General features: G+C 43.7%; 1 protein-coding gene and 1 pseudogene across 1 annotated transcript; one reads left to right on the top strand and one right to left on the bottom strand.

Moving 5' to 3' along the window:
- Positions 1-31,173: 31,173 nt before the first annotated feature.
- LOC124798496 (lysozyme-like) lies at positions 31,174-71,188 on the bottom strand. The gene is made up of 4 exons (XM_047261934.1): positions 70,999-71,188; positions 49,112-49,203; positions 48,935-48,998; positions 31,174-31,499 (listed from the first exon to the last, which is right to left on the bottom strand). The coding sequence occupies exons 1-4, from the start codon at positions 71,132-71,134 to the stop codon at positions 31,366-31,368; spliced, it is 426 nt and encodes a 141-aa protein (XP_047117890.1). The 5' UTR covers positions 71,135-71,188; the 3' UTR covers positions 31,174-31,365.
- Positions 34,419-34,536, top strand: LOC124799335 (annotated as a pseudogene).
- Positions 71,189-72,089: the final 901 nt, after the last annotated feature.

Raw genomic sequence — 72,089 nt, 5'->3', positions numbered from 1 at the left:
GTTATGGCTTATTGGAAGGAAAGCATCTGATTGACAACTATTTCTTCTGCATGCTGAGAATGTAAAATTTCAGTAATTTCTCCGTGTTGTGAATATCATTAGCACGGAACTTCTGATACTACTAAATGCGTGTGTAGGTCTCTTCATTATTTAAATTAAATTATAATCAATTAAAATATTTCTTCTAGATTCTAATTGGCTGAAGAATGTTGTATTCCGTATTAAACGTTTCGACTACTCTCATTGTCAAAGCTTTAGATCAAAAAATTCCGTGTTAACAAGCAAGTATTTCACCTTCCGAAGCCATATTAGTAAATCCTAACTGCTGAAACATCTTATATGAAATTGTAAAATTCTCAAGAGATCTTTACGAAAATTAGTTATTTGAAGGACATAATGGTGTAAGACTCGTAAATGGGCTTTACTTTCTTTATTAATAAATCACAACAACGAATGACGGAATTAGAACTTTCATAATTAACGAAACCTTCGTAGCAAGCCTCAACAGATGTGGAAGGATAAAGAAAAAAAAAAAGACCTGCTACAAGGTGCGAAAATGATAACCAAAAGAGAAATTTCACTGTACATCGTTCTAGACCAATTGTTACCAAACTTACTGAGACCTTTATCCAACAGTAGAATCAGATTTTAGTTAATAGCCCCCCATTAACTATATTATCGCCAAAGTAAACATTAGATAAAATAGGGATTTTCTTTAAACACTTGTATTTTTAAAATAACAAAAGAGGAATGACATATAGTTCTGTAGGTGTTTTATTAAACCACGAACTAATGAATAAATGATATGATTTGAACTGCCAAAAGTTGGAAAACTTCAAGCTGCCAGTGCTTTGTGTCTGACCACTGCCACTAATAATAATAATGATAATAATAATAATTGTTATAATTATTATTATAACACAGCGTAGGCCCTACAGCAATGCAGTAGCCATACCTGCTGTTGCGTTGTGCAGCGCAGTCAGTTAGTTCATTTATGTACTCACTTTGAGCACACTGGATTGCAGTAGGCATCAACTTACCATGCTTCTATGAAATTACGAAACAGTCAGAGTTGCACAGAAGTTCGTTTTTATTTAAATGGCGACCAGTTTCGGACCTTAGTTCATTATGAAGGCATCCACATAATTACTATCACAATGTGTGCACACTGGCCACATAGCTTGTGGGAGTGGCTAAATATTATTAACCGCAATTCTGCACTTTACCTCTCACGCAGACCATGTGGCCAGCGTACACACATTATGATAGCACCTATTTGGATGGCTTGATAATACTCTAGGGCCCATAAATGGTCGCCATTAAAACGAAAAACAAATTCTGTGCACCTATGACGGTTTCGTAATTTCATTGAGTTCATTTATTGTTGCCAAGTGAACAATACTGAAATTTCTGTTTTATTGAGGTAATCGCCTACAACTCAGATAAGACATGCATATGAAACAGTTAAGCATATGTGATTTATACGTCTCAATTTTAATATCATAGAATCATGGCACAGAGTACAAACATGTGTGTAGTGAATGGACTTTATTAGAATGATGTTCATACGTTCGTTTCACAGGCTGTGACCTCCACCGCGTTGTATCGCTAAGTAATGCTAGTATATGGAATGAAAATTAATTATTAGTTACTTACATAATTAGTATTATAGTCTTACAAGAGATTTGCCTGCTTTAAACTAACAAAAACACGAAAATGATTAGCTTCAGTTAATTAGCAAATTGCGTCTTCCGTAGATCATAATTGCGACCTCTCGCTATGATGTAAAGCGAGTCAGCTTTACGTTTATAATACACTTTCGTGACTAATCCCCAATAGAGGAAAGTTCTATACATACATCTGCCTGCGTTACCAGCATCCACGCCATGCTCGTTACATAGTATGTCTCGTTTTCCCTTAAAGTTACCGGCAAAATATACCATAAGATTTGAGGTTTTCTCGGAGAATATGATGAGCCGCACAATAAAATGCTTTTGACAAGGCACAGACAATACCACTTTGCGTTATTTTGTTGTTAAGTACAGTTTGATTCGTGAGTGGAAGTGGCGCGTTCTATGAAGAAGCTCTTTATGAATCCGTCTCTTCCTACAATGTGCTTCCACATCGCTCTTTAAGAGTAACGATTCCATATTTAGGTAATTTGTCTCAGAAAATAGGTAACATTTTTAAGACGTCCAAAATAAATCCACATTTAAAACCAACACATCACAAAGTCATTTGATAAATTCAGTCTAACAGTTGTAATGCGAACTACATCTATCTTACTGGCAAATCCTTCAAGTTTAGGTACAAGGAACACAGGGACTTGATGAATTCGAATAATCGTGCATATTGAAGACCTTGAAATTTGTGCATATAGGATAGTTAAGGGTAGCAAAGTTGATCTGCTTAAATATTTTGAGATTACAACACATTGGAGGGAAAATGAAAATGCACTAAAAGAACAGGTTACAGGAAACGGAAAAATCTTTCTTAAAAATTTTGTGATCAGTTAAAATATCAGCTTTTGGTTAGCTGGTTTAATTATAGTAATACTGTTGACATTCCGTTTGTGGTCAGATTCGAGATGCCTAGCCTCTCCGTAGGGCTATGCAATATCTTTGGTCATTGGTGTCTTAGATTTCTTGCTTTCGCACACGATCTGCTCAGTCGTGCTTCTTTTGTGTTCATGATGTGTCTTTCCTGGAGGTTTACTGAACGTGCACGAAAATAACTGTTGCTGTGACGTGGCCGATACCCTGGACTTCATACTTCATTATGGTTTATCTTATCGACTGGACGAATGATGGGGAAGCACTTTATAGGAAGACGCGGTTCCAAAGGAAGTGACCATGAAAGTTTAATATTTTTATTTGCATTTTTACTGGCCGGCCGCCGTGGCCGAGGGGTTCTAGGCGCTTCACTCCGGAACCGCGCTGCTGCTATGGTCGCAGGTTCGAATCCTGCCTCGGGCATGGATGTGTGTGATGTCTTTAGGTTAGTTAGGTTTAAGTAGTTCCAAGTCTCGGGGACTGATGACCTCGGATGTTAAGTCCCATAGTGCTTAGAGCCATTTGAACCATTTACATTTTTACTTTTATCTCTCTTAGTGATTCGAGTATAATGATTCTGATGATGAAGGCTTGCTTGCTCGTTGGGAACGCGTCAGTTCCAATGCATTTATCTTCTGAAAGGTGGTTGAGCCTACATGTTAACATTATCATTTATTATTGGACTGTTTTCTTTAACTACGAATTCGTCCCATTCATTAATTAATTTTTACGTTTTTAGGGTTCCGTACCTTAATCAGTAAAAAAAGACCTTTATAGGTTGTTCTCCGGCTGTCTGTCTGTCCTTCTGCTGATGACCTTTTTTTGTCAGGATTGGGTACACGTTGTTGTTGTGGTCTTCAGTCCTGAGACTGGTTTGATGCAGCTCTCCATGCTACTCTATCCTGCGCAAGCTTCTTCATCTCCCAGTACCTACTGCAACCTACATCCTTCTGAATCTGCTTAGTGTATTCATCTCTTGGTCTCCCTCTACGATTTTAACCCTCCACACTGCCCTCCAATGCTAAATTTGTGATCCCTTGATGCCTCAAAACATGTCCTACCAACCGATCCCTTCTTCTAGTCAAGTTGTGCCACAAACTTCTCTTCTCCCCAATCCTATTCAATACCTCCTCATTAGTTACGTGATCTACCCATCTAATCTTCAGCATTCTTCTGTAGCACAACATTTCGAAAGCTTCTATTCTCTTCTTGTCCGAACTATTTATCGTCCATGTTTCACTTCCATACATGGCTACACTCCATACAAATATTTTCAGAAACGACTTCCTGTCACTTAAATCTATACTCGATGTTAACAAATTTCTCTTCTTCAGAAACGATTTCCTTGCCATTGCCAGTCTACATTTTATATCCTCTCTACTTCGATCATCGTCAGTACACGTATCAAGTTGAAATTTGTCACTTACCAAGGCCTGCGGCCCCTTGGACGATGTATAAATTGGACCTCTTAAATCAATGCTATCGAAGCAGACAACCATTTGTGTCACTGATTTTGATACTCGCAAATTCACTAATATAGGGTACTTCAATTGTCCTAGAGTCATGAATTTGGCAAGCAGCAAGGTTCGCAATACAACCAAAGGGGAAAATCAGAACAGTGTTTATTTTTAATTACATCACATGAAAAAAATTTTTTGGCGTTTGTTATCAGACTTTGTCTCTTGGCCCCTCTGTTTTAGAACCCCTTTTCTCTAAGAACGGGTAGACGAATCAAGTTGAAATTTATGTCACGGACTAAGGTCTGTAATTCCTTGGTGGCGTATGAATGTAAACTTCTAAGTCACCGCAACCAAGAGCTACAGCCATTTATGTCACAAATTTTGGTACTCGCACACTCGCTTATCAATACTTGAAGGGTACTTCCCGTACAGGTCGAATCGTGAAATTTGGCAAGATGCGAGGTTTCACATATAAGAAAAGGAAGATATCAGAAAATGGTTTATTTGTAATTTTATTACACAAAGAGATATTACTTTTGTCATTTGTTGTTCAACTTCAAACTTGAAATCAAAACATTCTCGAAATTTTTGGACTCCTTGAGATCGATATCTTGTTAGTATCCACGTCGGTAACAGGTAAAAATTGTCGTGATTCTAGATTCCTGGAATGGATGAACTATCTACATAGATAATTAAGTTAATACGAATGCCACAGTGTGCGAATCTTACTCGCACCCTGCCATTTTTTTATTGCCTTCATGTATTTAATTCTGTTCTCTATATTATAATTTTCAGATATTTGACAGAGTTAGTTTTTTTTCGGCTTTCCTTAAGACGGTAGTAATCTGCCGCAGTTTTGTTCCCGCCGTCCATGTTATACAGTTTACTGTAACATGCCCACGATGAATTGACTCCTTTTGTAACTCAAGGCCGATTGGTGCCATACATTATTGTTTTCTTGGCAAAACGAGCTGTTGAACATTGACAGAAATCCAGCCAAAAAATAGTAATTTAATTGTGTCGAGTGAAGTACTTGCAGCGTGTTATGGTGTGCTGATTATTGTTGTGCTCGTAATTTTAATCGCTAGGTACAATGGAGTTTGCCACGATCTCCCCGTAGAAAAATATGCCCGCATGGAGCATCGGGAAAAAAATTGTTCGAATTAAAGTGCTGGTAGAGAACATTGTCCGAGGAAAAGGAGGTCCGTTCCGCTTCGTCCATTCCTGCGCGGCAGACAATGCCGTTTTGTGTGCCGCCCGCGCCCCTGCCGAGCTGAGCCGGCCTATTAGGGAGCGAGCGCCGCCGCTGCCGCCGGCCAATCGGCGCGTGGGGCAATTACCTGCTAAGTGGCCGCCGCCGCCGCCGCCGCCTCAAGGTCCCACGGCCCTCCGGCCGCCCCCACCAGCCCTTCCGGAGGCCCTCGAGGCGGCCGGCGGGCCCTTTCTCCCGGCCCTCCATTCAGCCAGCTTCCTCTGCTGCATTCTGCCCGTCGAGAAGAAAGCGCGCCCTTCTCTCCCCCTCGGCAGCCCGTGATCCTCTTACTAATATCGAGTACACTGCTTCCCATTAACGCTGCAGCACAACGACTGTTAGCAGATAACGAAAATTTACGTACTGTTCGTGTGCGGTATAGCAGGAAAAATACATTATTAAATTTGAATGTGATTTGGGATTACGCAGTGTGCGAAATTTAGTACACACAGCCCCATCTCTAGTAGCAACGACGACTGTAATACGGCTGAGTGTCAAGCCGAACTGAGATTGAATGACAGGAACATGTACGTCATTATGACGCGGCCAGGGTCCTCGAGAAATACGGGCCAAGCAACGAACTCGTGACATCACGCTAGTTGCGTTGCCCGACATTACATTGCAAACACTCGGCTACCTCAGGGGGCAGACAGGGAATCAGCATATCAATGAAAAGGTACCCAATAAAGCAACTTTGTCTTACATTATCGAGAGCGCGAGTATATTTAAACGTCCAGCTACAATGTGTTAAACTGGACTCAAATAGCAACATGCTCCCCTCAGAAGACGATAGTTGGAAATCGTAAGGCCTGTACTGCGACGTGCTGTGGCATACGTCACTGTCCACTGTATCTCATTGGTCCTGGGCCTAATAAACAACATGTTTATCCTCTGTGACGTCGTGTGGAGCCGTTGAACTGCTCTATATACACTACTAAAAAAAATTAGTAAACCCTTTTAGGGGTTTCCAATCCACTCAAGATTTATTGTTGCAACAGTGCATATGCTGTACATGCAATGATTACATTTATAGATCAATAGCAGAAATTGTTCTGAGGTACCAGATATAGACCCATACTGAAACACTCTACATCTACATCTACGTGATTACTCTGCTATTTACAATAAAGTGCCTGGCAGAGGGTTCAATGAACCACTCCCTTCCCAATCACTGCTTCCCTTTCATGTCCCTCAACTCTTATAACTGCCATCTACTTTCTGTACAAATTGTAAGTAGCCTTTCGCTCCTTGTATTTTACCCCTGCCACCTTCAGAATTTGAAAGAGAGCATTCCAGGCAACATTGTCAAAAGCTTTTTCTAGGTCTACAAATGCTAGAAACGTAGGTTTGCCTTTCCTTAATGTAGCTTCTAAGATAAATCGTTGGGTCAGTATACACTGTCTTGGAAAACTTCAAAGCCGATTATCTCTAAATTTATGACAAACATTAACAACATATTTCTTGGCACTTTTTAACCGTGTTCCACATGCGTGTTTCCTGCGGAACAGCAAGCAGCCTCAGCCATTTTCATACTACGTATTAACAGCGCGACAGTCAGAGCACACCAGTGCAGAGGCTGTGACCATACACGATTTTTGAAAAAAAAACTACATATGTAAAGCGTGATTAAGAAAAAGTTGATGGTTGCTAATAAATATGAATATCTTAAAGTTCTATTTAACGTAACGTACAAGGGGAGGCCGCCAATTGTGAAATTCAGATTCGATTCATACTGCGCATAATAAAAGCTCATGGCCAGAGGTGTAATGTGGCAAAGCACCAAGATGCACTTCTCAGCCGTTGTCGAGAAAATCGACAGTTAAAAGAAACCGTTGTCGTGAAATACTCTCTACGATTTATAATTTCCTACAGTGTCGTGGCGCAGCGGTAAGCTCTCGGGTTCGTAATCCGAAGGTCGCCGGATCGAATCTCACGCCATGCAACCTTTATTTTTTAGTGTTTGTTTTTTGTAATTCAAATATATCGTGGGGTCTCTAATTCGAACGTTTGACTTACACTATACGTATTCGTTTCGGAATATCGTTTCTACGTCTTCCGTTAACTACACGTGTAAACATTATGAAGATAATTAATAACATTTGTGAAATACAACTTTGTTTGCGGAAAACATAATCATGTTCGAAGTCGCCAGTTTTTCCACGACAAACGACTTTCAACAACTTATTATATGCATAATTGTAATTGTTGCAACCGATTGCCAGGAATTATATATATATATATATATATATATATATATATATATATATATATTTGAATTACAAAAAACAAATACTAATAAAAAGTTGCATACCGCGTGATTCGATCCGGCGACCTTCGGATTACGAACCCGAGCGCTTACCGCTGCGCCACGACGCTGTAGAAGATTGTTAATCGTAGAGAGTATTTCACCGCAACGGTTTCTTTTAACTGTCGATTTTCTCGACAACGGCTGAGAAGTGCATCTTGGTGCTTTGCCACATTACACCTCTGGCCATGAGCTTTTATTATGCGCAGTATGAATCGAATCTGAATTTCACAATTGGCGGCCTCCCCTTATTAGTAATAATACATCTAATACTTTAAAAGGGACCTACTTCCAAGAGCGTAACAACACCACTGTACGTGTGCTACGGCTTCTGACCAATCATGGCGTTTGGGTTTGTTTATATCAGGTACATTCTTATGATGAACGGAGTATAGTACGATATGTTTTTCTAGTATTTCGCAGAAACCCAGTTGCTCCTCAGTACGTCACTAGGGCGCAAGCCCCAGAGCAGCGACGTTAGCCCAACGGCTTAGGCACAGTGGAATCGGCATCGCCGGAAAACGGCCGATCTTTTCAAACCAGAACGCCGGAATGTGCGCGTTCATAATGCTACCGACCTCAGCTCCCGAAGGTACATACGTTGTACCATAATAGGTAAAATTAAATTCAGCTCGTTTTCTTCTGACGAATTCTGCCGATATACTCAGGCAAAAACTACGGATTGCGAGAATCTGATAAGTTTAGTCCAAGAAAGGAGGATTTTGTGGCCTCCTGATATCGTAATCGGGATATAGCTCTGGATATGTAAGCCGCAATCGCAGCTTAATCGGAAACTTTCAGTTAGGCGTAAAATGTAACCTCAAAAGATAATTTGTTCAAGTTGTTCAAAATGGTTCAAATGGCTCTGAGCACTATGGGACTTAACAGCTATGGTCATCAGTCCCCTAGAACTTACAACTACTTAAACCTAACTAACCTAAGGACACCACACACATCCATGCCCGAGGCAGGATTCGAACCTGCGACCGTAGCAGTCGCACGGTGCCGGACTGCGCGCCTAGAACCGCGAGACCACCGCGGCCGGCGTTCAAGTTGTATTTTTATGCCAGTCGGGCAGTGATTTTGTTATATGAGGTGGTTTGCAAATGTGGTGTGTGTGTTTCCATTTTCAGTGCTTCAGGTTTTCAGAGAGTGGGATCCCGCCCACTCGTCTAACACAGGGTGTCTAGGAAGCTGTTTTCTCGGTTAGATAGACAACATACAAGCAAACCCTATTGATGGAGTTTCTTACAGTAAATTGAACTGACAATACTTAACTTTGCTTTGATATATACAATTTCCATGCAAGCGAAACATAAGTCACGACTAAAGAGTTAGGATGACGGCTTGTCTTCTAGTGCGTCCGAGGCTAGCTGGAGCGGCGCTTATGTCCTCTTCGTATAGGTGCCGCTCCTGTCGTGGTGTCGTCCTAGTCAGCGTTCTATTCGCTGACACCGCCTCACAGCCTTCCCTGCGGTTGCGTTCCAGGCCGACGTGCCGGCGCTTGATATTACGCCGGAACACAGAGTATCTTATTCTAAAATTTATGTTTGTCTTTCTCACGTGTGCTGAATGACGGAAACTGAAAGTTAACTGACACATGCATGTCTTGCTGAATTTATATGAAGTTGTGCACAGGATGCATGAATCGTACCGAGTATGTACTGGAACGTTTCTCTCTTCATCCCATACTTATTCGTAAAACTTGTCCGTTTATTACACTGAGGAAAGAGGGTTCATTGCTCCCCACGTTCGTTGGAGACACATATAGCTCGTCCACATGCATTCGGCGTCTCTTTAACGCAAAGCAGCAATGCAGCCCTCCTCTCAAAACCCAGAGGCGTCGTGACATCCAGAATAGGTTCTAACCTAACCTAACCTTCTCGAGCCCACTAAACACTGACGAATCAGGTCAGACGCACAGTGGCAGAGCTTTCGGACTTTGTTATCGGGCGGCCTCTCGCGATCTCGTCTGCCGACTGTTGTCGGTGCCACTCTGAACACTACATGAAGCACGTTTTACACGAGTGACTTTCTAGTTAAAAAAAAATTGTTCAAATGGCTCTGAGCACTATGGGACTTCACATATGAGGTCATCAGTGCCCTAGACTTAGAACGACTTGAACCCAGCTAACCGAAGGACATCACACAGAACCATGTCCGAGGCAGGATTCGAACCTGCGACCGTAGCAGCAGCACGGTTCCTAACTGAAGCGCCTAGAACCGCTCTTCCACAACGGCCGGCGACTTTCTAGTCACACTCGATTATTCAAGAGTGCGTGTACCTTTAAAGCCTGCGTGTAAATAGGCAAAAAACCACGATGCGAGTGTGTCTATAACGTTAATGATCAGTCGATTGCGCCGATTATGGAGTTCTAAATTTCCGAGTATGCAGCACACTGGGTATGCGCGGAAACAAGGAACTTTGGCAGTGTCTGCTAAAATTTTAAGTTAACCTATTCTGGCCGAGCTTACCCCTGTTATAAAATGGATTTTGTGTTTTAGGGTCTCCTTAATCTTTACTGTGTTTTTTTCACACATTGAAAAGTTAGGAAAGGTCCTGACATTCTTTCCTACTAGTGTTCTCTTACAAGATAGACGAAATATCTGAAACCTAAAAGATATTTACATATTACAGAAAAAGCGTACACCATACATAAATAATAATGCAAATAGATAAAGTGTTTTAATGAAAATTATTTCAACTATGAAGAAGTCAGAGTTATTTAATGAGAAAGATAATTTTCGGTGTAATTTGGCACTAGGAAGAAAATAAGATATGAAGGATAAAGAAAAAGACGCTGTTGAATGCCTTCTGGTTATTGTTGGATGTATTTTCTGTGCAATAGTCCTTCCACTGGGAAATTTAAGAGGATGCTTTCTTCCTCAAATATGACGCTACTTCAGCTGGCACCTACTCATCACACGACTTCCAGTCACACTTTCATAGATATATTCGCAACGAAATCTCCGAACTGAATAATCCGCACCTCTCAAATATCTGCGCCTGGCATGTCTGCCCATGACATCATTTCCATGACGTATTCACTAGAATGCCGTAGAAAGAAACAAAAACTGTCTACATGCCGAGACCTCAAACGCATAAATTTGCCTGAACTCGAAACTGAGGCACAAGAAATAGTTTGGGCGATGACCTCTACTCCCCTCATGGCCATAAACGACAAACTCCAGGATTTCACTAACAAAATTACTCAACTATATGACAAATATGCTCCAATAAAGACCAGAAAAGTAAAAAGGCAACCTGCACCTTGGCTGACTGATGAACTATAACAGCTCATGAATCTCAGAGATGCTGCACATCGAGCATACAAGATACACCCTACACCTGAAAATCATGCTGTATACAAGCAGAAACGAAACAAAGTCAGGCAAGCTCAGACAAAAATTCTATCTACAGCACGTCACTTGCAGTACTGTCAAGAAAGCCATAATGCGGATTAGATCAGCATCTGCTGGACATGATGGTATCACTATCCAGATGGTAAAACGTATTATTGACCAACTACTGCCCTCTATAACAGACATTTTCAACGATTCATTAATCACAAGTGTTTTCCCTGAGGCCTGGAAACTGGGACAAATTAAGCCACTGCCTAAAAAGGACATCGCCACAGCACCCTCTGACTACCGCCCCATCTGCCTTCTTCCTGCACTATCAAAGGCCTTAGAATATATAGTTCATGACCAGCTCACAAACTACCCAACTACTAACAACCTACTAGACAAATACCAATCAGGTTTCCGTAAACATCGAAGCACAACATCCGCACTGATAAAGGTGATAGATGACCTAAAACTTGCCATGGACTGACCAGAAGCGACTATCATTTGCTTCTTAGATTTCAGCAAAGCATTTGATACTGTCGACTTTCGACATCTTACTAACCAAACTTAGCGGTCTAAATTTCTCACCAAGTGCAGTGCAATGCTTTCGCTCATACATGACGTCTCGTCAGCAACGCGTCCTATCTGGGAATATAAAACCACAATGGCGGCAGGTAGTGTCAGGCGTTCCCCAAGGCTCAATATTAGGTCCTATACTCTTCTCTCTGTATGTCAATGACGTGTCATCGTTTCTGACCTATTGCAAATATATGTATGCTGATGACCTTCAGTTGTATCTAAGTGCGAAACCAAGCAATCTCAAGAAAGCTATTGAAAATTTCAATACTGACCTCGATGCACTGTCAAAATGGGCACAGGACATAGGTCTAAAACTAAACCCATCTAAAACCCAAACGGTACTTGTTGGTCACTCTAAGCTCATTAGCCCAAAACGTCGGGAATCCGTACCACCTCTTATCCTAAATGGAACAAATATTAACTCCTCTCCCTCAGCAAAGAGTTTGGAAGTAATAATAGATGAAAATCTAAATTGGACAGAGCACGTAACTGCAGTGTGCAAAAAAGCATCAGCATCCCTTCATGTCCTACAAAAATATAAAAAACTCTTCCCTTTCGATCTGAAAATGAAATTAGTACAAACGCTTATACTCCCAGTCATTGACTACAGCGATATTATCCTACAAGGCCTCTCTCAGGAAAATTCCTGACGTCTAAAACTGGTCATGAATGCCTGCGTCCGATATATCTGTGACGTTCGACTTTTTGATCACATTTCACCAGCATATGCAAAATTGTCCTGGCTGCGTGCAGACAAACGCAGAGATTTCCATACACTCTGTCTCATCTACTGCCTTATAAATGTACACTGTCCCTCATATCTCTCGTCGTCCTTAACGCTTATGTCGGAACAACATGACAGAAACACACGTTCCCATCATAATAAAATCTTCTCCGTTCCACTGCATCGCTCAGTCACCTTCTCCAAGTCCTTTACAGTAGCGGGAACCCGACTGTGGAATAACCTCCCTCGTTATGTTAGAGAACTTAAAAACAGTTAATGAGGTATCTACTTAAGCAACGGTAATGCCTTCCTCTGTACATTAATGCACTTCACCTCATTACTTCCCTCTTTCCCCCTCCTTAAATCTCCCTTCCCCAAAACTCGCTATACTAGTAAACATCTACTTTACACACCAAGATATTAATGTACGTCTGCACAAACCTTCATTACTATTGCCAATCTTTCTCATGTTTGTCATTATTATTTGATTTTTTTTACTGTTATTATTATTACTTTTATCATAATCTGTATGTATAGCACCTGTTGTAAAAATACTGCCTGCATTTACTTTATTAGGTCTTAGTCATGTTTATCATTATTATTTGATTTTTTTTACTGTTATTATTATTGCTTTTATCATAGTCTGTATGTATAGCACCTGTTGTAAAAATACTGCTGCATTTACTTTATTAGGTCTTAGTCACTACTCTTTATTCATATTGTCACTAGAGTAAGCTAATTTTCTCAGTTAAACTATGGTCATGATGTAACTCTGATGTGTGAAATGCTGCATGTGTGGAACACTGGTCCGATGTAAGAGAGGGCCTGATGGCCCTAATCTGATCAGGTTGAATAAATAAATATTCGAACTTTGCAAGTAAATTTTTTCTCGAGCAAATAAATGTATACCGGTGTCTTCTGAATTGTTTGGATGATAGTTTTCCTGTTCTTTCGGTTCTCAGGAGCGTAAAGAATTTACCACACGATCTTTTTACAAGAAATTCCACTATGAATTCTGCTGTGGACATTGATAAACTGTATTATCACTGCTTGTTCCAATTTTTAGCTACTATGTCTCTGTTTTTCGTTAAAAAGGGTCGTCTCTCATAAACTCACTTTCACCGTTAAGACGCCGAACTGCATAGCAGAAAACTGTGGCAACACGCGCAATAGTGGCTCTGACGTGACAACGAAAATTATCACTCGAGACAGACGAGACTTAGTACAGGAATAAAACGCCAGGGGCGCTGCAGTAGACTCACTTGTTCCGGGCTTTCAACTGAGACAAAAAAGTCTATCGTGTGAAAGGCGGTTAAGGCGGCAGGCTACAAGTCTGCCTGTACTGCTTTCGACTCCAGTCAGCTATATTTATGTCTTATCTTCCATCAAGTATGTGTCTCGCTGCAACGAATCATGTCTCTTCGGAAAAGAAAAATAAGTCGAGTGTGATGCATTCGTGGTGAGTTATATCCATATTGGCTGTTAATCGACCATCTCTGTTTCAAAATATCCTGTCTCATAGTCTGCAGCAGTGCTTGTACAGAGTTGAATAATTCCCGCTTAGATTATGAGACAGAAATGAATAAAATTAGGTCCATTGCAGATAACAATGAGTATCATGAACATGAAATACACGTACTTTCATAACACATAACGAAAAGCAAAAGCAAACCTTGTGACAAGTCCACCACATAAAACAACATACTAAGCGGCAGTGGTTACCACACTGGCCTCGCATTCAGGATGACGACGATTCAAATCCGAGTCCGATCATCTAGATTTAGGTTTTCGTTCATTTCCGTAAATCGCTTCAGTCAAATGCGGAGATGACTCTTTTCAAAGGGTACGGCTGGTTTCCTTCCCCATATTTAATCATTCTGACCTTGTGCACCGTCTCTAATGATCTAGTTGTTGATGGGACGTTAAACCTTAATCTTCCTTTTCCTTTAACAATCTACCAAATAGAAAAATTCTACTTTCTACGAAATAGGAAAATTCATCCACAGACAAAAGTGGAAAAACAAGATACAGAACGAAGTTCCAGATTAGAAGAGCTCACGTTGCTTCACCAACTTTTCAGTTCAATAATGTTAAAACAGAAAATACGTACCGATTAAGAATATATGCAATATATAATATCTGTGTAGCCTACTGCCGTGATTAACATCAAATTGTCGCAGCTTCTTTTTGTCATATACTTCGTCAACCAACATCAGAATGCGTCATCAAGGTGTGCAGAAGGCAATCAAGTGACAGATAACACCAGGGTCGACACATCGATAGTTAAATTGAAACAAGCATTGTTTAGAGCGCCATCTTGTTTCTGCTGGACAGCACAGTTTATTGTAATGACATAATTTAAAATCCATAAGTCAACAAAAATTTATGGCTGATAGCGATTTCAGCGATTTCTGAAAAACCTTCACGTAATGAGGGATCTTGTTGAAACAAATATTTATTTGTCGATATATTCATTATCGTATCGCAATGAAGTCATACTTGGATACGCCTGCTCCGGATAATGTACATTGCATTTGTATTACTTTTGCTTCATCAGTGCATAATAGCTGCGCTCCGGGTTAGTGGAAAGAGTCGGCGCTGCCTGCTTTCCTACCTGTTGTGTTCCAGACCGCATCAGTTCGATACCAGAAGTGATCGAGTTGTTAGACAGCAGTCTATAACCGCTGTGAACGCTCGTTCGTTATTGTACACTGCAAAGATTCGTTTAATATGTGACTGTGAATCAGTAAGCATGAAGGTTCTGCCAAAGTATTGAAAGGAATGACCTTAAAACAAATAATTTCTTTTGTGCACTTAGTAAGCGAGGTGACAGAACGGAAGCTATGTAGAGAAAATAGGAAGCTGAATATTTATGGATAAAACAGCTTTAAAAAGTGAATGTTTCGTTGACAGCAAGAAGAACTCCAATAGAACTGAAAAAGAGGCTCACCAACTGTTTTTTCTAGAGGGTATTATTATATGGTAGCGGATCACAGACAATAAAAAATACTTATGGAGAAAAGTGCTGAAAGTGAAGTGATCTGCCAGAGGGACGAATGAAGAAGTGCTTCTAACAATGGGAGAAGAAGAAATATTATTAGAAGCGATAAATTGTGAAAACATCTAATACTGCAAAGTAATTGCCCGCAAAGAAGAGCCATCGAAGGAAAGATTATTGGAAAGACTGAGAGAGGAAGTGTAGTGTTGGCAGAAGAGCCAACACTGTGTTTCTAGAGGAGGCCGAAATGCACGCGTTTAATTACACGCTGACTGGCGTGAAGTCTGGAACAGGACAATATCTTGAGAACTGCAAATAAAGTAAGTAGTTGATATAATACTTAACTTTAATCCACAATTCTAGAACATCGCTCTTGATGATACATGCTTCATAATATTAATTATCAATTGAATACGGCGCCTTGCTAGGTCATAGCAAATGTAGCTGAAGGCTATGCTAACTATCGTCTTGGCAAATGAGAGCGTAGTTGTCAGTGAACCTTTGCTATGAACGTCGGCTGTACAACTGGCCGAGTGCTAGTAAGTCTCTCTAGACCTGCCGTGTGGTGGCGCTCGGTCTGCTATCACTGACAGTGGCGACACGCGGGTCCGACGTATACTAATGGACCGCGGCCGATTTAAAGGCTACCACCTAGCAAGTGTGGTGTCTGGCGGTGACACCACAGGAAGAATGTTGGGTGACATTGAAAACGAAGTTAGCAGCAGATTGAGGAAGAGGCACAAGGCAGCGGAAAGTGGCTATCGTCCAGTTGGTACCTGTCGTAAGACAAAGGAGATCAGTACCAGCGATCATAGTTTACCATAATAGTCCGACATAAAATAATTGAATGTCGCATTATACAGAACCAATACTTGAAATGTGGGTTACTATGTGTGACTGTAAGAATGTTTTGCCATTACCGTTGTTTAACATAAATTGCAAAGCTTTTTCAGTAGATGTAAATTATGTCTGTGTTTAGTACCTCTGCGCAGCTGTATTCAACAGATAGTGATGTAAATCATGTCTACAGACTTCGTTACTAAGAAAACAATACCAAGACGTCCTACAACATCCTCAGTCCCAAGTGCTGAATTTCTTGCCGTATCTACTGAAGGAGTGACGTCCATCTACAAAGAAGTCGTTAGACACGCAAGTTTCTCTGCGTCACGCCCCACCATGCGTGTACACATACACTTGCATGAGACGGTGCGCGCATTAGCCTTTGTCTGCAGCAACAGCTGCTACTTTTATTTCGTTTCATTCATTTCAGTCAAGCCGTTATTGGCAAGATGTTTTCGCCAGGATGTGCTTACTCAGCCTCCTCTCCTTAGGTTGCTGTGTCGTTTCAACTTGACGATTTCGCCGGCCCATAAAGCACCGAATTCTTAGGCTGTCGCGAGTCTGACGGCACTTAACGCAGAAGACGTTCGAGTGATCTGAAGAAATTCTCCAGAGCTGTGGAAACACTTAACGCCTAATCGCTGCTCTGGAGAATGCCGCGGCACATCCTCCATCGCCGACAGTTTGACGTAAACTGCCGTCTAATTTTGTAGTCTTCTAGATGTTTATTTACTTAACAGGGCTAAAATTCACACATTTTTCGCTGCCAGATGGTATTACTCGAAGATGAAACTATTTATCTCCTGTTATATCGGGTTAATGATATACAGGGTGTTACAAAAAGGTACGGCCAAACTTTCAGGAAACATTCCTCACACACAAAGAAAGAAAATATGTTACGTGAACATGTGTCCGGAAACGCTTACTTTCCATGTTAGAGCTCATTTTATTACTTCTCTTCAAACCACATTAATCATGGAATGGAAACACACAGCAACAGAACGTACCAGCGTGACTTCAAACACTTTGTTACAGGAAATGTTCAAAATGTCCTCCGTTAGCGAGGATACATGCATCCACCCTCCATCGCATGGAATCCCTGATGCGCTGATGCAGCCCTGGAGAATGGCGTATTGTATCACAGCCGTCCACAATACGAGCACGAAGAGTCTCTACATTTGGTACCGGGGTTGCGTAGACAAGAGCTTTCAAATGCCCCCATAAATGAAGGTCAAGAGGGTTGAGGTCAGGAGAGCGTGGAGGCCATGGAATTGGTCCGCCTCTACCAATCCATCGGTCACCGAATCTGTTGCTGAGAAGCGTACGAACACTTCGACTGAAATGTGCAGGAGCTCCATCGTGCATGAACCCACATGTTGAGTCGCACTTGTAAAGGCACATGTTCTAGCAGCACAGATAGAGTATCCCGTATGAAATCATGATAACGTGCTCCATTGAGCGTAGGTGGAAGAACATGGGACCCAATCAAGACATCACCAACAATGCCTGCCCAAACGTTCACAAAAAATCTGTGTTGATGACGTGATTGCACAATTGCGTGCGGATTCTAGTCAGCCCACACAAGTTGATTGTGAAAATTTACAATTTGATCACGTTGGAATGAAGCCCTCATCCGTAAAGAGAACATTTCCACTGAAATGAGGATTGACACATTGTTGGATGAACCATTCGCAGAAGTGTACCCGTGGAGGCCAATCAGCTGCTGATAGTGCCTGCACACGCTGTACATGGTACGGAAACAACTGGTTCTCCCGTAGCACTCTCCATACAGTGACGTGGTCAACGTTACCTTGTACAGCAGCAACTTCTCTGACGCTAACATTAGGGTTATCGTCAACTGCACGAAGAATTGCCTCGTCCATTGCAGGTGTCCTCGTCGTTCTAGGTCTTCCCCAGTCGCGAGTCATAGGCTGGAATGTTCCGTGCTCCCTAAGACGCCGATCAATTGCTTCGAACGTCTTCCTGTCGGGACACATTCGTTCTGGAAATCTGTCTCGATACAAACGTACCGCGCCACGGCTATTGGCCCGTGCTAATCCATACATCAAATGGGCATCTGCCAACTCCGCATTTTTAAACATTGCACTGACTGCAAAACCATGTTCGTGATGAACACTAACCTGTTGATGCTACGTACTGATGTGCTTGATGCTAGTACTGTAGAGCAATGAGTCGCATGTCAACGCAAGCACCGAAGTCAACATTACCTTCCTTCAATTGGGCCAACTGGCGGTGAATCGAGGAAGTACAGTACATACTGACGAAACTAAAATGATCTCTAACATGGAAATTAAGCGTTTCCGGACACATGTCCACATAACATCTTTTCTTTATTTGTGTGTGAGGAATGTTTCCTGAAAGTTTTGCCGTTCAAATGGCGCTGAGCACTATGGGACTTAACTGCTGAGGTCATCAGTCCCCTAGAACTTAGAACTACTTAAACCTATCTAACCTAAGGACATCACACACATCCATGCCCGAGGCAGGATTCGAACCTGCGACCGTGGCGGTCACGCGGTTCCAAACGGAAGCGCTTAGAATCGCACGGCCACACCGGCCGGCAGTTTTGCCGTACTTTTTTGTAACACCCTGTATAGGGTTAATGAGAATTTACTTAACAAGGCTACAATTCACACTTTTTTCGCTGCCAGATGGTTTTATTCGAAGTTGAAACTGTTTAGCTCCTGTTATATAGGGTTAATGAGAACTCTAGCGACAAACTCTCAGTACTTGTTCAGGAATCTTTATAATTATTTTCGTATAAAGGACACACGATCTCTGATGACTCGTTAAAGAGTTATTGCGTTTCGTTTGGTTTTACGCCCCTATTCGCTTTGTATCTGTACTGTACTGAAAACAGTGCACACCAGTGCATATGTAGACGGTATACGCTGTCTCTCTTGTTTCATGACGTAACTGGTTCCATTGACTCACGGAATTTGCTGTTGACAACAATAATGTCCACTTGACTCTCCGCCCTCAAGCTTGCTTTGAGTACTTGCCCTAGGACCCCATAGCGGGAGGTGAAGAAAGCCGCTCACCTCACGTATTATAACGATATAACGTAACCAGACACAGTGAAATAAACATATAGACAATTAACAATTTTGAATACAGAATAAAGTTGGGTATTGTGGTGTCACCGCCAGACACCACACTTGCTAGGTGGTAGCTTTAAATCGGCCGCGGTCCATTTAGTACATGTCGGACCTGCGTGTCGCCACTGTGTGATCGCAGACCGAGCGCCACCACAAGGCAGGTCTCGAGATACGGAATAGCACTCGCCCCAGTGGTACGGACGACATTGCTAGCGACTACACGGACGAAGCATCGCTCATTAGCCGAGCAGACAGTTAGAATAGCCTTCAGCTAAGTCAATGGCTACGACCTAGCAAGGCGCCATTAATCATTTAAGATAGAGTCTCACTTGTATCATCAAGGAATGCTGTATTCACATGAAGGATTAAAAGTTAAGTATTAACGTAGCTACGTACTTTTCTTGCTACCATTCATTACGTATCCTGTTTCAGACCTCTATCTAGCCTAAGTGAGATTACGCGTGCCTTTCGGCTACTTCAGTGTGGCGTAGCTGTCTTGTTACGCCACAACAGGTATTGCTCCTGTCACAATTCAGGGAGAAAAATAATCCAGCACACTTACCTGACACCGACTCTGGGATGATGTTTTGGTTCGTGGGGCGCTCAACTGCGCGGTTATCAGCGCCCGTACAAATTCTCAACCTTTGCTCAGTCCAATCTCGCCACTTTCATGAATGATAATGACAACACAAACACCCAGTCATCTCGAGGCAGGTGAAAATTGCTGACCCCGCCGGGAATCGAACCCGGGACCCTATGCTCGGGAAGTGAGAACGCGACCGCGAGCGGCGGACCCGACTCTGTGCATCGAGCAGTCATCCGTTCCAAAATCCTATGGGATGCACAGCACGACTCGAATACTCTGGAGCCGATGGTGGATAGTTTACGCACTGTGAAGCCCAGCTGTGTCAGGTCGGAGGCCGATTGCGGGGAACATGTCTCCCTCCAGTTGAAAACTGTAGCCGATGTCACAGATACCTCAGTGACGCTGGGACGCAGGTCGAGGGCGGCGTGCCAGATGGACGACGTGCTGTACTTGTCATTGTTACTTTTTTTCTTTTTACGGCAGTGTCAGTACGTTAACAAATGGTTCAAATGGCCCTGAGCACTATGCGACGTAACTTCTGAAGTCATCAGTCGCCTAGAACTAATTAAACCTAACTAACCTAAGGGTATCACACACACCCATGCCCGAGGCAGGATTCGCTCGGTTCCAGACTGTTGCGCCAGAACCGCATGGCCACTCCGGCCGGCCGTACGTTAACAGTGAGACACAGCGGTACGGATAGGTTTACTGATGAAGGAGTGACCTATATGCACTTCGTGTGATTTCACAGCGCGTTATTTGAGATGGTGAAAATAAATGGCACTCTCTCTTTTCCTAAACTTTATTTATCGACCCGGCAGAGGTATTTGACGCCCTTAGCTGGAAGAGACTTTTCATGATGTTGAAAAATATACCGGGTAATCAAAAAGTCAGTATAAATTTGAAAACTTAATAAACCACGGAATAATGTAGATAGAGAGCTAAAAATTGACACACATGCTTGGACTGACATGGGGTTTTATTAGAACAAAAAAAAGTTCACAAAATGTCCGACAGATGGCGCTGGACTGCAAAACGTCAGTAACTGCGCATGACAATCACGTTACAGAATCGCATCATTCCCAGCCTGGCTGATAAACACCTGCTGGAACGTGCGATGTTTATGCAGGATGGCGCTCCACCCCATATTGCTAGACGCGTGAAAGATCTCTTGCGCGCGTCGTTTGGTGATGATCGTGTGCTCAGCCGCCACTTTCGTCATGCTTGGCCTCCCAGGTCCCCAGACCTCAGTCCGTGCGATTATTGGCTTTGGGGTCACCTGAAGTCGCAAGTGTATCGTGATCGACCGACATCTCTAGGGATGCTGAAAGACAACACCCGACGCCAATGCCTCACCACAACTGCGGACATGCTTTACAGTGTTGTTCACAACATTATTCCTTGACTACAGAAAGTAGTCCTGTTATTGAGGAATGATGGTGGACATATTGAGAATTTCCTGTAAAGAACATCATCTTTGCTTTGTCTTACTTTGTTATGCTAATTGTTGCTATTCTAATCAGATTCTCTCGAACATTTTTTGAATGTTTGTATTTTTTTGGTTCTAATAAAAACCCCATGTCATTCCAAGCATGTGTGTCAATTTGTACCTCTCTATCTACTTTATTCCGTGATTTATTCAGTTTTCAAATTTATCCTGACTTTTTGATCACCCGGTACATTTAGATTGGAGAAGTAGAAGTACAATATCAAACACAAGCAAAAGCTGAGAAGTGAAGGTGTAGAGATACTACGTAAAGCTAAAAATAGAAAATGGATGACAAGATTGACCGTTATCGTTAGTTAAACCTTTTTCCATCGAAAAATCTGCGAAAATATTCAGAGCTAAGTGCTAACGTGAAGGGATCTCCCATACACTGCGCAAGATCTGTAGACAGTATTGGCGTAGTAGCTGAGAGTGAGAAACATTGGAATTTATATCCCACATTAAAAGCTTCGAACTTCATAAATAGTTAAAAAACACGAAAATCCAAATCATATACGAGAAGAACAACACACATTAAAATTTAAAGAAATAAGACAGTAAAAAAAACGATAATTATGTTATTTAGCCTGTCTAGTGACGCACCACAACATACCACTTGGCTCCGCGGAAAAGAATTGCAACAGTAAAACTAGTTTTCAGTGATAGGAGCCCGCCGGCCGTGGTGGCCCAGCGGTTAAAGGCGCTACAGTCTGGAACCGCGCGGCCGCTACGGTCGCAGGTTCAAATCCTGCCTCGGGCATGGATGTGTGTGATGTCCTTAGGTTAGTTAGGTTTAAGTAGTTCTAAGTTCTAGGGGACTGATGACCTTAGAAGTTAAGTCCCATAGTGCTCAGAGCCATTTTTGATAGGAGCCCACCATGAGTAAGCAAATCGTTTAGTTTAGAAAATATGGAAGACAACAATTTGTCAAGACCGTCATCTGGATGTGCTCCTACCAGAGCAAAATGCTTCTGTCAGGCCACAGAAAAGGCGAATATGTTCCTCTTTCAAAGACTCTGTCAAGAAAAGGGAAACCAGTTGCCATTGCGCACACCAAACTTCGTTGAAATGCGTACTCCGTTTCTTGCTAAATAGATTACAGAATCGTCGTACTCCTTATCGATCGCTGAGCTAGGACATAACTCTGGTTTGTATTTGTCGTAGAAGCAACCGAAACAAAAATTCGCAAATCACCCCCCACATTTAATGAAAGCTACTGCCTTGCAGGCACACGGATTTTTCAAAAGCAATACCATAGTTCGCTTGAATTAAAAAAAGATGGTTCTTTCTTCGATCACCTTCGATGCGAACAGCAAGTACTTGATGATTAGCGTGGCAGCAGGTGCACTAAACTGATGTGGAATTAAAAAATGTATTTTCGTGGAATCTTCCCTCGAAGTGATTTCTCCATTAGTCTTTGTCAACTCAGAAGCGTTTTGAATTTTTTTCGTGAAAATGTTAAATTGCCTGTAGAAGTAAACATCAGAGATTTGGCTAATCTGTACGATCCCTATACAACATAACAAAGACTCGTCAAAATCCATGATTAACCGGTCTGATGGTATTCTCGTTACGATCAGTGGTTGGTCATCTTGCCCCACCCGTCAGCTTTCCCAAGTTTCTGCTCTTAGATGTAGCCACTGAGGGCAGATACTATACGGGAAGACAGAAATTGGGATATAGCCAGAAAATAATTGCGGATGTAGAGTGCAAGTGATACTCTGAGATTTAAGAAGTTGGCACAAGAGGGGAAGTAGTGGCAGACTACAAACGCGCCAGAAGATTGAAAACTGACGTAAAGGGAAAGAGACAGAGCGAAAGAGAGAATGGATGTTGAAGTAGTTCTGTCAGTTACACATGAATTTTTTTTCTGGATAGCCCAGCTTCATCAAACAGCCCACGTAGATTTCCTTCCAGATCTACTGTTTACTGAACTGTCCTCTGAACGGCTTAACTTATATCAGCTTTGGGAGGAAGCAGGAGGCAATTCTTTAATGTCCGTTGGCGTTCCGTTCCCTGCCTACTATTAGTCGAAACAGAGAAGATCCTGGCGGTCTTCGACGTTGCTCAAGATAACGAGTACTCCATAATTTTCAACCAATTGACAGCGTTACTCTCCTGTGAAATTTGTCGCCTTTTATGTGGGTAAGTATACGTATAAACTTTAATAATTTCCTAACTAAGGTGACAATCGACTGGCACTGTGTCAGTCTTCACTTAGTTGCACCCAACTGCTCAATTTCATAAATGTGTCCTTAGGTGTAGTATAATGAGGTCCAAAATCACGACGGGGTTGAGTCTCTTGAACATGGACGTAACTGCCGCTCTTCAGCCACAAGTAGAGTTTTTGTCTCGTTAAACGTGCCACTTCCTCCTGCTTAATTGGTGCCCGTTGACTTTCGGGTCGATTTCTCTGGTGTGAAGGTCACCACGCGAGACATAGACTGCATACTAATATAGAAATCTTGTTGAAATTAGGTCATCATAGCCATAATAACAGCTAATAATACAGGTGTGCTTGATGTCCCGGACGGTGGTTAACAAGATATGCGCTGTAATCAGTGCCCGATCTTTTGCTGTCAATTTACGTTAAGTTCATCAGTCTAAATATCATAATTATTCTTAATTTCAAGCAAAAACCAATTTCATTTAGTTCTCCCAGGTATGTTAATTGTCCATTGTTGTCTGCCTGAGTCCTCTTCATAAACGAATAAGCGAAGACAACAGCAACCAGAATATTTTTAAAAAATGTGTGTGAAAAATACGGTTACGGTGGACTAGGCTCCTCATACTTTCCCGTTGCTGACATTACTGTACTGTTGTAACAAATAGCTTTAATAATTCCTTTTCTCCTCTATAGTTCAACAAACATAGATGCGTAACTCAACAAATTTCACCTGAAGTCGCCACAATACGCGAATTTATGTAACAGACCATGTTGTTTCCTTCTATGATAAAGTTACACATAGTTTCACAAATTAATTCTGTTGTTTTCTAGTTTATTTTAATAAATCACATTAGTAGATACTTAGAAAGCAACAGAAATGTATGTCTTGACCAGAGGGGCGTAAGTAAAGCGCTATGTCTTCTGGATAATGCACAGGAGAAGCATTAGTTCGTAGGTATCGATTTTCTGGCGCTTTACATTATAGTTACTGAAAAGACAAAGTGCTGCAGGATTTGTTTTATAAACGTAAGGAATCCATCGTTGGAAATGTAAAGACAAACGCAACGAAAATAGCATACGCACTTTAGTCTTATATGGTTTTTAAATTGATCCTTTTGAAAGCGCTTATTGTGTCAGATTATAAAGAATTTCAGAATACAACATATAGTATAGACAATTTTTGTCGTAATGAGAACATACTGATGGAACAACGATGGAAAGGTTGGAAGAGATGAACAGAATCATGAAACTAGTTGAAAGACGAATTTGTTGTGAGACAAGGTAGCAAGAGCTGATTGTTATCGAAAGTAAAACGACTGTAACTGCTATCGGAGACTAATTACTGCTGAAAGGTCCACTGCTTTGTGTTGCAATGGTGAAAGAGTTTATAAGATTACAGCGAATTACATAAATGACCCTCGACGGTACTTTAAACTTGCGATATATTTGTTGAGATATGTTGTATTTAAAACACTAGAACTGTAAACGCTAAAATACGGTCAGTTTAGATATATCTAGTGACTTTGCAATGCATTATCATTGAGAGCGCTCGGAACCAGAAACGCGGTTACAAGCTTCTGAGCACAAGTTCTGCGACGTCCTAGCAGCTAATCGTATTTCCTGCTCTCCCCACCCAGCTAACCACAACTGCCATGAGCTTCACCATTTCTATAGCCCCTGTAGAGGTTCTCAGAAATGGAAATGTCTTAATTTCCTGGAGGGCGCTACCCAGCTGGGGAAAATACGGGTGTAATCAGGGATAATCAGCACAGAAATTGGCTTATTAAGTAGTGTAACACGAGTCGGGACGGCGCCCCGTTTTTTTGCTGGGCAGGTTTTGTGCTGAGAGAACACGCAGCACGCAGTCCGTCTGCTCCGTCTACGCTGCTGCCAGGGACGCAGCAGGCTTAACAAGACACAACTGAAAACATTGCTTGAGCAGCTAAATCTGGAAAGTGGGAGACTAATACGTTAAGACAAAGTAGCCCCTCCCGTAGCTGTTTTATACAGGCTGTTTCAGGAGGAATTGTAAATATTGGCCGGCCGGGGTGGCCGAGCGGTTCTAGGCGCTACAGTCTGGAACCGCGCGACAGCTACGGTCGCAGGTTCGAATCCTGCCTCGGGCATGGATGTGTCTAATGTCCTTAGGTTAGTTAGGTTTAAGTAGTTCTAAGTTCTAGGGGACTGATGACCTCAGAAGTTAAGTCCCATAGTGCTCAGAGCCATTTGAACCATTTTGTAAATATTGTAGTAGGTGATTGTGTAGACGAGTGGTAATATAGACCGATTCAAATAAAACTGATGTGTCTGTGCGTGGCCTAGTACGGAGGAACCTACACCCATGCAGACAGCAAACAATAACTGTATTTGTGGTGTCACCGCCAGACACCACACTTGCTAGGTGGTAACTTAAATCGGCCGCGGTCCATTTAGTTCATGTCGGACCCGCGTGTCGCCACTGTGTGATCGCAGAACTAGCGCCACCACAAGGCAGGTCTCGTGATACGATAGAGGACTCGCCCCAGTTGTACGGACGACCTAGCTAGCGACTAGATGTACGAAGCCTTTCTCTCTCATTAGCCGAGAGACAGAATAGCCTTCAGCTAAGTTAATGGCTACGAACTAGCAAGGCGCCATTAGCCTTACAGTGGTTGTAATTAAAGTCTCCTGTGTATAGTCAAGAGCGATGTACCACAATGATTGATTAAAGATAAGTATTAATCCAGCTACGTACTTTTCTTCATAGCATTAATTACGTAGCCTGTTCCAGTACTTCACGCCCGTCTGCGTTAGTCTCGCGTGCATTTTCAGCCATCTCGATCTACAAGGTGTTGGCCCAGCAGCCGACACATCAGTATTAATAGTAACACAAATTCACTCTTATCCGACCTGGAGCACTCATTAACGAAAGCATTATTAGTATGGACCACAAAGTGAGACTTCAGTTTCTGAACTCAATCACAGCATGAATCCGAGGTGCCAAAGTGCGGGATGGCCGAGCGTCCGTAAGCCTAGTCTCAGCGTATCAAGGACGAAGTCTGCTGGTGACTTGGAAAACCTCAAGTAACGTGAGCGTAAGTCGGAGATCGAGCGCGAGCTCCGACAGATGAGCCGTTGAGTGCAGCCGGCGTCAAGCCCGGAATGCTAGTCGTTAAATATAAATGTCGTGTGACTAGGGCCTCCCGTTTTCTGGGTGCAAGTCTTTCGATTTGACGCCACTTCGGCGACTTGCGCGTCGAGGGGGATGAAATGAAGATGACTAAGACAACACAACACCCAGTCCCTGAGCGGAGAAAATCTCCGACCCAGCCGGCAGTCGAACCCGGGCACTAAGGATTGACATTCTGTCGCGCTGACCACTCAACTGCAGGGGGCGGACTGCTAGTCGTTGAGCGGCGTCGTAAGTAGGAAGGTGGAACGATATCCGCGTGGAGCACGTGGCTTGCGGACACAACCAAGTGCCATAATTGCAGAACCACGGCCGTTGATGCGCACGCTGCTGGCAGGGGCGCCTCTTGTGGCGACTGCAGGAGTTATCACGGACAACAAGCTAGTATGTTTTGGTCGGTGGCCGGAGAGTTTACACGCAAGCGGTACATGCGCCGGCGGGTACTGGCTGGTTCCGGCAGATGACTGGAGCCTGCCATCCCGCCGGTCGTGGATGTATGTCGGGAAGCCGCACTGGTAGGCGCATAGTTGGAACTACCAAAAACATTCCACATAACATGGGTCCTATTTTCATTGGTCACAAAATTGCAGCTGGATAGAGACATAATTTTTCATTTCACAGTTAATTTATCGCTTTTCATGTTAATTTTAAACCTCAAGTTGTAAAGACGTGTTTCGAGTTTACATGACGAAATTTTTCAACTGTGATTGTGCTTCTGATTTGTTGACCAATTGAAACTTAATAGTTTAAGCATGGCACACGTATTCACACATGCTGAGTATACCGAGGGGCCTGATGACCATACATGTTAAGTCCCATAGTGCTCAGAGCCATTTGAACCATTTGAGTATACCGATATGGTATTTGTTTGCGTGTTTTGTTATGCTGCGTGTGGAGAACACAGTAATCGATTTCCTAACCGCAGAGCACCACATTCTAGAGTAATTACAGGTCTTCTGACTAAACTGCGAGTGATTGGTGCAATGCCCTGCAGTCGTCTTTGGCCTGTACGTGCAAATGTATAGAGTGTGGATATAGTAGAAAACATTATTGAGATGGCAGAATGTAGTTCTGCAACAAGAACACAGAATTTCTACATGTACTATCATTCCACGTACGGAATATCGCTCATGTTAACGTATGCATAGTCTTTCTCCTCATTACTCACACCGGATTCAACACCGTCGACAAGAAATTGAAGGCAAACGATTGTAATATTGTCATTCGCTAATTGCAATTCGCCAAGTAATCGCATTTATTTATCTTATCGCTTTTTAATGGCAGTATTAAATAAAATAGAAACAGTAACCCACGTAATTTACAGTCAGAGGTGTAAATTTTTAATATAGGATGTATCAAAAAGAATCATCCGGTTTGGCACGTCTATATTTCGGAAACTAATAATAAACATGTACAATTCATTTTTTAATACCTTCCCATAGGTGTTCAATATGCCCACCTTGAGATACACGGCATAAGTCAATACGGTATTCACATTGCTCCCACACTGCAGCGACAATGTTATGCGATCTCTCAGCTCATTCGTTGTTGTTGGTGACGGAGGAACATAAACAGAGTCTATAATCATATACAGTCAGATCAGGTGACCTTTGAGGCCAGTAATGTAAGGCTGAATCATTTCCTCCAGTGCGAGCGATCCATCGTTCAGTAATCCTTTGATTTAAAAATTCCCGTACTTCCATATGACAGTGTGGCGATGCCCCATCCTGTCGGTAAATGAAATCATTCGAATCAGTCTCCAACTGAGGGAAAACAAAGTTCTGAAGCATATCGAGATGTGTGCTTCCTGTAACAGTGTTCTCGGCAAAGAAAAATGGACCATACACCTTTTCCCGAAAACTACACAAAACACATTAAATTTTGGAGAGTCCCTCAAGTGTTGTGGTATCATGTGGTTGTTCCGTACCCGATATTCCCACATTATGACGGTTCAGCTTTCCATTTAAATGGAATGTTGCCTCGCCACTAAGAGTGGAAGGAAACTGTCATACTCCATCTTGCCAAGAACGAAATTACATAACTCACACCTTGTTGTTTGTCACCTTCACGATGAGCTTGCAGTAGCTGAATTTTGTGTGGTTTCATGTGTAAACGTCGACACAACACACACCAGGCGGACATCGGGGATATGTTGAGCTGTGCACATGCACGGCGAACGGATTTCTGTGGCTTCTAGTGAAGCTATGGCGGATGCGTTTGATGTCTGTGTAAGACACTCCTGGACAAGACCCACAGACCAACAGACAAACATTTTTAAATGCGCTTCTGTGGTGAGTGTATCTAATACTGAAATTTCTACTTTTTTGTCTGTGTGATATAAATCGAGTTGCAATCTTGACGTGTGATTTGATAGATTTCAGATGTACTGCGTTTTTCTGTGTTAGTGTTGGCTGTCCTCAATTTTGTTTCAGTCTCTAATGACATCTACGTTGACAGGAGGTTAAACCCAATCTCCTTTCCTTCATTCCTTGCTATTTTTTAAACATTTTTTTTTAAACCGCAGTCAATAAAATTGCTCTGAGAATGTGATCGCATTGTCAATGTGTGAAATACTCCGACGTTCCGGCTACTGTTGCAAATGGCTTTTCTCAGGGTGTTTATATTAGTTACTTTTGCAGTTAGCCGAAACACACCGAGGAAGATCTTTTGCAACAGTGGCCGAAACGTTGGCGAATTTTCACATTGCCAGTGCGGTCACACGCCCAGAACTATTTCATTGAATGTGACAACGGCCGCGGAAATCTACTATTACATTTTTGTTAATGTTGCGATCCCTGTAAGAAGCTTTCTTGTTGTGGATGGGTGGGCACTATTTATCCTTGTGTATGTTTCTTATTCGAGTCAAGTGTGCATTGTCTTTGTAAGGCAGAGCCATCACTGTCGACGCAGCAAACAGATGTTTCTTGTGAACCACGAGCGGGTTACAGACTCGTGACTCTCACGCATTGTTCGTTCAAGATGTCGTGCCATTTTCACACTCGTGTTTCTACTTTTCTTTTCATACTAACTTGACAGAAGGTTAAACTCAATCTCCTTTCCTTCCTTGGTTGCTATTTTTTAAACATTTTTTTAAGCCACAGTCAAGCTTACCTGCTTGCGCTGTTCTTCATTTGCATCATACACATCAGGAGAGGATGAAATACGAAAAGTAACTTTACCTTATAATATCTAGAGGCCCTGGGAACATAGCAGATGGGCGGTAAGCACATTAGTAAATATTTTTACATCCAAACCTTGCGAAGTATGGTAAAGTGTATGACAGAGAGTACTTCCATCGCACCAGTTATTAGGGATTCTTTCCACTCCATTCAAATATGGAGTGCAAGAAGGATGGCTGTTTAAAAGCCTCTGATACTTGTGTGTTGTGATCTTCAGTTCATAGACTGATTTGGTACAGCTCTTAAAGCTAGTCTATCCTTTTAATGTCTGTTCAACTCTGTATCACTTGAACCACATTACTGTTGACGAACCTTGGTCTCCCTCTAAACTGGTACTCTCAACACTCCATTTTATTAGCAAATTGACGATTCCTTGACGCCTCAGGATGTGTTCTATCAACCGATCCCTTCTTTTGTGAAGTTGTTCCATAATTATATTTCCTCTTCTGTTCGGTTCAGTACCTCTGCATTAATTACTCGATCTACTCGTCCAATCTTCAACATTCTTCTGTAGATAGCCGTTTCAAACGCTTCCATCTTCTTAATGTCTGTAACTGTTTTTGGTTCACGCTCCACTTCAGTATCTGATACACAGCAGACAAATAGCTTGAGAAGAGAATTTCTAACACATTTATGTTAAATGTTAATGAAGATGATGATTGTTGACAATTAGATGTAAAAACTTGTTGTACATTTATTACTCGTGTATACTGAGATGATACAGCTCGCTAGTCGAACATATGCAAGTCTCTTCATCTGAGCAAACAATTTACAAGCTACACCGACTTGAAACTGCTTATTGTAATAAATCCTTCATCTCCTTCTACAATTTTCCTCCGCCCCCTTACCCCTCCCTCATCACACACACACACACACACACACACACACACACACACACACACACACACACATACACACACATACACTTCCCTTCCCTGTACCCTACGATTAATATTTTTACGACAAAATAAAATTGTGTGGTAATACAGTAGTTCCAGACTGCGCTGTGGTTTTTCTTCAAAAAGGTAGCTTCTAAAAATCAGAAAATGAAAGAAAGGAACAGAAAGTACACGAGTGCGCAGTTGGTATGTTCAGTTGTGATATCAGTGTATGTGCTGTCGAATAAGTTAAACACAGATGCAACAGTCTTCCTCTTTGAAATAGCTTCATCAGCTTCTGTGTCGGTTTCGTTACGTATTTTATCAAGACTTTTCACCAGAGAAAAATGTGTGGTAGTTAACCGGGAGCAGAACCCATTTCATTGCTTTGGCGTCAGTAGTCCACTGTCCTAAGCATTAGCTCATATATATATCTTATACGATCCAGTATCAGACTTAGCTACATGGCGGGTGATACCCAAACACCACTCCTAAAAAAAACCGGATAAAAGTGTAATAAACAAGAGAAAATATTAATGAAATGATTTATTTGGCGAGTAATGTTTGGTACAGACAACACAACATATATATGACAGCTAGCATTGTGTATGGAGAAAACAATGAAGTGTAAGGTCTTGGACACAGCAGTACAATATTTCATATATATTCTGAAAAATATAGAACAAGTAGGAAGGCGTGTTTGGCACGCCATGCAGGGTGGAATCAGCAGCTCGAGACGTCAGGCAGCGACTTGCCGTCGCACTTGTTCCTCCAGCCGTACCAGCCGCGGAAGCCGTGTCGCTGGAAGATCTTCTTGGCGCACCGCACGTCGTCCGACAGGTCATTGTTCAGCAGATCTGCAACAAAACAGCCAGCAAGCTTAGTTCATCGTTTGCTCATCATTTTATACGGGGTGACGCAGCCAAAGCAGGCCCCCACAAGTACAGGGTGTAACGGGTGTAGGTGCTGATATTTTGTACGTGGTACCTTAAAATGTACATCAATGCGTTGGTTGCTTTTTCTCTACGTCATACAGTCTTCTCACAACCTCTAAGGCCTGATGTTTACTGCACTATAGTAACTGCACCGCTAAGTGTCAGCCCAGTCTAACCATTTTGCGTCCACACTTCATCATCTAACATACTGCTCGGGAGAAAATAAGCATTAATGGTTTTCTCTCTCCACATGTACTTGGAGATACTAACCAAACTAAAAATATACTGCTCTTAATAGCTATTATTAGTCTGCAGTTTAAGCATTACTGATGTAATGTTGTTCAGTACACCATTCTCAACCACCAATAGCAATATCTGCACTTATACCCATTACACTCTGCATATCTGGAACATACAATCATGGTCATCAATTAAGGATAATGCTGATAAATGGTGAAGCAACGCTCTGTTGGGCGGTTTACGAGTTTAAATCACCTCGGTGTATGACTGTGCGGTGCATTTGACCTGCAGTCGTCACACGGTGGCGCTGGCAGCAGTCCAAATACGCAGAGGTGTGTTGGTGCATGTCAGAGTACGGTCCAGCGAGTAAGTGGGCAGACGTTTTCAGACGTGCTAATGGTGACTGTGTTGAAAATGGCTCAAATAATACATATTGGGGACGTTATGAGGGGTAGAATACTAGGGGGGTCCGCAGCTCGTGGTCGTGCGCCCGGGTTCCCGGGTTCGATTCCCGGCGGGGTCAGGGATTTTCTCTGCCTCGTGCTGACTGGGTGTTGTGTGATGTCCTTAGGTAAGTTAGGTTTAAGTAGTTCTAAGTTCTAGGGGACTGATGACCATAGATGATAAGTCCCATAGTGCTCAGAGCCAATACTAGGGGGACTGGAGGCTGGTCAAACACAGCAGGTCGTAGCACGGGCCCTCCGTGTGCCACAAAGTGTGATCTCAAGATTATGGCAACGATCCCAGCAGACAGGAAACGTGTCCAGGAGCTACAGTACGGGATGTCCACAGTGTACAACACAACAAGAAGACCGATATCTCACCATCAGTCCCCGCAGACGGCCACAGAGTACTGCAGTAGCCTTGCTCGGGACCTTACCGCAGCCACTGGAACAGTTGTCTCCAGACACACAGTCTACAGACGACTGAACATACATGGTTTACTCGCCCGTAGACCTGCAAGGTGTATTCCACTGACCCCTGGTCACAGAAGAGCCCGTAAAGACTAGCGTCAAGAACACAGTACATGGTCATTGGAACAGTGGTCCCAGGTTATGTTCACAGACGAGTCCAGGTATAGTCTGGACAGTGATTCTCGCCGAGTTTTCATCTGCCATTAACCAGGAGCCAGATACCAACCCCTTAATGTCCTTGAAAGGGACCTGGATGGAGGTCGTGGTTTGATGGTGTGGGATGGTATTATGATTGGTGCCCGTACACTCCTGCATGTCTTTGACAGAGGAACTGTAACAGGTCAGGTGTATCGGGTCGTCATTCTGCACCAGTTATGTCCGCCCTTTCAGGGGTGCATTGGGTCCCAGCTTCCTCCTGGTGGATGATAACGCACGGCCCCATCGAGCAGCCATCGTGGAGGAGTACCTTGAAACAGAAGATATCAGGCGAATGGAGTGGCCTGCCTATGTTACAGACCTAAACCCCATCGAGCACGTCTAGGATGCTTTCGGCCGACGTATCGCTACACGTCTTCAAACCCCTACGCCACTTCAGGAGCTCCGACAGGCACTGGAGCAAGAATGGGAGGCTGTACCCCAGCAGCTGCTCGACCACCTGATCCAGAGTGCGCCAACCCGTTGTGCGGCCTGTGTACGTGTGCATGGTGCTCATATTCCATATTGATGTCGGGGTGTCCGCAGCTCGTGGTCGTGCGGTAGCGTTCTCGCTTCCCACGCCCGGGTTTCCGGGTTCGATTCCCGGCGGGGTCAGGGATTTTCTCTGCCTCGTGATGACTGGGTGTTGTGTGTTGTCCTTAGGTTAGTTAGGTTTAAGTAGTTCTAAGTTCTAGGGGACTGATGACCATAGATGTTAAGTCCCATAGTGCTCAGACCCATTTGAACCATTTGATTTGATGTCGGGGTACATGCGCAGGAAATAGTGGCGTTTTGTAGCGCATGTGTTTCGGGACGGTTTTCTCAACTTATCACCAATACTGTTGGCTTCAGATCTGTGTCGTGTGTGTTCCCTATGTGCCTATGCTATTAGCGCCAGTTTTGTGTTGTGTCATGTAGTGTGGCACCACATTCTGCGATTATCCTTGATTTATGAGCATGAGTGTAGATACGGAGTTACAGATTTCGCTAAGATATAGACAACAACAAAATATTCGTCGGAGATCATACATTGTACAATGTAGGTTTTCTGAATTTCATTGCAGTTTTAGTTTTTATGACGCAGTTCGTTAAATGATATGATTTTATGTCATTACTGGCCGGTAGAACCCATCTGGTGCTGTTCGGCCGCTTCGGTGAAGTCTTTCTATTTGACGCCTCTTCGTCACCGTATTCCTTCGATTAAGATGAGAAGTGCGTTAAGTACGGCAACGTGCGTTAAATATGGCGCGAACGATCACGCTAGGCTACACTACAGGTCAATGTATTATCACAACCTATATTTCCTATTCAAATTCTTTGGCTTCACGAACTCGCTATCAGATATCACCTTGCAGCCTCGATCTACTCTGACGACCATCTGTTATAACAGTCAAGCACACACCAAAGTTCTTGATAGTGTACCACAAGAGCACATAACATGTTTCAAATATTTCATACAGTACAGCTGAAACAGTTACGCAGTTTTAATCACGCCAACGGCGTTGCCGCAGTGGTAACACCGGTTCCCGTCAGATCACCGAAGTTAAGCGCTGTCGAGTTGGGCTAGCACTTGGATGGGTGACCATCCGGTCTGCCGAGCGTTGTTGGCAAGCGGGGTGCACTCATCCCTTGTGAGGCAAACTGAGGAGCTACTTGATTGGGAAGTAACGGCTTCGGTCTCGTAAACTGACATACGTTCGGGAGTGCGGTGTTCTGACTACATGCCCCTCCATATTCGCATCCAGTGACTCCTGTGGCTGAGGATGACACGGCGGCCGGTCGGTACCGTTGGGCCTTCCAAGACCTGTTCGGACCGAGTTTAGTTTTTTAGTTCTAATCACAGCATAGTATGGTATTCCGTAATTATCTTTTGGAACTAGAAGTGAAACACGTACGTTCTTATTTTTTTGAAATAAGGCTGAAGGAGGCCCGCTCTCGAAATCTTTGTTTGGGGACAACTGACCTGTTGCGTAGCTCAAGAACTCCCTGTAGATTGATAGACAACGATTTGATTGGGAGTTAGTGAATCCAATGAAAGTAGTGGTAACACTGATCTTTAGCGCACCCCAAAATCTGAGTTCGCACCCTATATAAATTACTTTATATTGTAATCTTACAAAGCTGGAATGTAAATTCGCAAAAACTATATGATATAACAGACAAATCTCAGAGTATTCTGATACATATTATGTTCATATACGCTACATAATCTATGAGAAATGCACGGGAGGGGGATGGGGATGAGGGGGCGAGAGCCTTCTGTAACTATATCAGATTTTTGTTTCAAACGGGACTATAATTTTATCCTGTGCAGTTGGAAACACCGTCTGAAAAGAGTTACAGCCACATAAAATCACTGTGCCGTCGTCAAGAGAGAGTGTCCCACAAATATCCACCCCGCTGTGCCAAATGTAAACAATGCGCTCATGTCCGAAGACGCATTGCGTCGTATTTCTGAACAAAACAGGCACTGTAATATCGTATTCATCCGCCGATACCGGGATTCAATTAAAATGTCTCCTCCATACTGGAATATACATAATGGCTGTAAGAGCCGAGGTTGTAGACACATGGTTGACGACATATTGAAGTTTGTGTCTGCTCGCATGGTCTAATAGTAGGGCTATCGCTCGCGATAAGCGGGAAATCCGGGTTCGAGTTCGGGTCCGGCACAAAATTTCATTTTCGTCATTCCATTATACAGCTGACGATGGTCCATCTTCGCAACTGCGAATGTATTTCATGAGTAACATTTCTAACCTGCGCAGAGTCCCGACCTTATCCAGTGAAACATCTCTTTGATGAGATAAACTTCTCTCCCAGCTTTAAACGTCACTATCTTCTCTGGTTTCTTCCATCGAGCGAGAATCGGCTGCTATTCCTCATCCACGGTGTCCCCAGCTGAGTTCAAGGCGCCATAAACGCGAAGGGTAGGCAGATTATCTTATTAATGTCCATTGACTGATGTCAGGATAGTTTTGATAATATAGTGCATAACGTGGCGACAGTCGTACTTTTAACGAGCCGCAGACGCGTAAGATTTAAAAAATAATAACAGTATATTATTACTAAAGCAGTTTATCCAATTTGGTTAGATCAATGTTTAGTCCATCCTTCAGCTTAACTTCCAAGAAATTGCAGTTCAAATCAATCCATCACCTGTCCAAAGTTTTGAGGAGTACTGAATTATAATTGTTCAAGTTTCATGCCACTTTAGAATTTCTTATCAAATATCATTCACTATTATTTCTAGTTGTTGCATTCACACTATTGAAACCACACTTCTACCTCTCATACAAGTAAACCCAGTACCAGCGATAATTCGTCCAGTTAATTGGAAGTAGTGACCTGTCCCGGCTTCGCTTGCGTCTACACCCAGACGACTTATTTATAATATGTAATGATACAAACCTCCTACATGAATTAGTCTATCTGGTAGCAAAATCCGTATCAGAATCCCTAACATTGGCCTTCACATCCATATCGAAATATACGGCAGATAACTTGTGTAGATAATCGACGTAAGACATATTCTGCATAAATCACTCGCGATATACACTCTTGCTCATAAATTAACGATAATGCCGATACAGGGTGAAACAACGTTCTGGTGGGCGGTTTGCAGGTTTAAATCGCCTCGGGGTATGACCATACGTTGCATTTGACCTGCGGTCGTCGCACGGTGGCTCTGGCAGGTGTGTTGCTGCATGTCAGAGTACAGTGCAGCGAATAAATGTGCAGACATTTCCTAACGTGTTAATTGTACTGTGTGTTGAAAATGGCCGCGCGGGATTAGCCGAGCGGTCGGAGGCGCTGCAGTCATGGACTGTGCGGCTGGTCCCGGCGGAGGTTCGAGTCCTCCCTCGGGCAAAGGTGTGTGTGTTTGTCCTTAGGATTATTTAGGTTAAGTAGTGTGTAAGCTTAGGGACTGATGACCTTAGCAGTTAAGTCCCATAAGATTTCACACACATTTGAACATTTTCTTTTTGTTGAAAATGGCTCAAAGAACACATATTGATGACGTTATCAGGGGCGACTGGAGGCTAGTCAAACACATCAGATCGTAGCACGGGCCCTCCGTTGCCACAAAGTGTGTTCTCAAGATTATGGCAACGATCCCAGCAGACAGGAAACGTGTCCAGGAGCTACAGTACGGGATGTCCACAGTGTACAACACAACAAGAAGACCGATATCTCACCATCAGTCCCCGCAGACGGCCACAGAGTACTGCAGTAGCCTTGCTCGGGACCTTACCGCAGCCACTGGAACAGTTGTCTCCAGACACACAGTCTACAGACGACTGAACATACATGGTTTACTCGCCCGTAGACCTGCAAGGTGTATTCCACTGACCCCTGGTCACAGAAGAGCCCGTAAAGACTAGCGTCAAGAACACAGTACATGGTCATTGGAACAGTGGTCCCAGGTTATGTTCACGGACGAGTCCAGGTATAGTCTGAACAGTGATTCTCTCCGGGTTTTCATCTGGCGTAAACCAGGAACCAGATATTAACCCCTTAATGTCCTTGAAAGGGATCTGTATGGAGGTCGTGGTTTGATGGTGTGGGGTGGTAATATGATTGGTGCACGTACACCCCTACATGTCTTTGACAGAGGAACTGTAACATGTCAGGTTGTCGGAACGTCATTTTGCCCTATTATGTCCGCCTTTTCAGGGGTGCAATGGGTCCCACCTGATGAACGATAACGCATGACCCCACCGAGCAGCCATCGTGGAGGAGTACCTTGAAACAGAAGATACCAGGCGAATGGAGTGGCCTGCCTGTTCTCCGGACCTAAATCCCATCGAACACGTCTCGGATGCTCTCGGTCGACGTATTGCTGCACGTCTTCAAACCCCTACGACACTTCAGGAGCCCCGACACGCACTGGTGCTAGAATGGGAGGCTATACCCCAGCAGCTGCTCGACCACCTGATACAGAGTATGCCAACCCGTTGTGCGGCCTGTGTACGTGTGCATGGGGATCATATCCGATATTGATGTCGGGGTATATGCACAGGAAACAGTGGCGTTTTGTAGCACATGTCTTTCGGGACTGTTTTCTCAAGTTATCAGCAAAACCGTGGACTCATAGTTCTGTGTCGTGTGTGTTTCCTATGTGCCTATGCTATTAGCGCCAGTTTGTGTGGCACCACATTCTGCAATTATCAAAATGGTTCAAATGGCTGTGAGGACTATGCGACTTAACTTCTGAGGTCATCAGTCACCTAGAACTTAGAACTACTTAAACCTAACTAACCTAAGTGTGGTGTCACCGCCATACACCACACTTGCTAGGTGGTAGCCTTTAAATCGGCCGCGGTCCGTTAGTATACGTCGGAACCGCGTGTCGCCACTATCAGTGATTGCAGACCGAGCGCCGCCACACGGCAGGTCTAGAGAGATTTCCTAGCACTCGCCCCAGTTGTACAGACGACTTTGCTAGCGATGGTTCACTGACAAATTACGCTCTCATTTGCCGAGACGATAGTTAGCATAGCCTTCAGCTACGTCATTTGCTACGACCTAGCAAGGCGCCATTATCAGTTGCTATTGATATTGTAAAGAATGTTCAGACAAGAGCTACGTTCAACATTAATGGATTAAAGTTAAGTATTCCACCAGCTACATCGTTTTTTTTTCTAGTCCAACTTCCTTGTCCTGTTCCAGACCTCACGCCAGCTTGCGTGAGCTAAAACGCGTGCCTTTCGGCTTCCTCTTACATTAGTGGGTTGGCCCTCTTGCCAATCCACAACACTAAGGACATCACACACATCCATGCCCGAGGCAGGATTCGAACCTGCGACCGTAACGGTCGCTCGGGTCCAGACTGTAGCGCCCAGAACCGCACGGCCTGCAATTATCCTTAATTTATGAGCATGAGTGTAGTTTCGACTCTTTTCTATGATACTTATTTTCATGTCTTTAACGCGACATCGCGTCCGTACTCCGGCTCCAGACTGCCCACTGCAGACTCAAACATGACGTCCGATCGCACTAGACGTTCCGCAGTTCAAAGAGGATCACCAGCGGAAGAAACAGTTCACCACCCTGGTTAAGGTGAGCAGTACGCTTACAACATCGCCTCATATATTCGCAATATTTCATAATCGGTTTTGAGACATCGAAACAAGGTCCCAAACAATGGTTGAAATTACTGTTGGGTTTGTGAGTGCTACAGTGCGGGCTGTATACATCAGAGGACGCTGAAACATCGTAGGCTTATGTTCCATTAGTCGCTGCGCTCGCGAAGTATGCTGAAAAAAGCAGTCAGAATGTGATGTGGATGCAGGAAAAGAGGATAAACGCTCAAACACATGACAGCGGAGGTTCTGGCACATTTATTCGGACATGGTCGCAAGTTACAGCATGTGTTCAGTTTGGTCTCCCAACTCAGCAATGCATTGCATCCGTAACACGGCATGGTTGACAGTTGCTTGCAGCATATCCAGCGTAACCTCAGCGATATATCATGGCATGCGATTCTTCAGATCAGTAAGAATCCAGATACATCCCTGGTAGGCCCGATATTTCAGATATCCCCATAACCAGAAGGGGAATGCTTAAGGAATGCTTAACAAATTTGAGTGAGAAAATTCAAAGTCTATTCATGCAGTCAACTGTTTGGTGTTAACAACAGAGACCAACGGAACTGGTTTGTTTGCGAAGCTCAGTCTTTGTTTGCGAAGCTCGCTCATGAAGGAGATTGCTTGTTGCTATTGCTGCACTGGACATGTCGCGGTCACTGATTTAGAGGATCGAAGATCAGTTAATACTGAATAGTAAACAGCAGTTTGTTGATGACAAGTCACCGATTAAACACAGGAGAAACAATGAAAAACGTCGCATCATTCATCATCATCACCATGCCAGCTGTCCCACGATGCGTCATTGTTTGACCATCAAAAACATAGAATTAATGTCTCATTATCCATATTCACCTGGTCTATTACGTAACTACTTGTGTTTGTTCCCTCATCTCAAAGAGCCTACGCCCTGGCCAGGCACCTAACGAATCCTTCCAAACTCATGTTTCTGATGTACCGACATTAGAGCGGAAAAAGTTTGTAGAAGTAGTTCAGACCCATGCAGATGTGTATAAATTGTATTAAAGATAACTTTGAGAAACAACAAAACTGTTTGTACTAATAATTGTTTTTTCTTTCTTTTTGTTAAAGGAAGTGTCGTTTTCCCACTCCTGCTACTGCTGCCACTCCCCTCTCGCCCACTATCTGTCACACACACACACACACACACACACACACACACACACACACCTCGCGCACCTCTAAGTAATTCGTCAATTGACTTTGTTCCTGCTACCTTCAAGAGTGTTCAATACGCCTAGCACTTCGGCAGACAGATGGAGACAGACCGACGTGAGAACCAGAACGACGCTCGCGGAACCGTTGAACTGCAGAACTTACGATCAGCAAGTCTCTGCCACATATGAGACTATATCCAGTCAGTCCAAACAGTTTCGAGACTATCAATAAAAAACAGAGAAAAGTTATTAAGATGGTTTTAATGCTTCAGGTGTTGTACTGAGTGTACCCCACTTGAGCATAACGCGCAGAACGTGTATACATCCGTGTGAAACTGCCAGAAAAGCTCTTCGTTGGGATGTTGACTAACTTTCGCATAATACTGGCTTCAGTATCGGTTGTGTCATCAAAGCGTTGACCCTTTACACGAACAGCTGAGTTAGAGATATTGTTCCATCACCATTTGTGACACATCAACAGACACATTACGGACACACGTCTACTACGTAGCACTGCCTTCTGAGAGCTGCCTGGTCGAATATACATATGTTGTTTGCAGTTGTTAGCGCAAGTTGCACCGCAATTGCTGCGTTGACGTCGCTTAGCACTCTGCCGTCCGGCGACACCACAATGGTGTCGTCTGCTTACAAGGGAACCTCCTCATCGCACCCCCCTCAGATTTAGTTATACGTTGGCACAGTGGATAGGCCTTGAAAAACTGAACACAGATCAATCGAGAAAACAGGAAGAAGTTGTGTGGAACTATGAAAAAAATAAGCAAAATATACAAACTGAGTAGTCCATGCGCAGGATATGCAACATCAACGAGAATGTGAGCTCAGGAGCGCTGTGGTCCCGTGGTTAGCGTAAACACCTGCGGAATGAGAGGTCCTTGGTTCAAGTCTACCCTCGAATGAAAATTTTAATTTTTTGTTTTCAGACAATTATCAAAGTTCAGGCACTCACACATAATCAACTTCGCTCTCCAAAATTCCAGGACATGTTCAGTTTTGCTTGGACATATGCAGGATTTGACGGTCTACACACGGAAAAATTTGAAAACGTTAAAAACATATGTTTTAATAGAGCACAGGCAAAACTGTGCGACTGTGAAACTGTTGCATTCATTTGTTGCAGTTTATGTGGCAAACTCTTACGTTTTCATCACTTTTTTGGAAGTAATTATCACATCCACAAGAAAACCTAAATCGGGCAAGGTAGAAGAATCTTTTTACCCATTCGCCAAGTGTACAAGTTAGGTGGGACGACAACATATTCCTGTCATGTGAAACACATGCCGTCACCAGTGTCGTATAGAATATATCAGACGTGTTTTCCTGTGGAGGAATCGGTTGACCTATGACCTTGCGATCAAATGTTTTCGGTTCCCATTGGAGAGGCACGTCCTTTCGTCTACTAATCGCACGGTTTTGCAGTGCGGTCGCAAAACACAGACACTAAACTTATTACAGTGAACAGAGACGTCAATGAACGAACGGACAGATCATAACTTTGCGAAAATAAAGAAATTAAAATCTTCACTCGAAGGAAGACTTGAACCAAGGATCTCTCGTTCCCCAGATGCTCACGCTAACCACGGGACCACGGCGCTCCTGAGTTCACATTCTCCTTGATGTTGCTTATCTTGCACATGGACTACTCAGTTTGTATATTTTGCTTATTTTTTTCATAGTTCCACATAACTTCTTCCTGTTTTCTCGATTAATCTGTGTTCAGTCTTTCAAGCCCTATCCACTGTGCCAACTTATAACTAAATCTGATGGGGGTGCGATGGGGAGGTTCCCTTGTTAGTATCGCTCAGTGTCCGGCGACACCACAGTGGTGTGAGCATAGTATCGCGCAGTGGCCGGCGACAGCACTTTAGTATCTTTTGGATTCTGTTGGTGTTTTGTTTAGGTGACAATAAATTACAACGTTAACAAGTTTTTTTTGTTTTTATAAGTACTTGTGCCCTTTCATCACGGCAGACGAAAGAGACGATACGATTATTTACGATGAATACGTGGAGCAAATATTGGAGGTTGTCACTACATCACGTACGTCTCATCTTGATCCGATTGACAGACTTTCCGGTCACATAAAACAACACCAACTTATAGGCCTACGTATTTCCGAAACGAAGAAACTGCCATGTATGTTCCAAAAACAAAACAAAAATAGAACAAGTTAATGTGCAAGTCTTGTGAAGTTGCGTTACATCTTGGAGACTGTTTTGCTGCATATCATATGAAAGAGAAATACTAAGTACCAAAAACAATGCAAATAGACAAATATATGAAACAAAAAAATTTTGTATTTATTTACGTATGTATATCTTCGAAATTTCATGAAAGTAGGGGAACAGAGTTGAGAACTTATGAGAACTAACGATGAGATTAGTAAAACTTAACAATTTATAATCTCCCGATAACGTCAAGAACGGCCGGCGACAAGTCAACTAATCCGAATTAGCGCTGCCGCCGCCAAGCTAATAAATTCGTACGAGACGTGCAAACGGCAAAGTGTTAAGCTCCAGGAATAAAATTTGTGTCGGAACCTTTTGAACGGATGTTGTAGGCTCCACGTCCCCAGAAGGCGTGGAAAAAAAGGAGAGAAATACAGGAATTGTAACCCATACGCTGCTAGGCCAACGCATTGAGACCCATAAAGCGTGCATTGAAAAGCCGTGTCAACTGGCCGGCTTGCCCTAATGACCCGACAGAACGGTAGCTGTTCCGTCATTTGAGAAGCGTTGGAAAAACTCTTCTGCGGTGTGAGCTGAATGCCCCATAACGGAATAGAGGCAACGCGAAGATCGTTACGGCCCAGATATTTGTGAGATGAACCGGTCGTTACTTATCTCTAAATATTTGAACTCTCTCGCTCTCCACAAATTACCCTTGCAGGCGACTTTTACTACCGAAATATTTATAAACGCGCTTCTCACGCGCACTTATAGTCGAGGCTATAAACGGGTGATTTTCTGTTACGTTGTTTACAGTGAAGGTACATCAGTATCCGGTTATAGCCGTCTGCGTGGTTTATTCTAGCTGGTAGTATTGTTTCACAAGACGCGGAAACCTGACGTAACACAACACTCTCCTGCAAAATTCCAATTTAATTGATCGCACAAAGTAAAGCTCACATGAATTCGGAATCCGATTTGATCATTACACTGCTCACGATGTGAGAATGAGTTTCTCCAGGCAGTTGTGAATGGAACGGAGGGGGCAACCAGATCGTATGAAATTGTTCTTTGGCATACTCTCGCGTTCACAAAATATTGATACAGTATATTATGACTGGGCCAGATTCGATGCATTTACTCTGGCACCGACGCAACAGAGCAGACAGTTATAGACAATAGAAACTCATAAAGAGATATGAATTAGAAGTTGTTGCATTTGTCTCCATCTGGAAATTGCGTGGTCCAAACTACACTACCTGTCAAAAAAGAAACACCCAGAATACATGGACATTTCTCTATGCAGCTTCGTATACATACGCGCCATCAGGAGCCATGTAAGTGATTAGAGTTGCAATTTTGCGTGTTTAGTATTTTAGTATTGTTGTCAAGCCTGGCGAGGTATATAAGGGGCGTGAACAGTGTCAGACCTTGGGTGATCGCTGTGGAGGAGTTGCTGTGTACTCGTGTGAGACAGCGTCATCAGCACCTGAAGCAGTTTGCTTCTTAGTGTTTCCCCATTTGGCTGGCTCGTCGAGTCGTCCAATATCCAGTTTGTGGGACGTTCGGATGTAACAGTGGCCGACGCTGGACTGTATGAAAACGTCATAACAGGCATACCCATTGTAAAAGTTCTGGTCTGCCAAGTCTACGCACCAAATGGAGAATCGCCGTATTGTGCACCAAGCACATCGTAACACCTACACATCTGCGCCTGCCATCCGAGAACAGGAGGGAATTCTGTGTCATCACACACCATTAGGCGAAGACTAGCATCAGGCGGACTAGGGAATTGCCGCCACTTATGTAGCTTGCTGCTAACACCACAACAAAAACGGCTGCGTTTGGTGTGATGTCATGTCCGGGAAGAAAGGACTGCTGATGAATGTCGTCGCACTGTGCTCAGCGCTGAATCATGCACTACCTAAGGTTACCATCGGCGGCGGGTGTGGCGACAGGGTTGGAAGAAGTCCCATTCTTTCAGTGTTTTGGAGAGGCACAACGGTGTTATTCCTGGCGTCATTGCGTGGGGAGATTTGAGACATGACTTCAGGCCGCGGCTGGTAGACACTGATGGAACTCCGGCGGCACACCGGTACGTCACGGCATCCTGCGTCCTCATGTGTTACCTCTCATGCGACAGGATCGTCGTGCCATTTTTCAACAGGACAATGCTCATCCGCACATGGCACGTGTCTCTATGATATGTTTACGTGATACTGAGGTACTCCGATGGGCAGCAGTATCCCAGATCTGTCACCGAAAGAACGTATGTGTGACCAGCTGGTCGTCAACTCCTTGCTAATGTCATTATGGAGGAATATCAAGGACCAGTTAGTACAGCTGTGATGGAGCTTGCCTCAGGAAAGTATACAACGGGTTTATGACACGCTTCCAAATTCAGTCAGTGCATGCGTCCAGACCATTGGGAGTGCAATGTCATACTGATAAGTGGGCTCATACTGCCAAGTTCTTTGGAAATTAGATTCGATATTGTAATCACATACCCCTCACCCGCTTGAACTTTCATTTCGTTTCCTCCTTCCCTTCTGTGTGCTTCACGTTTTATTGTCAGGCAGCACAGCATTCAGATGTATTTAGACGCTGTCTGTCATCTTTCTCGCTTTCACTTTTCATTTGTTACCGTTCTCTGTCGGCCTTTGTTAGATCTACATCTACATATATGCTCCGCTAACCACGTTTCTTGGCTAAGGGTCTACAAGTTATTTCCTTTCCCATTCTACTCGGAAATACAACGAGGGGAAACGACTGTCTATACCCCTCCGTATGTGCCCTGACTTCTCGTTTCTTATCTTTGTGGTCCTTACGCGCAATGTATGTTGATGGCAATAGAATCGTTGGGCAGTCAGCTCCAAATGCCTGTTCTCTAAATTTTCTCAATAAAGTTTCTCGAAAACAACGTCGCCTTCCCTCCAGGGATTCCCATTTGAGTTCCAGAAGCATCTCCGTAACACTTTCGTGTTGTTCGGACCTACCACTAACAAATCTAGCAGCTCGCCTCTGAAATGCTTCCATGTCTTCCTTCAATCCGACTTGGTACGGATCCCAAACAATCGAGCAGTGTTCGAGGATAGGTTGCACCAGCGTCCTACATGCGGTCTCCTTTACAGCTGTCCGCCTCCGTAGATTAGCGGTAGCGTTTACGCTTATCACGCAGGGGGCCCGGGTTCGAGTCTCGGCAGGGGACTGGGTGTTGTGTGTCCTCCTTCATCATTTTCATCATCATTGACCCGCAAGTCGCCGAAGTGGCGTCATCTAAAAAGGACTTGCGATACGGCGTCCGACTCCCCCGCACGGGGCCTCCCGGCTAACAATTACATACGCTCATTTCATTTCCTTAACACATGAAACTCTCTTTCCTAAAATTTTCCCAGTAAACAGAAGTAGACCATTCTCGCCAGTTCTCACATGCTCGTTTCATCTCATAGCGCTTTGAAACGTGTGACAAGATTTCCCCGGGTTCACATTGTCTCTTCTAACAAACAGGTAGGTTAGAGACGATACAAATAGACCTCACAATATAGAAAAAGAAGTTACTTGTAGATATTAATCTTTGTATTCCTAGGAGAAGCTAGGAACAGGAATGGAAGTTAGTAATTCAACAATTAATGCGTACACCTACTGTATACAGTTTCCATTCCTCATTTTAATTCCGTTTGTCCTATCATGATTTCAGTGACTTCATTTATAGTAATTCTCTCATTGGTACTTCTCACATTGTTGTCTAATATGTTCATTCTTTCTCGGTGTGTGACCTGCAGTCTGAAATTTAGTATCCCACGCCGTTTTTCCCTTATACGATTCAAAGACCCACGTTAGTAACATCCTGAAGATAGATGTGCTTTTAATGTTTTTCATCTGCGTTCAGTCACTTAGTAGAGGGCGGGATTGAAAGCCTCATTTAGCATTCTGAGTTAGGTTTTCAGTGATGTCACGAGATGGATTAACGAAAACTCCCGGATGACTTCTTGGAAAAGTTACGACCACCTTCGTTTATTACAGTTTCACATTTAAGCATAATCCCCGTCTCTAGTAATCTCATCATTGACGAACGTTACACTATTGCCGTCTGCTGATAAACAAGTTAGCTCGCCAAAATATCGCGCTATATGGACAGCACCACTAGCTGAATACCCAAACAGAGTTCAAAATAGAGACTGAGCGAAATGTAATGTAGGTAAAAATGGTTCAAATGGCTCTGAGCACTATGGGACTTAACTACTGAGGTCATCAGTCCCCTAGAACTTAGAACTACTTAAACCTAACTAACGTAAGGACATCACACACATCCATGCCTGAGGCAGGATTCGAACCTGCGACCGTAGCGGTCACGCGGTTCCAAACTGATGCGCTTAGAACCGCACGGCCACACCGGCCGGCTAATGTAGGTAGGTGACATCAGGAAGCATACGAGGTCTGTTCAGAAAGTTCCACAACTTTGCCTGCAAAAATTTTCTACACTTACCTTTTACTTGTTGTGCATGGTCTCCTTCGAAATAATCTCCTGCACATTTGATACACCACACCCAACGCCGTTTCCAGTTCCTGAACCACTCTTGGTATCCTTCTTGCTGGATCGCGCGAAGCGCTGTCGGCGAATTTTCTTTTATCTCGTCTATCATTGCAAATCTTCGCCTTTCTAACAGGGTTTTCAACTTCGGAAATAAAAAAAAAAATAAAAAAAAAGCAGAGGTCAGGTCTGGAGAGTAAGGAGGATGAGACAGCACAGTGGTTTAGTTTTTTGCTTAACAGTCACGCACCAACAGGGATGAATATGCGGGTGCGTTATCGTGATGCAAGAGTCGTGAATTGTCTCGTCACATTTCAGGCCGTTTCCTTCTCACATTTTCTCGCAGGCGTCGCAACTCGTTCCGATAGTACCATCGATTAACAGTTTGTCCCTGTGGCACAAATTCATGATGAACAATCGTTCAAAGTCAAAGCTATCAGCATGGCTTTGACGTTTGACCTGACCAGATGAGGTTTTTTCGGTCTCGGAGAACCTTTCCCGACCCATTGTGGAGACTGAACCTTGGTCTCAACGTCATTACGTCTTGACGCACGTCTCATCATCAGTTGTGGTTCTTTTAAGAAACATTTCGGTCTCATTTGTACGATCCGACAGTTCTTCACAGACTGCGAGGCGAAGGTCTTTTTGGTTTTGACTCATGAGCCGTGGAACGAACTTGGCGGCAACACCGTGCATTCCAAGATGCTGTGTTAGGATTTCATTACGTCATCCAAGTGAAATGCTGCACTCGTCTGCAATCCCTCGGACAGTCAGTCTTCGAATCGCATTCACAATTTCGTTGATGTTCCTGACATGAGCGTCGTCGGCAGACGTCGAAGACCGCCTTGAATGAGGATCATCTTTAACTTCCGTCCAGCCATTTTTAAACCGTGTGAGCCGTTCGCAACACTTGAGTATGGCTTACACATTCGTCACCGTAGACTTACTGCATTGTTTGGTGAGTCTCTGTAAAGGTTTAGTGCTTCTCTAATTCTGCTATCTCGAAATGCGCAAACTGTGCGACACAACATTCTACTAAACACAGCACTGAGCAATAACTAACAGACATACAAGAATGAAAGTTCTGGCAGTTAGACTTGAAACCCAAGCGTGTGCAGGGATGCCAACCGCACCTCGCTGCAACGCGCCATTGGTGCGAAATTACGAATGTTCCAGAATTTTTTGAACAGACCTCGTACATGCAGGAGCAACAGGATTCGTATCGCTGGACGCCACTCCTCTCTGGGACTCCTTTATCTTTTAGTGGATGTTAAACGAATGACGATGATTGCAATGTTACGGTATATTGATAATTTTTACTTATGGACCGTCAGACAGCAACTGAATAAAACACAATTTTAGTGCCATACGCGTTTCGCCTTTATTTTCTGCAAGGCATCATCAGTGGCCTGGAATATGTACATATGTTTGCTATTTAATTTACATTTTTGTGACTGTACCTATAGGTTATAAACAGTTCTGGTGGTTTGGTATTTCCTATTAAGTAGTAATGTTTTGAACTGTACTTACAGGTTGCGTGGACAATTTCTTCCATATTACGCTCCTGTTGCATTTTTGGTGTTGTTCTTCTTCTTATGAATGCCAGTTTGCGGTTTTTTTCCCACATTCCACAGCACTATGAACTGAACGCTTGCTTCAATGCAATGTTTTGGTTTCTGTTGCCGACTGTCAAATGTTTTTGCCAAAGATCGAATGTTATTGCCGAACTTTCGAGTGTAATTATTGAAGTATCTGAGCTCTGTTTGTGTATGCATTTGTGTGTGCGTTTGCGTGTGTGTGTGTGTGTGTGTGTGTGTGTGTGTGTGTGTGTGTGTGTGTGTATGTATGGTGCAGACGGTCCATAAGTAAAAATTATCAATATACCGTAATATTACACGCAACTAAGGAAGACAGGACTACAAAAGTTGAAGATGATTGCAATGATTTATGTATGGACGCTGATGACCTTGTTGTCACACTATGTAGGACAAACAGCTACAGCAGCATTTAGTCTCGCGTCTTACCTTCACATTTGAGACGGCAGTCACCTGCCACTTTGCCGATGCCACACCAGTACTTGCTGTTGATCTGTGGAACAGAAGGAGTCAGCCATGAAATACGTGCCTTACTGACAATTATAACAAGAAGACGAGTGGGAGAACCGGTTGTCCAGTACGGATGGGAGGCAGTAGTCCACTCACCTGGAACAAGCCGTAGTCGTAGCTCCCGTTCTTGTTGCGAGGGCCCCTCTTGTCCGTTCTGCCGCCGCTCTCAGACTCCACCAGGCACACCCCTGCACACAAGACAAAAACGGTACTTGTTACGTGTCGGTTGCAAACAGCCGACCAGTCTGGTCAGCAGTATCAATACATGTGTCGCGAAATTCAGCGATGAAGTTTGGTTGAGGCAGTCTCAGCCGTAGCTTTTCAGGCAAATCGAACAAAAGTGCTACGGCACACGGCTAGCCTAAACGGAGACAAAGGAAAATGAAACAGTCCCCCACCGCTTATCGCTCGGCTGCGCTATTATGTTTTGGGTCCTCTAGAGGCGTACTAAGGTACCGTGGGGCGAAGACTTGAAGGTTTGACAAACTGCCTACTGGCTTCTGTCTCGGGTTCTTCGGCCGACGTTCATCTGACGATTTTACTGACGTTTCGCCAGCACGAGTGGCTGGTATTGTCAAAGCTACACCCTCCATTGCCGGTGGTGAACTAGAGCCGAGCTCGCGGCCGCAGACTATATGTACCTGGCGCGCCAACGTCCGAGGGCTTCTCCGCGGTCATTTCCGGTGCGGTTCTCCTCTTGCTACCTGCGACGGTCGTTCGCTGCAGTACGGGAAGCCAGGAGCCGTTTACCTTAAGGTTTTCCTCTTTCTTGTTCAAACTGTTCGCGTGTTTTTGTGTTTCTACAGCTTCTCTGAACAAGCGCGTTTGATAGTGCTTCTCTACAGCCACAACTTCCGTGTCGGCGACTGATTTTCCAGTCATTCCGACATAAATTTTTCCGCATGTACATGGTATACGGTATATTCTCGACGTTGGAAGTGGGTCCCTTTTCTCCTTTGCCGATATAAGACACTCTCTGATGTTCCTTGTCAGTTTGAAAATCGTCTTTACGCCGTGTTTGCGCAATATACGGTCGATTCTGTCCGTCACTCTGGGCGCAGCACGCACTGAGTGAGACCGACCACGAAATAAAATTCGCCGACACGGAAGTTCAGGCTGTAGAGAAGCACTGTCACACCCGCTTGTTCAGAGAAGCTGTAGAAATATAAAAACACGCGAACAACTTACACAAGAAACAGGAAAGCCTTAAGGTAAACGGATCCTGGCTTCCTGTACTGCAGCGAACGACCGTCGCAAGTAGCAAGAGGAGAACCGCACCGGAAATGACCGAGGAGAAGCCCTAGGACGTTGGCGCGCCAGGTACATATAGTCTGCGGCCGCGAGCTCGGCTCCAGTTCACCACCGGCAATGGAGGGTGAAGCTTTGACAATGACAGCAACTCGTGCTGGCGAAACGTTAGTAAAATCATTAGATGAACGTCGGCCCAAGAACCCGAGACAGAAGCCAATAGGCAGTTTGTCAACAAGTGGCCACGAAAGCCTTAACAATTTTGTACTTGAAGGTTTGCCAAGACTGCGGACAAGTACCTGAAAACTATCAAAAAATTAACTACGCAACTCTGTAATGTATCCAGTTTATTGGATGGTGAGCTCCGTGGCTGCAGATTATATTATTTTAATAAATACAGCAACCAATCACTTTCTTGCGTGTTTTTTATTTAAGTTAATACGCATTTCGGGCTGTAACCTCAGGGCCATGGTGTTGTATTGTGCTAATAATCATGATTTCATCCCAATCGACGCCCAAGTCGCCGAAGTGATATCAAATCGAAAGACTTGCACCCGGCGAACGGTCTACCCGACGGGAGGCCCTAGTCACACGACATTTACATTTACCTGTCTTCAATTCGCGTAATACATATTTAAGTCTTCAGTCACTACGTAGTTACACCATCGACTGCAAGTTGGATTCTGTAGCTGCCCTGCGCAGAATAACAGTTTTGTGTAACTACTGCAGTTCGCGGATTGTTTATTTATGATATGCAGCTTTTTAAGTGTACTTACTTTCTACTGTGCTTATTGTCATTCCGATTTTCGCGTTTATGGACGTGGCACAAACACTTTTTTTACTCCTTTTTTACATAAAAACAACCCAGTGTCCGCCATGTTGCCGACTGTCATCTTTGTCTGCATCCGAAAAATACATTTATGGTCAAAGATTATCTTTTGCTTACAGGTTCTGCTATGGTCAAAGTTCTAGGTTGCTCATAGGTTGTGTATGACTAAAAATAACTGAAATTGTTTAGCATGAATGTGCTAAGGTACTGTAAGGTAAGGTAATAGCATGGCTATTAAATAAGCGCATTAGTGACTGTTTAATTAATTTTATGGAATATTTAAAAAATAAAAATAATGTACTTCTACATAGTCACTAATACACTTGTTAAATAACTACACAGAGTACTCAGCATATTCATGCTGGATAATATCAGGTATTTTACTCATGTAGAACCTATAAGAAGTATATAACTTCGACCATAGCAGAACCTGTAGTCAAAATATAATCTTTGACAATAGATATATTTTTTGGATGTAAACAAAGGTGTCAATCGACGACATGGTGTATGCTGGGCTCTTTTTGTGCCAAATAGAAGTAAAAAAAAAAAGTGTTTGACACATTCATAAACGCGAAAATCGGAATAACAACAAGCATAGTAGAAAGTAAGTACACATAAAATGCTATGTATCATAAATAATCAACTCGCGAAGTGTAGTAGATAAACAGAATTGTTATTTTGCATAGGCCACAGCAGCATCCAGTTTGCTGTCACTGTTGTAACTGTGGACTGACTGAAGATGCAAATATGTATTACGTTAATTGAAGATGGGTGAAAGCCGGGAAAGCGAATTAGCTTAAATAAAAAAAAGATAAAGTGGCTGATTCCTGTATGTACTAAAATAACGTAACTCTTATGTTTTGGAGATGATACTTAAAACTTTTCTAGGTATGTTAACGAATTAACAACTGCCCGTATACATACAATTTATTATAATTACGTATCTTGCGCTTGCAATAACACTGTGTTTGAATTATCGAACGTATGTCCTGTTTATTATGTGTCCTGTGCTACAACAAAGAACCCGACACTGCCACTCAGCGTTAATATGTCTATCAGAAATTTTATGGAGGTTTGTATTGTATTGTATTGTATTGTATTGTATGTATGTTAACCGGGGACCTAGAAACGACGGAGAGGCTCCGTCCCCGCCGCAGCCGCATTGGTCCACAACCCCACGACGACTACCGCAGCCCACTTCACCCCTCCGTCGCCCCACACCGAACCACTCTTTCAGGGTTATTGTGCGTTTCGGCCCCCGGTGGACCCCCCAGGGAACGTCTCACACCAGACGAGTGTAGCCCCTATGTTTGCGTATGGGAGTAATGGTGGTGCACACGTACGTGGAGAACTTGTTTGCGTAGCTTATGGAGGTTACTCAGTCTGCCTTATCTACCAGATGCAAGAGCTTGGGTGTAAACTGTGGCTGGAGTAACTCCCACAGCTCAGGCAACGCTACTTGAAACAGTAGAAGCTGCAACTCGATAGAAGGCATAAATTTTGTAGTACTTAATGTAGAATAAAATTATCAGTTTAAATGTGAATTGTGACACCGTGAAGTTTAAGTTTTTAGAGAAAGCTCCTTATAGTGCATCATCAAGTGGCATACTTGTTTCAGAATACACTTCTTTCAAGTCCAACAATAATTTTTAAATATCCTTCCTCCTACCTCCATCGTACTGACGTTCAGAAATCTGACGTGTGATAACAAATTCTATTTTTCATATGAATGTAACGTACTGCTCGTATGAGAAAGCGTGCGAGCATGAAAACATAGGCACTCTGTAACGTGGCGACGGTTACGATAAAGCGGATGACTAGTTCCCTGTGCCTCTTTAAATATTACAGTTTTATATATACAGGGAATGGACCACGGCTGTTGACCGTGATCATAAACTCCCGAGACGTACTACAGCCACCATTCCACTCTATGTTTGCCTCGGTCATTAACGGCAGGAAGCTAACGAAGGTTTGTTTGGGTGTGAATTACGCACCTCGGGGAAAGGGAGCCGCCTTTATGCCTTTAGAAAATTCAATTCGACACACCAAAGAAATAGTTTTGTCTTGTTTATACTTACGCTTTCTGTGGGCTCAAGAAATGTAATATGTTGCTCATGGTGGTATGGTTGAGAAACTGTTGATTGTAGCTTGGGTATAAAAAAAAGGCTACGAGTAACCATATAAGAAATAGAATCAGTGACACGAAGATCGAATCGAACAAAAATAGAATCAGTGACACGACGATCGAATCGAACAACAAAACCACTTTGATTACAACATAAATACAAAGATATTTTTACCGAGAACACTACAGGGTGGTCAGAAACAGTCTGATAAGCTTGTAAGGGTGTTGCAGGGGAGGTTGAGCTGAGAAACAATTGTTGAGAAAAAAATCGATATGTTGCGCGGTTTGTGAGTTATTTAGCATCGAAGTTAGCCAATCAGGTCGTTGCGCACGCAAATTCGAGGAGGGAAAAAAAAAAAAAAAAAAAAAAAAAAAAAAAAAAAAATTTTTACTCATCTAACTTAAATTCATCACTTCGGAAAAGCCAGATCTTAACTGGTAATGAGTATTGTAACAGTTGCTAATTCACGGACTCACAGATGTCACTGCATTACCATATTTTAGCGCCTGGCGGAACAAAAGCTTGAATCTCCGCTCACGACGGCCTAGTTGGCTAACGTCAATCTAATCAACGTATCGAATTTTTTTCTTAACAGTTATTCCCAGCACAACCTCCCCTGCAACACCAGTATAAGCTTTTCATACTGTTTATAACCACCCTGTATATCGACACAAAGGAAATTTCTGCAAGTTTGCAAGTGTTTGTCGTGTCTGACTAATGCCCGCCGTCTTTCAAACTTAAAACTGAATTTGCTTGCTTTTTCGTCATTGCTCCAACCTTCTGACTTCCATTTCAATTTCCTCGCCTCTTCCCTTACTATTTTTGCCCTCTAGAGCTCCCTCTAGTACCGCGCAAGCTATTACCTAATGTACTGCATTCGGGAGGACGACGGTTCAATCCCGTCTTCGGCCATCCTGATTTAGGTTTTCCGTGATTTCCCTAAATCGTTTCAGGCAAATGCCGGGATGGTTCCTTTGAAAGGGCACGGCCGATTTCCTTTCCAATCCTTCCCTAACCCGAGCTTGCGCTCCGTCTCTAATGAGCTCGTTGTCGACGGGACGTTAAACACTAACCACCACCACCACCTAATGTACGACTACGCGTCCCTTCTTCTCATCAGTGATTTCAATATGTTCCTCTCCTCACCGATTCTGCTAAGAACATCCTCATTTCTTATCTTACCAGTGCACTTAATTTTTAGCATTCTGCTGTAACATCACACCTCCAACACTTCGATTCTCTACTTTACTAACTCTCGCACTGCTCGTGATTCGCTTCCTTTCAGTGCCATGCTCAAGGCGTACATTCTCGGAAATTTGTTCTTCAAATTAAGGTCTATGTTTTATACTAGCAGACTTGTTTTAGCAATGAGCGCTCTACCTACCTGTGATAGTCTCATCTTGTCTTCTTCGCTTCATCTCTCACGATTTGTTTTGTATCAAAAGTAGTAGAAATTCTTCACTTCGCCAATCAGGCGGTCCTCACTTTTGATGTTATGTCCATTGGTAATCTTAAACTGATGAGCCAAAACGTTATGATCACCTGCTTAATAGTTTGTTTGTTCCTCTTTGGAACGAAATATAGCACTGATTCTACATATCAGAGATCCGACAGTTTGTTGGTAGGTTTGTGGAAGTATGTGGCATCAGACGTATAGGCACAAGTCATGTAATTCGCGTAAATAACGGGCCACTGACTTCCGTACGCGGTGATGGCGCCCGATAGCGACCCAGATGGGTCCCATAGGATTTACATCAGGTGAATTTGGTTCCCGAGACATCAACTTGAGTTTGCTGTAACGCTCCTCAAGCCACTGTATTACGACTATGGCTCCGAGACATGCACAATTATACTTCTGAAAGATGGCATCGCCGTCGGGGAAGACATCGACCATGAAGGGATAAAGGTGGTTCGCAACTGACAAAGGTGGTTCGCAACTGATAGCGTGTCTTCGATTACTACCACAGGTCCCATGCAAGCGTAGGATAATGTCTCCCATAGCATAGTACTGCTCCCACCAGCCAGCGTCCGTGGCGCGCTGCACATTTCGAGCCGCCGTTCACCTCGATAATGGCGTTTGTGAAGACGACCATAGACCTTGTGTAGCAAAATTGTGATTCACCCGAGGAGCCGACACGTTTCCATTGATCGACGGTCGAATACCGATGATTCCGTGCCCACTGCAATCGTAATTGATCATGTCGTTGAGCCAACATGTGAACACGTAGGGGTGGTGTGCTGCGGAGCTCTATGTTCAACAATGTACAATGAACGGTGTGCACAGGAACAGCTGTGCGTGCGCCGGCACTGTGCTCCTTCCGCAGAGATGCCACAGATCACCATCTATTCTACTTTGCGGAGCAGACAAGCCTCCGAACTCCAAGTTCTGTGAAGTCATGGACGTCCAACCATTCAGTGCCTAGTGCCCGATTCACTGGCCTTCTACTTTTTCGTAGAGCTCACGTTAGTAGCACGTGAACATTTCATCAACTTCGCCGTTTTCTAGATACTCTTTCATAGTTTTCCCTTTGTCAAAGTCGCCTGTCACAGTGAATTTCCCCATTGCAGCCCATATGGTCGGCAGGGTGATCCCCGGAGGCGTCTGTTCCGCTTACATACTTTTGTTACCACGTCACGTGCCCGCAAGGCCACCAGGCGACATCCAACTTCGCGTTGGGCTGTAATCATAATGTGTTTATAAAGGAACGTCGTTCCCACAATCGCTGGGATTTGATCTGACTCCCCGAACAGAATCTGAACACGTTTTGCTCAACCACAGAGAGACAACGATATAATCTACGGTCCGGACCTGGGACGATTTCACAAACTTAGGTGTGATGCTCACGAATGTCCTGACACCGAGTTCGAACAAGCATCCCCAGTGGTTGTTAGTAAGAGCAGGAATATCTTTGGATGTGACAGAACACAAGGAATCTTTTACTCTTGGTTATGCCTTTAGACAAGCGTTTTATAAATTTTCCCCAAGTTATGGGCTATTTAGACTGATGTCTCCAAGTAATTAGAGGCATCCGACTGTTCCCTGACAGTTTCTCACGGTTCGTTTACCAAATTAATTTACAATCTTGATCCAGACCATTATGTCTTCCTTGAAGCTCAAGGGTGAATGAGAAGAGATAGAGGAAGGGAATTGCTCATAGGCTCAGATTGCCTAAGTGCCCTCCTCAACTTTAAACTAGACTTCGTCCGAACAGGCCTTGGAAGGCCCAACGGTACCGACCGGCCGCCGTGTCATCCTCAGCCCACAGGCGTCACTGGATGCGGATATGGAGGGATATGTGATCAGCACACCGCTCTCCCGGCCGTCTCACTTTATGAGAACGGAGCCGCTACTTCCCAATCACGTAGCTCCTCAGTTTGCCTCACAAGGGCTGAGTGCACCCTGCTTGCCAACAGCGCTCGGCAGACTGGATGGTCACCCATCCAAGTGCTAGCCCAGCCAGACAGCGCTAACTTCGGTCATCTAGCGGGAACCTGTGTTACCATTGCGGCAAGGCCGTTGGTAGTGCCCTCGAGAGTATTCAACAAATGTATCCAGTCAAGACAACGATTCTGAACACCCAAGGTAAACTTTTATAGTGGCAAGGGAAAGAGTTCTCATTTATCGTGGTATGTGTGTACATGGGAATAAGCGACACATGACGACTTCCTGCCTGGAAGATTATAATTATTAATATACTCGTAAATTATTACGTCGCTCGTTGTATAATTAACTAATATTGCTAATATTTAACAAGGAAACAAAAATTGCAAATGTTCAACGATTTGTGAAAATAGTTTTCGTTTCTGTTCTGACGTTTGACAGATACCTTTATGATAGATATTAAATAACTCCCTTCCATTTTTCGGGATTAATAAATTCACGCGTTCAAATACGACCTGCATGATGTCGACGCTTTTGTTTCTGCTGCTAGAGAACGCGTATAAGTGGTGAGAGGGCGCGGAGTGGGGTAAGCCACGTTCGACAACATAGCCGTCTGCCCGCCTGAACTGTCAATATCAGTCACTCGTCTCACGGACTATAGTGCAACGAGTAGGTTAAAATTTGATGTACGGTCCTGTAGTTACACAGAGAGGAACAGACTTGCAGAATATTGACTGGCATGCAGAGCTACATCAGAGCAGTCTTAGGACGGAATACCACAACGACAAGGCATTTAACAGGATTTGTGAAAAACAGGGATCATTTCCATCCATTACGCAGTAAAAGTATACGGAAAATAGAATTATGAAAGCCTTGTATGTCGGGGAAAAAGCATCGATTATATCGACGTACGAACACTACACATCGGTTTATGATTATTGTTATGATTTCTTTAAAATATCGATATTCCCGGTCTATAATTTTATCGTTGTCATTTCTAACAAGTGCTGATAGCTGTTTGGTGTTTAACGTCCCGTCAACCATGGAGTAGTTCGTGACTGAATACAAGCTCTGATCGAGAGGAAAATTATTGTATGTGTATATCCATTACACCTCTATATGGGCTATATCGTCCTGTTGTAATAATAACAGCACGTCTTTGATTCGTTCGATGTCTTTTGCCTTGCCTACTTAAAAGGACTGCAAAGTCTGGAACAGTACTCGAGAATTGGTCGCATCAGCGTTTTGTATGCAATTACGTTTGCTGCTCTTTTCCAGAACCATTTCAACATATTCGAGTCTTCGATTCACGTATCCTAACAGAGATTTTTACATGTTCGTTCCACTTCGCATCGCTTCTTAGTATTACCCCCAAATAAAATGTGACGTGCTCAATGTACTGGGTGATCAAAAAGTCAGTATAAATTTGAAAACTTAATAAACCACGGAATAATGTAGATAGAGAGGTAAAAATTGACACACATGCATGGAATGACATGGGGTTTTATTAGCATAAAAAAAAGTTCCCAAAGTGAGAGACAGATGGCGCTGGACAGCAAAACTGCTACCGTGACGGGTGAGAGTACGCCGATATGTTATACAATCGCATCATCCCCAGCCTGGCTGATAAACTTCTGCTGGAACGTACAATGTTTATGCAGGAAGGCGCTCCACCACATATTGCCAGACACGTGAAAGATCTCTTGCGCGCGTCGTTTGGTGATGATCGTGTGCTCAGCCGCCACTTTCCTCATGCTTGGCATCCCAGGTCCCCAGACCTCAGTCCGTGCGATTATTGGCTTTGGGGTTACCTGAAGTCGCAAGCGTATCGTGATCGTCCTACATCTCTAGGGATGCTCAAAGACAACATCCGACGCCAATGCCTCACCACAACTGCGGACATGCTTTACAGTGCTGTTCACAACATTATTCCTCGACTACAGAAAGTAGTCCTGTTGTTGAGGAATGATGGTGGACATATTGAGCATTTCCTGTAAAGAACATCAACTTTGCTTTGTCTTCCTTTGCTGTGCTAATTATTACTATTCTGATCAGATGAAGAGCCATCTGTCGGACATTTTTTGAACTTTTGTATTTTTTTGGTTCTAATAAAACCCCATGTCATTCCAAGCATGTGTGTCAATTTGTACCTCTCTATCTACATTATTCCGTGATTTATTCAGTTTTCAAATTTATACTGACTTTTTGATCACCCGGTATATTCACCTCTAATCTTGTAATCGGATTCTGTCGGAATCTTCGCCTTTTTCACAGGCATTATCTTGCGTTTATTTACGTTGAAAGAGAGCTGCCACTTATTATTCGAAATGAAAGTTTTATCCAAGTTTTTTTCCAGTGTATTCCGATCGACCAATGACGATACTTCCCTGTGGACAATGACAATATGGTAGTTGCGCTGATACATTCTGATGAATCGTATTCCTATATTGGAAACATTGGAGGTACTATTCCGTTTCCTTGTGTCACTTACGACGCTTCTCTCACTTGTGCTAACATTCGCCGTACATTATAAGGCGCTGTATTATATTTGTCATATATACATCGAGCATATCTGGGTAGACATTCCATATGATCGTCTCTTGGTTGATACTGGTTGGTTTATTAATCTTGTTTGCACTTCATTCAAGCTTTCATCCGGAAACAAATTTTCTGCTTCATGTGAGTCTGTTAAGAAGCTTTATCCCTTTACAAATAGAAAGAAAGGCGTCGGAAAACCTTAACTTAGTCGATTAATACAGGTGAAGACCAGAGGCTTAACAAAAATATGGAAACGCCGTGAGAAATCCATGCTTGAACGTTGTTGTTGTTGTGGTCTTCAGTCCTGAGACTGGTTTGATGCAGCTCTCCGTGCTACTCTATCCTGTGCAAGCTTCTTCCTCTCCCAGTACCTACTGCAGCCTACATCCTTCTGAATCTGCTTAGTGTATTCATCTCTTGGTCTCCCTCTAAGATTTTTACCCTCCACGCTGCCCTCCAATACTAAATTGGTAATCCCTCGACGTCTCAGAACATGTCCTACCAACCGATCCCTTCTTCTAGTCAAGTTGTGCCACAAGTTCCTCTTCCCCCCAATTCTGTTCAATACCTCCTCATTAGTTATGTGATCTACCCATCTAATCTTCAGCATTCTTCTGTAGCACCACATTTCGAAAGCTTCTATTCTCTTCTTGTCTAAACTATTTATCGTCCACGTTTCACTTCCATACATGGCTACACTCCATACAAATACTTTCAGAAACGACTTCCTGACATTTGAATCTATACTCGATGTCAACAAATTTTTCTTCTTCAGAAACGCTTTCTTTGCCATTGCCAGTCTACATTTTATATCCTCTCTACTTCGACCATCATCAATTGTTTTGCTCCCCAAATAGCCAACTCCTTTACTACCTTAAGTATCTCATTTCCTAATCTAATTCCCTCAGCATCACCCGACTTAATTCGACTGCATTCCATTATCCTCGTTTTGCTTTTGTTGATGTTCATCTTATACCCTCCTTTCAAGACTCTGTCCATTCCGTTCAGCTGCTCTTCCAAGTCCTTTGCTGTCTCTGACAGAATTACAATGTCATCGGCGAACCTCAAAGTCTTTATTTCTTCTCCATGGATTTTAATATCTACTCCGAACTTTTCTTTTGTTTCTTTTATTGCTTGTTCAATATACATCGGCGATAGGCTACAACCCTGTCTCACTCCCTTCCCAACCACTTATCCCTTTCATACCCCTCGACTCTTATAACTGCCATTTGCTTTCTGTACAAATTGTAAATAGCCTTTCGCTCCCTGTATTTTACCCCTGCCACCTTCAGAATTTAAAAGAGAGTATTCCAATCAACATTGTCGAAAGCTTTCTCTAAGTCTACAAATGCTAGAAACGTAGGTTTCCATTTCCTTAATCTTTCTTCTAAGATAAGTCGTAGGATCAGTATTGCCTCACGTGTTCCTACATTTCTACGGAATACAAACTGATCTTCCCCGATGTCGGCTTCTATCAGGTTCTCCATTCGTCTGTAAAGAATTCACGTTAGTATTTTGCAGCCGTGGCTTATTAAACTGATAGTTCGGTAATTTATTTATTTATTTATTTAAATTAATCTGTCAACACCAGCCCTCTTTGGGATTGGGATTATTATATTCTTCCTGAAGTCTGAAGGTATTTCGCCTGTCTCATACATCTTGATCACCAGATGGTAGAGTTTTGTCAGGACTGGCTCTCCCAAGGCTGTCAGGAGTTCTAATGGAATGTAGCCTACTCCGGGGGCCTTGTTTCGACTCAGGTCTTTCAGTGCTCTGTCAAACTCTTCACGCAGTATCATATCTCCCATTTCGTCTTCATCTACATCCTCTTCCATTTCCATAATATTGTCCTCAAGTACATCGCCCTTGTATAGACCTTCTATATACTCCTTCCACCTTTCTGCTTTCCCTTCTTTGCTTACAACTAGGTTTCCATCAAAGCTCTTGATATTCATGCAAGTGGTTCTCCTTTCTCCAAAGGTCTCTTTAATTTTCCTGTAGGCAGTATCTATCTTACCCCTAGTGAGATAAGCCTCTACATCCTTACATTTGTCCTCTAGTCATGCCTGCTTAGCCATTTTGGACTTCCTGTCAATCTCATTTTTGAGACGTTTGTAATCCTTTTTGCCTGCTTCATTTATTGCATTTTTGTATTTTCCCCTTTCATCAATTAAATTGAATATTTCTTCTGTTACCTAAGGGTTTCTACTAGCCCTCGTCTTTTTACCTATTTGATCCTTTGCTGCCTTCACTATTTCATCCCTCAAAGCTACTCATTCTTCTTCTACTGTATTACATTCCTCCATTCCTGTCAATTGTTCCCTTATGTTCTCCCCGAGACTCTGTACAACCTCTGGTTCTTTCAGTTTACCCCTGGTCCCACCTCCATAAATTCCCACCTTTTTGCAGTTTCTTTAGTTTTAATCTACAGTTAATAACCAATAGATGGTGGTCAGAGTCCACATCTGCCCCTGGAAATGTCTTACAATTTAAAACCTGGCTCCTAAATCTGTCTTACCATTATATCATCTATCTGATACCTTTTAGTATCTCCATGGTTCTTCCATGTATACAACCTTTTTCATGATTCTTGAACCAAGTGTTAGCTATGATTAAGTTATGCTCTGCGCAAAATTCTACCAGGCGGCTTCCCCTTTCATTTCTTAGCCCCAATCCATATTCACCTATGTTTCCTTCTCTCCCTTTTCCTACTCTCGAATTCCAGTCACCCATGACTATTAAATTTTCGTCTCCCTTCACTACCTGAATAATTTCTTTTATCTCCTCATACATTCATCAATTTATTCGTCATCTGCAGAGCTAGTTGGCATATAAACTTGTACTACTGTAGTAGATATGGGCTTCGTGTCTATCTTGGCCACAATAATGCGTTCACTATGCTGTTTGTAGTAGCTTACCCGTACTCCTATTTTTTTTATTCATTATTAAACCTACTCCTGCATTACCCCTATTTGATTTTGTATTTATAACCCTGTATTCACCTGACCAAAAGTCTTTTTCCTCCTGCCAACGAACTTCACTAATGCCCACTATATCTAACTTTAACCTATCCATTTCCCTTTTTAAATTTTCTAACCTACCTGCCCGATTAAGGGATCTGACATTCCACGCTCCGATCCGTAGAACGCCAGTAATATTTCCCCTGATAACGACGTCCTCTTGAGTAGTCCCTGCCCGGGGATCCGAATGGGGGACTATTTTACCTGCGGAATATTTTACCCGAGAAGACGCCATCATGAGTTAATCATACAGTAAAGCTGCATGCCCTCGGGAAAAATTACGGCTGTAGTTTCCCCTTGCTTTCAGTCGTTCGCAGCACCAGTACAGCAAGGCTGTTTTGGTTAGTGTTACAAGGTCAGATCAGTCAGTCATCCAGACTGTTGCCCCTGCAACTACTGAAAAGGCTGCTGCCCGTCTTCAGGAACCACACGTTTGTCTAGCCTCTCAACAGATACCCCTCCGTTGCGGTTGCACCTACGGTACGGCTATCTGTATCGCTGAGGCTTGCAAGCCTCCCCACCAACGGCAAGGTCCACGGTTCAAGGGGGGTGGGGGGGGGAGGGTGGCTTGAACGTACAGGGTGACATTTATTTAACTATATGAAAAAAAAGTAAATTAGTTACAAACTATGGCGTGCACACACTTTATTCAATATGTAAACGTCATTTCAGATACTCGGATTTAGATTATGACATGTTCGATATGCCTGCCATCATTGGCGATGATGTGGCGCAGATGTATTAGGGAAATTCTGCTTGACCCGCTGAAAGTCGGAACATCGATGCTGTCGAGTGGCTGTTTTCAGCTTAGCAATGGTTTTGGGGTGATTGTTGTACGCATTAGCCGCACAAAAAGGGAGTCGTATGTGTTCAGATCCGGAGAATATGGCGAGTGCTCTTCCAGGACATTACACACACACTTGCCGCGATGGGGCCGAGCTCCGTCTTGCATGAACCACATCTTATCGAAATCAAGGTCACTTTGGATGATAGGGACGAAATCATTTTCCAAAACCTTAACGTACCGTTCGGTAATGACGTGCCATCAGGGAATATCGCACCGATTTTTCCGTAACTCAACATTGCACACCACACAGTCACTCCTTGAGAGTAAAGAGAGTTCTCGATCGCGAAATGTGGATTCAAAGTCCCCCAAATGCGCCAGGTTTGCTTATTGACGAATCCATCCGAATGAAAGTGAGCTTCGTCGCTAAACCAAACCATACTGCTCATACTAATTCCCGTCACGTGCCGCTGCCAAACATCCCTAACGTAAACCGTTCAGAAGTTTTGACGGTTTTGTTTCATATAGTTCAATAACTGTCACCGTGAAAATGCATAGGCAAACCAGGCCTGCAGCTGCATTGTACTCAATACGTTACAAGCATCAGACACTGTCAGAACAGTGTTCTGTATAGTTGTGAGTGCGTTATATTGGAGCTGAGTGAATTGGAGCGTGGGGAAATTGTTGATGTCCGTATGATGGGTGCTTCTGTAACCAAGATAGCCTAAGTCTTCGGTGTTTCAAGAGGCACCGTATCGAAGATTAATATGGCGTACAGAGAAAACGGAAAAACATTATCCGATAAGTGCGGGTGGAAGTATATGTTGAGTGCTCGTCACAGACGGTTGACGAAAAGTTGGAAGACAACAGCTACAAAAGTCGTTGCAGAACTGAATGTCGCACTCACGAATCCTGTCGGCAAAAAAACAACGCGAATGGAGCTCGATAAGCTGGGAATTGGAGGATGAGATGGAATTCCAAAACCGCTCATCAGCGATGCAAATACGCGTACCCGCAAAACGAGGTGCCGATGCCATAAAACCTGGACTTTACAGCAATGGAAGAAATCCACTCCGTCGGATGAGTCATGTTTCACACCGCGTCCAACTTCTGGGCGAGTTTAGGTCCCAAGGGTAAAACATGGCGCGGGTTCGGTAATGATTTGGGCAGCCGTATCGCGGTGCTCCGTGGGCCCATGGTTACTCTGCCAGATCGCATTACGTCAAGGATTATGTGACCAGTTTGGCTGATAAGATCCATTCCATGGTACACTGTTTGTTCCAAAACGATAATGGTGTGTTCCAAGACGACGAGATCCCTGTTGCACACAGTTGACATCATCCAGGACTGATTTCATGAGCACGAGAAATAATCGTTGCATCTTCCCCGGCCACTAGATCACCACATGGCACTATTACTGAGCCTTTGTGTTGTGGCCTGTTGTGGTGCCTGATCTCCAACCACCTCCATCATCGTTACGTGAACTTGGCCAGTATTTTATAGGAATAATAGTATAAGAGTACCCCTTGAAATCCGCACTGGATCTACATTTATTCACTCCGAGACGACTGGAAGCTGTTTTGAATGCTATTTTCCTACACCGTATTAAGCAGGTGTTTTTGGTGTTTCCGTATTTTGGTCCACCCCCTTTACATCCCACACAATTTGAATGAAAAGGGTTATTATTCTCGTAAAACGGTGGAAGAGCTTAAATTAATTAAAGTGTCATATCTGAAAATTACTTCACTAAACGTACACTGCTATGCACTCATAGCACGATGTGAAAGTTATGTAAACAGGGTGGACGCAAGGGAACCTCCGATTGCTTCCTACCGTCCAAACGAAGTGTAGACCTATCCAGCAAGGAAACACACTGTCGGATCTTGTAAGATGTATCCAGGCCGTTGCCCTAATGGGTAGGAAATCTTCCGGTGACTTGTTTTCCTTCCACGTCGTTTACAGATAACAGGTCGCCATCTACATATTATCGCAGGCCACTTCGTAGGCTCTATGCGTGTTGCGACGGTCATTCTGTTAATGTCTGTAATTACGTCAGACACGCTGGACTATCTGTGTTGTACGTACTGTAGATCGGTCGCGACCCTAACCAATCGTTCCCGCCCGATACCGAAGTATTGGTCCATATAAGTTTTATTCTCTCACTAAGAGTCCTGCTGTGTTTGATGCCAAGAAAGATGGCTTACCAAAATACGGATAACGTGATACATTTTCATGAAGTAGTCATACATATTTACGCGTAATAATCAGTTGCTGTAAATGAGATTACCTAATCCATTTACACTTAATAACTACAGTAACAAAATCAGAATTTGCTACGAGGAAGAAACAAGACAGAAAAGATGCAAAAGAAAGTATAATACGGTGAGAGAAAGGCGGGGACAGTGACTTGGGGTACTAATCAGGAAACAGCAAAGTCTAATATGCACAAGCGATAAGAGATAAGACACATTTTCTTTACACAGTGGAGAACTGTTTAACTGCGCTGATCAGTTGAGGCTGGATATTCCATACTAGAGAAACGCGGAAGGACTTAGCATAAGCGTTGCGTTGCGTTGTTTGGGGAAGGAGACCAGACAGCGAGGTCATCGGTCTCATCGGATTAGGGAAGGACGGGGAAGGAAGTCGGCCGTGCCCTTTCAAAGGAGCCATCCCGGCATTTACCTGGAGCGATTTAAGGAAATCACGGAAAGCCTAAATCAGGATGCCCGGACGCGGGATTGGCTTGGCTCTGAGAACTATGGGACTTAACTTCTAAGATCATCAGTCCCTTAGAGCATAGAACTACTTAAACTTAACTAACCTAAGGACATCACACACATCCATGCCCGAGGCAGGATTCGAACCTGCGACCGTAGCGGTCGTGCGGTTTCAGACTGTAGCACCTAGAACCGCTCGGCCACCCTGGCCGGCGACGTGGGATTGAACCGTCGTCCTCGCGAATGCGAGTCCAGTGTGCTAGCCACTGCGCCACCTCGCTCGGTGACTTGGCATAAGCCGTTGTTGCTATGGCGAGGTGCAGAAACTAATTTAGAAGGTAATAATCGAGTCTCTTGTGAGTATTGGTGAGTTAGGAATGCAGGACAGATGATTACTGAAGAGACGATGGAAAACGAGGATCTTGTAGTCGCATATTCTGGTGCAACTGGTTCAACTGGCTCTGAGCACTATGGGACTTAACATCTATGGTCATCAGTCCGCTAGAACTTAGAACTACTTAAACCTAACTAACCTAAGGACATCACACAACACCCAGCCATCACGAGGCAGAGAAAATCCCTGACCCCGCCGGGAATCGAACTCGGGAACCCGGGCGTGGTAAGCGAGAACGCTACCGCACGACCACGAGATGCGGGCTCGCACATTCTAACGGCATGAAACCAGTGTAGGTATCTGTAGCAAAGAGTGACGCGGTCGCCCTGGGCAGTCTTACCTATAGGTGAGAGTGATGCAGTATCGGCTTGCTCAAGTTTGTTGACTTTACTATCTAACTGTGATGATTATTCGGAATATTAATATACCATTCTCTTACCTCAAGATATGTTCTATGACCAGTACTATACAATGATTTTTATTTTTTATATGTAGTACTTAAATAGCGAACGGCCTTGCCGCAGTGGTAACTTCCGTTCCCGCCAGATCACCGAAGTTACGCAACGTCAGGCTGGGCTAGCACTTGCATGGGTGACCTTCCGGTCTGCCGAGCGTTGTTGGCAAGCGGGGTGCACTCAGCCCTTGTGAGGCAAACTGAGGAGCTACTTAATTGAGAAGTAGCGGCTCCGGTCTCGTAACTGACTTAACAGCCGGGAGAGCGGTATATTGACCACATGCCCCTCCATATCTGCATCCAGTGACGCCTGTGGGCTGAGGATGACACGACGGCCGGTCGGTACCATTGGGCCTTCCAAGGCCTGTTCAGACGGAGAGAGAGTACTTAAATACATCGAAGCTACAAGGCTTGTAGAAAATGTGTTGCACTATCGGCAATTGTCTTTTCTGTGATAACATCGATTGTTAATGATACACTGCACTGATACTTATCGAATAATAATAGTGCACAAGAGCATGGAAATTTATTGCTACAGTTCCACCTCAGTTCACGAATGTTTAGCTCGCTTTTACTTTTTTCTCATTTTCCACCATTTCAGACTGAAAAAGTAGTAAGAAGAAGAAGGAAATGTAGTTCAGAAATAGAAATTAGTTTTGGTCAATAATGAAAAACAATCGGGTGGTCGGTACCAATGAAACGAAGAATACCACCTACTTTACACACGACTGAGCCTACACGATGATTCTGTTTCAGATCCCTGCAAATTGTTTCACGCCTGTTTATAAGAGTTAACTAATTACAGTTGTACCTCAGTGATATCGTAATCGTGGGACAGTACGGTGTTTACGAGAGGCGTTCAGTAAGTAATGCAACCCCTCTTTATATCGACCAATTTCGCTTGAAAAAATTCTGAATCTTTCGCCGGACATCGTGGAATATTTCTGCTTCATCCCCTACAGTTTTATGCAGTTCGGATGGCGCTAAACATTGCCTTTAGAATGGCGCCTGTGAAGGTGGTACGTTCCAGTCAGAAAGCTGTCATTGAATTTCTTTTGGCGGAAAATTAGAGCATCGCAAATATTCATAGATGCCTGCAGAATGTGTACAGAAACCCCACAGTGAACAGAACCACGGTGAGTCACTGGGCGAGGCGTCTGTCATCACCACAAAACTGGACTGTTGTTCTTCATCCACTCTGGGGCCCGGAGCTCGCACCCTCCGACTCCCATCTTTTTGGCCCAGTGAAGCATGCACTCCGCGGGAAGCAGTACGTGTATGAATGACGAGGTTATTGGTGCTGCAAGACGTTGATCCCGACATAGACTAGTAGAGTGGCACAATGCGGGCATACAGACTTTCCCAGAAGGTGGCGTAAGGCTGTCGCATTGAATGGAGATTATGTTAAAAGTAGGGTTTTGCAGGCAAAAGAGTGGGGAATAACATGGTGTATCGTAAACCTGAATAAAACCAACCTACTTTGCGAATAAAATGTGTAGGATTACTTACTGAACGCTCCTCGCATTGCTGTGAAGTACATAAGTTTACATTTCTGATAATTGTAAGTAAGTTACCATACTTCGCTCAGCTTTGCAGTTTTATCGAGGTCAGTCTGAATATTTGTGCAGCTGGTTTGAAAAAGTCCGAAAAGTCAGAGATTATTATTAATAATGTCTGCTATATCATTAATAGACAACACGAACAGCAAGTGTTCTAACACACTTGCCTAGGACGCGCTTGTGATTGCTTCTAAATCTTTCGCTGACTCTCCATTGAAGAAAACGTACTGGGTCCTCTCGACTAAGAAATCCTCAATACCGTTACAAGATTCGCTTGTATAAATCACGAAGCAACGTATATAATAGCATAAGTTAAATAAAACTGCAAACTTGGAACACAACTGAACTCATTGTTTAGATGACACGTTTAGTCATCGATAAGAACGAAAACAGCTTTACAGGTTAGACGAGGGGTTCTCAAACGGTTCTTTGCTGTTCGTAGGGGCATCGTGGTGGTTTCATTAAATAATAATTTGATTTACTTGTTTCCTGAATAAAGAAACAGTGTATGCGCCAGTTGTGATAACTGGCGGGTACGAAGAATTAAATGTGTGTTCAGTTATAAGGTTCTGTGAAATTTGCGTTACAAGAAATACGACTTTCAAGTATTAGTAATTAACCTGAGAGGCAGCAAATTGAAAGTGGAAAGATTAGTGTAATTCATTAATAAGTATTTCGAGACTCAAGAGATTATTGCAAATCGTGACGCAGCAGTTAACGATTATCTCTGAACAACTTAGCAACGCAATCAACAACTGCATGAGAATCTTTGACGACTCCGACGAAGATTTTAATGATCAAATATCAAGATATATAGTACCCCGTATTTGACAAAAGTTATATCAGTACGACCGTGCAGTAATGTAAAATCTCCGTAGAAACTTTGCTACACTGGTCCTTCGAAAATACGCTTAACAACTTGCGGGATTAATACACGCATAAGACACGGCATTTTGCATGTGCTTTAATGATCAACCATTCGATGTCGTGCACCAACAGAGACTCTACATTGAAAGTGAAGTTCGTTTCCTCGTCACTGCTTGAGTTTTGGGACTTGCTGTAACAGGATTATGCACAAATAGGTAACAAAGCCCTACGAAAAAAAATGATTCAAACGGCTCTAAGCACAATGGGACTTTAAATCTGAGGTCATCAGACCCCTAGACTTAAACTACTTGAACCTAACTAACCTAAGGACATCACATACATCCATGCCCGAGGCAGGATTCGAACCTGCGACCGTAGCAGCAGCGCGGTTCCGGACTGAAGCGCCTAGAACCGCTCGGCCACAGCGGCCGGCGAGCCCTATTAGTTTTGACAGCTCTTAAACCACCCTCCTAATGAGAGGTAGGTTTTTTCAACATTCAGTCATCAACACGAAATATAGTTAGCGAACGAATGTGAAGAAACAGACGCGAGTCGCAGTTTCCGATCATGTTCCGAGATTTGAATAGGTCGGTTTTATCAGCATTGGCAGTCATCAACAGGAAATATAGTTAACGAACGAATGTGAAGAAACAGACGCGAGTCGCAGTTTCCAATCTTGTTCCGATATTTGATTAATGATGGTGAAGAAACAAGCTAGTCCTTCCCGTTGAACCGAGGAAGTGGCGCGGTGGTTAGCACACTGGACTCGCATTCGGGAGGACGACGGTTCAAACCCGCGTCCGGCCATCCTGATTCAGGTTTTCTGTGATTTCCCTAAATGGCTTCAGGCAAATAGCGTGGTGGTTCCTTTGAAAGGGCACGGCCGATTTCTTTCCCTAATGTGAGCTTGTACTCTGTCTCTAATGACCTCGTTGTCGACGGGACGTTAAACGTTAATCTCCTCCTCCTTCCCATGATTTTGTTGTAAGAATAAGATGTAGTAACCAGAATGAGATTTTCACTCTGCAGCGGAGTGTGCGCTGATATGGAACTTCCTGGCAGATTAAAACTGTGTGCCGGACCGAGACTCGAACTCGGGACATTTGCCTTTCGCGTGCAATTGCTCTATTAACTGAGCTACCCAAGCACGACTCCCGCCCCGTCCTCACAGCTTTACTTCTGCCAGTACCTCGTCTCCTACCTTCCAGACTTTACAGAAGCTCTCCTGCGAACCTAGCAGAACTAGCATTCCTGAAAGAAAGGATATTGCGGAGACTTGGCTTAGCCACAGCCTGGGGGATGTTTCTAGAATGAGGTTTTCACTCTGCAGCGGAGTGTGCGCTGATATGAAACTTCCTGGCAGATTGAAACTGTGTGCAGGACCGAGACTCGAACTCGGGTCTTTTGCCTTTCGCGGGCAAGTGCCTTACCAACTGAGCTACCCAAGCACGACTCTCGCCCCCGACCTCACAGCTTTACTTCTGCCAGTACCTCGTCTCCTACCTTCCAAACTTTACAGAAGCTCTCCTGCGAACCTTGCAGAACTATGAGACGAAGTACTGGCAGAAGTAAAGCTGTGAGGACGGGGCGCGAGTCGTGCTTGGGTAGCTTAGTCGGCACGGTAGTTCAGCGTGTTCGGTCAGAGGGATAGCTGCCTTTTGTAATAAAAAACTGAGTGGATGGATCAATAACGAACTTCAACGGGCGTCAGAAGACATCCGCCACGAACAATTGCAACGAACTATAACGAAAAAATGAGATTAAAAAAAAAAAAAGCTGGTAGAGCACTTGCCCGCGAAAGGCAAAGGTCCCGAGTTCGAGACTCGGTCCGGCACACAGTTTTAATCTGCCAGGAAGTTTCAAGATGTAGTAACATTAAAAGTTTTGTGTCAATAGTTAATCAAGAATCGACTACTCTTATTCATTTATTTTCGAAACTTAAATTTATTTACAACACATTTCGAGTGGAATATCGTGTGCGAAAGGAGCCATATGTGTTTCTGTTCTGGTCGTGAGAGCTGTAGACTCGAAAAATTTGGATAAGACTGTGGTAGGCTGTACTCACAGTTCCTGAGGTCGCTGGTAATGCCGTGACGTTTGAGCGCGCTGACGATCTCGCAGCGCTGCAGCTTCTTGGCGTCGCCAGAGCCGAGGACGAGTACCAGGGCGAGGCCCAACAGGACTGCAGCCGACGCGCGCATCTGTGCGGTGGTGTGACGCGGCTGCTCTCTGAGACGGGTCCAGTGCGAACCGCGGCGGGCGTCGTGCTTTTATTGCGTCGCTTCGCGCCTCAGCTGAGGACGCAGCCCCCACCTCACCTCACCCCACCCCACTCCGCTGCATCCGGGGACCGGTGCGCTGCGCCGACGACAGCAGCAGCAGCTTCCGAGAAGCCCAGCTGTGCCCTGCCCGGCTGCCGAAAAACACTGTGCGACGTCAGCTAGCTCGGCCCAACAGCTCGTCTGTTTACAATAAACGTTTGCTTAAGGCGCGTACACACGAGGCCAGCGAAGACCAGCGAAAGACAACCACTGGATTCTGCCGAACGTTGGTCGTTAACGCATTGGCGTTCGGTCTACCATCTTCACCAAACCAAGGGATCCCGCAATTCGGACATTTGCAAACTCAGTTGACTCTGAAAACTTGCCATGGTGAAGAGGATTTAGCAGCCGTCGGATGTGCAGCATTTACACTGAAGAGCCCAAGAAACTGGCACAAGTGCCTAGTAGAAACTGGTACAAGTGCCTAATATTGTGTAGGGCCCCCGCGAGCAGGCAGAAGTGCCGCAACATGACGTGGCATGGACTCGACTAATGTCCGAAGCAGTGCTGGAGGGAATTGATACAGTGAATCCTGCAGGGCTCTCCATAAATCCGTAAACAGTACAAGTGGGTGGATATCTGTTCTGAACAGCAGGTTGCGTGGCATCCCAGATATGCTCAAAATGTTCATGTCTGGGGAGCTTGGTGGCCAGCGGAAGTGTTTAAACTCAGAAGAGTCTTCCTGGAGCCACTCAGTAGAAATTTTGGACGTGTGGGGCGTCGCATTGTCCTGCTGGAATTGCCCAAGTCCGTCGGAATGCACAAGGGACACGAATGGATGCAGATGATCAGAGAGGATTCTTACGTACGTGTCACCTGTCAGAGTCTTATCTAG

This window comes from Schistocerca piceifrons, chromosome 5 (genome assembly GCF_021461385.2).
Source record: "Schistocerca piceifrons isolate TAMUIC-IGC-003096 chromosome 5, iqSchPice1.1, whole genome shotgun sequence".
Classification (NCBI taxonomy): domain Eukaryota; kingdom Metazoa; phylum Arthropoda; class Insecta; order Orthoptera; family Acrididae; genus Schistocerca; species Schistocerca piceifrons.
Note: the sequence above shows the minus strand (reverse complement) of the source record. Positions and strands in the feature narration are given on the sequence as shown.

What these genes read in the sequence shown, in the direction of transcription:
- LOC124798496 (XM_047261934.1), bottom strand. Translation starts at nt 71,134, where the DNA reads ATGCGCGCGTCGGCTGCAGTCCTGTTGGGCCTCGCCCTGGTACTCGTC. An exon ending in ACGACTACGGCTTGTTCCAG is followed by an intron (nt 48,999 to 49,111) that starts GTGAGTGGACTA and finishes TCTGTTCCACAG; the next exon opens with ATCAACAGCAAGTACTGGTG. An exon ending in CTGCCGTCTCAAATGTGAAG is followed by an intron (nt 31,500 to 48,934) that starts GTAAGACGCGAG and finishes GTTTTGTTGCAG; the next exon opens with ATCTGCTGAACAATGACCTG.